General features: G+C 51.7%; 1 protein-coding gene across 1 annotated transcript; it reads right to left on the minus strand.

Moving 5' to 3' along the window:
* Positions 1 to 10,578: 10,578 nt before the first annotated feature.
* CAVIN1 (caveolae associated protein 1) lies at positions 10,579 to 46,073 on the minus strand. Its single transcript, XM_075580217.1, has 2 exons — positions 45,332 to 46,073; positions 10,579 to 13,757 (listed from the first exon to the last, which is right to left on the minus strand). Exons 1-2 carry the CDS (start codon positions 45,989 to 45,991, stop codon positions 13,095 to 13,097), a joined length of 1,323 nt encoding a protein of 440 aa, XP_075436332.1. The 5' UTR covers positions 45,992 to 46,073; the 3' UTR covers positions 10,579 to 13,094.
* Positions 46,074 to 72,089: the final 26,016 nt, after the last annotated feature.

A 72,089-nucleotide genomic window follows, 5' to 3' on the forward strand; every position in this document is an offset into this window, starting at 1 on the left:
GAGCTCACAATGGGTGCTTGCTTGCTCTCTTACGGATCGGATCGTGACCCTTCGTAGGCTCCTCCTACGCGTTTCGCTGGCTTCATCAGGGGTACCATTTTTATTCATTGCTCTCTTGCGCCTTTTCTTACATTTTCTCTCGGAGGTTTCGTCGCACTAAGGACGGGTTATCCTTATTCAGAGAGGCTGCGCCTTTTCCTGCACCGAACGGGACATCTGTCCACCCATACAAAGACTGAACTTTATTGCTATTGTTTCCATCGATCTCTATAAGATTGAACAAGACCTATTACTTGAGCTCCTCCTTGTCACAATCGGCCACATTGTAGGTTAATTATATATAATTGGATTATATACCTTTTATAGTTTTTTTAAGCCTTTTCATGGCTAGCTGTTACTCACTGCAACTGTGGTAACAGCAAGAGCCTCACCCCCATTCCAGGTTTCTCCCCACGCATTTCGCCCATCTACCCTTGATTTAAGACACCCAGCATTTCGCAGACACCAGTTTGTATGTATTTTGGCGTTTATGAGAAAGTGGTCTGTCACCTGAGTTGCAGCACCTGACTATCCAATTATCCGCACAATACATGCTTTGTGATTAATACATTTGTGTGCCCCTTGTCCACTCAGATCTTTGGATTCATCTGATCCAACGCAGGTCTTCTCTGGGATTAAGGCGCACCTGTAAGGGTTCCAGGCCAGGCTTTGGCTGGAGCCCGCCCTTACCTGGCTGCTGTGGACATTTTGGTTGCTGGCAGCCTGCTATATTGGCTGTACCTGTTCCAGGGCTTAAATAGCAGCCAGTAACTTCCAGCTCCTGCCTGGGCATTGTATACTTTGCGTTGTCTTCCTGGCTGGCTAACCTGGGCTCTAGTTCCTGAGCCTTCCCCGTTCCTGAGATTTCCCCGTCCCCGAGCCTTCCCCGTTCCTGAGATTTCCCCGTTCCTGAGCCGTCCCCGTTCCTGAGATTTCCCCGTCCCCGAGCCTTCCCTGTTCCTGAGACTTCCCCGTTCCTGAGACTTCCCCGTTCCTGAGACTTCCCCGTTCCTGAGACTTCCCCGTTCCTGAGACTTCCCCGTTCCTGAGCCTTCCCCGTTCCTGAGCCTTCCCCGTTCCTGAGCCTTCCCTGTTCCTGAGCCTTCCCTGTTCCTGAGCCTTCCCCGTTCCTGAGCCTTCCCCGTTCCTGAGCCTTCCCTGTTCCTGAGATTTCCCCGTTCCTGAGCCTTCCCCGTTCCTGAGCCTTTCCCGTTCCTGAGCCTTCCCTGTTCCTGAGCCTTCCCCGTTCCTGAGCCTTCCCTGTTCCTGAGCCTTCCCCGTTCCTGAGATTTCCCCGTTCCTGAGACTTCCCCGTTCCTGAGCCTTCCCTGTCCCTGAGCCTTCCCCGTTCCTGAGACTTCCCCGTTCCTGAGACTTCCCCGTTCCTGAGACTTCCCCGTTCCTGAGACTTCCCCGTTCCTGAGACTTCCCCGTTCCTGAGATGTCCCCGTTCCTGAACCTTCCCCGTTCCTGAGCCTTCCCCCTTCCTGAGCCTTCCCCCTTCCTGAGCCTTCCCTGTTCCTGAGCCTTCCCCGTTCCTGAGCCTTCCCCGTTCCTGAGCCTTCCCCGTTCCTGAGCCTTTCCCGTTCCTGAGCCTTCCCTGTTCCTGAACCTTCCTTGTTCCTGAGCCTTCCCCGTTCCTGAGCCTTCCCTGTTCCTGAGCCTTCCCTGTTCCTGAGCCTTCCCCGTTCCTGAGCCTTCCCTGTTCCTGAGCCTTCCCCATTCCTGAGCCTTCCATGTTCCTGAGCCTTCCCCGTTCCTGAGCCTTCCCTGTTCCTGAGCCTTCCCCGTTCCTGAGACTTCCCTGTTCTTGAACCTTCCCTGTTCCTGAGCCTTCCCCGTTCCTGAGACTTCCCTGTTCTTGAGCCTTCCCTGTTCCTGAGACTTCCCTGTTCCTGAGACTTCCCTGTTCCTGAGCCTTCCCTGTGGCGACCCTTTCTAGAAGATATCTGTGTTATTACAGGACAGGAGGCAGGGGGTCCCCTCTGTGTTATTACAGGACAGGAAGCAGGGGGTCCCCCTCTGTGTTATTACAGGACAGGAGGCAGAGGGTCCCCCTCTGTGTTATTACAGGACAGGAGGCAGGGGGTCCCCTCTGTGTTATTACAGGACAGGAAGCAGGGGGTCCCCCTCTTTGTTATTACAGGACAGGAAGCAGGGGGTCCCCCTCTGTGTTATTACAGGACAGGAGGCAGGGGGTCCCCCTCTGTGTTATTACAGGACAGGAACAGGGGGTCCCCCTCTGTGTTATTACAGGACAGGATGCAGGGGGACCCCTCTGTGTTATTACAGGACAGGAGGCAGGGGGTCCCCCTCTGTGTTATTACAGGACAGGAAGCAGGGGCTCCCCCTCTGTGTTATTACAGGACAGGAGGCAGGGGGTCCCCCTCTGTGTTATTACAGGACAGGAAGCAGGGGCTCCCCCTCTGTGTTATTACAGGACAGGATGCAGGGGGACCCCTCTGTGTTATTACAGGACAGGATGCAAGGGGAACCCCTCTGTATTATTACAGGACAGGAGGCAGGGGGACCCCCTCTGTGTTATTACAGGACAGGATGCAAGGGGAACCCCTCTGTATTATTACAGGACAGGAGGCAGGGGGACCCCCTCTGTTATTACAGGACAGGAAGCAGGGGGTCCCCCTCTTTGTTATTACAGGATGCAGGGGGTCCCCCTCTGTGTTATTACAGGACAGGATGCAGGGGGAACCCCTCTGTATTATTACAGGACAGGAGGCAGGGAGTCCCCCTCTGTGTAATTACAGGACAGGAGGCAGGGAGTCCCCCTCTGTGTAATTACAGGACAGGAGGCAGGGGGACACCTCTGTGTTATTACAGGACAGGAGGCAGGGGGTCCCCCTCTGTGTTATTACAGGACATGAAGCAGGGGGTCCCCCTCTGTGTTATTACAGGACAGGAAGCAGGGGGTCCCCTCTGTGTTATTACAGGACAGGAGGCAGGGGGCCCCCCTCTGTGTTATTACAGGACATGAAGCAGGGGGTCCCCCTCTGTGTTATTACAGGACAGAAAGCAGGGGGTCCCCTCTGTGTTATTACAGGACAGGAGGCAGGGGGCCCCCCTCTGTGTTATTACAGGACAGGAGGCAGGGGGACCCCTCTGTGTTATTACAGGACAGGAGGCAGGGGGTCCCCCTCTGTGTTATTACAGGACAGGAGGCAGGGGGACCCCTCTGTGTTATTACAGGACAGGAGGCAGGGGGACCCCTCTGTGTTATTACAGGACAGGAAGCAGGGGGACCCCTCTGTGTTATTACAGGACAGGAGGCAGGGGGACCCCTCTGTGTTATTACAGGACAGGAGGCAGGGGGACCCCTCTGTGTTATTACAGGACAGGAGGCAGGGGGTCCCCCTCTGTGTTATTACAGGACAGGAGGCAGGGGGACCCCTCTGTATTATTACAGGACAGGAAGCAGGGGGTCCCCCTCTGTGTTATTACAGGACAGGAGGCAGGGGGACCCCTCTGTGTTATTACAGGACAGGAAGCAGGGGGTCCCCCTCTGTGTTATTACAGGACAGGAGGCAGGGGGACTCCCTCTGTGTTATTACAGGACAGGAGGCAGGGGAACCCCTCTGTGTTATTACAGGACAGGAAGAAGGGGGTCCCCTCTGTGTTATTACAGGACAGGAAGCAGGGGGACCCCTCTGTGTTATTACAGGACAGGAGGCAGGGGGTCCCCCTCTGTGTTATTACAGGACAGGAAGCAGGGGGACCCCTCTGTGTTATTACAGGACAGGAGGCAGGGGGTCCCCCTCTGTGTTATTACAGGACAGGAGGCAGGGGGACCCCTCTGTGTTATTACAGGACAGGAGGCAGGGGGTACCCCTCTGTGTTATTACAGGACAGGAAGCAGGGGGACCCCTCTGTGTTATTACAGGACAGGAAGCAGGGGGTCCCCCTCTGTGTTATTACAGGACAGGAGGCAGGGGGACCCCTCTGTGTTATTACAGGACAGGAAGCAGGGGGTCCCCCTCTGTGTTATTACAGGACAGGAAGCAGGGGGTCCCCCTCTGTGTTATTACAGGACAGGAAGCAGGGGGTCCACCTCTGTGTTATTACAGGACAGGAAGCAGGGGGTCCCCCTCTGTGTTATTACAGGACAGGAGGCAGGGGGACCCCTCTGTGTTATTACAGGACATGAAGCAGGGGGTCCCCCTCTGTGTTATTACAGGACATGAAGCAGGGGGTCCCCCTCTGTGTTATTACAGGACAGGAGGCAGGGGACCCCCTCTGTGTTATTACAGGACAGGAAGCAGGGGGTCCCCTCTGTGTTATTACAGGAGGCAGGGGGACCCCTCTGTGTTATTACAGGACAGGAAGCAGGGGGCCCCCCTCTGTGTTATTACAGGACAGGAAGCAGGGGGACCCCTCTGTGTTATTACAGGACAGGAGGCAGGGGAACCCCTCTGTTATTACAGGACAGGAAGCAGGGGGTCCCCCTCTGTGTTATTACAGGACAGGAGGCAGGGGGCCCCCCTCTGTGTTATTACAGGACAGGAAGCAGGGGGACCCCTCTGTGTTATTACAGGACAGGAGGCAGGGGAACCCCTCTGTGTTATTACAGGACAGGAAGCAGGGGGCCCCCCTCTGTGTTATTACAGGACAGGAAGCAGGGGGACCCCTCTGTGTTATTACAGGACAGGAGGCAGGGGAACCCCTCTGTTATTACAGGACAGGAAGCAGGGGGTCCCCCTCTGTGTTATTACAGGACAGGAGGCAGGGGGACCCCTCTGTGTTATTACAGGACAGGAGGCAGGGGTCCCCTCTGTGTTATTACAGGACAGGAAGCAGGGGGTCCCCCTCTGTGTTATTACAGGACAGGAGGCAGGGGGACCCCCTCTGTGTTATTACAGGACAGGAAGCAGGGGGACCCCTCTGTGTTATTACAGGACAGGAAGCAGGGGGAACCCCTCTGTGTTATTACAGGACAGGAGGCAGGGGGACCCCTCTGTGTTATTACAGGACAGGAGGCAGGGGGACCCCTCTGTGTTATTACAGGACAGGAGGCAGGGGGACCCCTCTGTGTTATTACAGGACAGGAGGCAGGGGGTCCCCCTCTGTGTTATTACAGGACAGGAGGCAGGGGGACCCCTCTGTGTTATTACAGGACAGGAAGCAGGGGGTCCCCCTCTGTGTTATTACAGGACAGGAGGCAGGGGGACCCCCTCTGTGTTATTACAGGACAGGAAGCAGGGGGCCCCCATCTGTGTTATTACAGGACAGGAGGCAGGGGGTCCCCCTCTGTGTTATTACAGGACATGAAGCAGGGGGACCCCTCTGTGTTATTACAGGACAGGAGGCAGGGGGTCCCCCTCTGTGTTATTACAGGACAGGAGGCAGGGGGCCCCCCTCTGTGTTATTACAGGAGGCAGGGGGACTCCCTCTGTGTTATTACAGGAGGCAGGGGGACCCCTCTGTGTTATTACAGGACAGGAAGCAGGGGCCCCCCCTCTGTGTTATTACAGGACAGGAAGCAGGGGGTCCCCCTCTGTGTTATTACAGGACATGAAGCAGGGGGACCCCTCTGTGTTATTACAGGACAGGAAGCAGGGGCCCCCCCTCTGTGTTATTACAGGACAGGAGGCAGGGGGTCCCCCTCTGTATTACAGGACAGGAGGCAGGGGGTCCCCCTCTGTGTTATTACAGGACAGGAAGCAGGGGGACCCCTCTGTGTTATTACAGGAAGCAGGGGGTCCCCCTCTGTGTTATTACAGGACAGGAGGCAGGGGAACCCCTCTGTGTTATTACAGGACAGGAAGCAGGGGGTCCCCCTCTGTGTTATTACAGGACAGGAGGCAGGGGGTCCCCTCTGTGTTATTACAGGACAGGAGGCAGGGGGTCCCCCTCTGTGTTATTACAGGACAGGAAGCAGGGGGACCCCTCTGTGTTATTACAGGACAGGAGGCAGGGGGTCCCCTCTGTGTTATTACAGGACAGGAGGCAGGGGGCCCCCCTCTGTGTTATTACAGGACAGGAAGCAGGGGGTCCCCCTCTGTGTTATTACAGGACAGGAGGCAGGGGGTCCCCTCTGTGTTATTACAGGACAGGAGGCAGGGGGTCCCCCTCTGTGTTATTACAGGACAGGAGGCAGGGGGTCCCCCTCTGTGTTATTACAGGACAGGAAGCAGGGGGTCCCCCTCTGTGTTATTACAGGACAGGAGGCAGGGGGACCCCTCTGTGTTATTACAGGACAGGAAGCAGGGAGTCCCCCTCTGTGTAATTACAGGACAGGATGCAAGGGGAACCCCTCTGTATTATTACAGGACAGGAGGCAGGGGGTCCCCCTCTGTGTTATTACAGGACAGGAGGCAGGGGGTCCCCTCTGTGTTATTACAGGACAGGAGGCAGGGGGTCCCCCTCTGTGTTATTACAGGACAGGAAGCAGGGGGACTCCCTCTGTGTTATTACAGGACAGGAAGCAGGGGGTCCCCCTCTGTGTTATTACAGGACAGGAGGCAGGGGGTCCCCCTCTGTGTAATTACAGGACAGGAGGCAGGGGGTCCCCCTCTGTGTTATTACAGGACAGGAAGCAGGGGGACTCCCTCTGTGTTATTACAGGACAGGAAGCAGGGGGTCCCCCTCTGTGTAATTACAGGACAGGAGGCAGGGGGACCCCTCTGTGTTATTACAGGACAGGAGGCAGGGGGACCCCTCTGTGTTATTACAGGACAGGAGGCAGGGGGTCCCCCTCTGTGTTATTACAGGACAGGAAGCAGGGGGTCCCCCTCTGTATTATTACAGGACAGGAGGCAGGGGGACCCCCTCTGTTATTACAGGACAGGAGGCAGGGGGACCCCTCTGTGTTATTACAGGACAGGAAGCAGGGGGTCCCCCTCTGTGTTATTACAGGACAGGAAGCAGGGGGTCCCCCTCTGTGTTATTACAGGACAGGAGGCAGGGGGTCCCCCTCTGTGTTATTACAGGACAGGAAGCAGGGGGTCCCCCTCTGTGTTATTACAGGACAGGAAGCAGGGGCTCCCCCTCTGTGTTATTACAGGACAGGATGCAGGGGGACCCCTCTGTGTTATTACAGGACAGGAGGCAGGGGGTCCCCCTCTGTGTTATTACAGGACAGGAGGCAGGGGGTTCCCCTCTGTGTTATTACAGGACAGGAAGCAGGGGGTCCCCTCTGTGTTATTACAGGACAGGAAGCAGGGGGTCCCCCTCTGTGTAATTACAGGACAGGAGGCAGGGAGTCCCCCTCTGTGTAATTACAGGACAGGAGGCAGGGGGTCCCCCTCTGTGTTATTACAGGACAGGAGGCAGGGGGACCCCTCTGTGTTATTACAGGACAGGAAGCAGGGGGTCCCCCTCTGTGTTATTACAGGACAAGAATCAGGGGGTCCCCTCTGTGTTATTACAGGACAGGAGGCAGGGGGTCCCCCTCTGTGTTATTACAGGACATGAAGCAGGGGGACCCCTCTGTGTTATTACAGGACAGGAGGCAGGGGGCCCCCCTCTGTGTTATTACAGGAGGCAGGGGGACTCCCTCTGTGTTATTACAGGACAGGAAGCAGGGGTCCCCCTCTGTGTTATTACAGGACAGGAGGCAGGGGGACCCCTCTGTGTTATTACAGGACAGGAGGCAGGGGGACCCCTCTGTGTTATTACAGGACAGGAGGCAGGGGAACCCCTCTGTGTTATTACAGGACAGGAGGCAGGGGGACCCCTCTGTGTTATTACAGGACAGGAGGCAGGGGGAACCCCTCTGTGTTATTACAGGACAGGAAGCAGGGGGTCCCCCTCTGTGTTATTACAGGACAGGAAGCAGGGGGTCCCCCTCTGTGTTATTACAGGACAGGAGGCAGGGGGTCCCCTCTGTGTTATTACAGGACAGGAAGCAGGGGGTCCCCCTCTGTGTTATTACAGGACAGGAAGCAGGGGGTCCCCCTCTTTTTGTTATTACAGGACAGGAAGCAGGGGGTCCCCCTCTGTGTTATTACAGGACAGGAAGCAGGGGGTCCCCCTCTGTGTTATTACAGGACAGGAAGCAGGGGGCCCCCCTCTGTGTTATTACAGGACAGGAAGCAGGGGGTCCCCCTCTTTTTGTTATTACAGGACAGGAAGCAGGGGGTCCCCTCTGTGTTATTACAGGACAGGAAGCAGGGGGTCCCCCTCTGTGCTATTACAGGACAGGAGGCAGGGGTTCCCCCTCTGTGTTATTACAGGACAGGAAGCAGGAGGTCCCCCTCTGTTATTACAGGACAGGAAGCAGGGGGCCCCCCTCTGTGTTATTACAGGACAGGAAGCAGGGGGTCCCCCTCTTTTTGTTATTACAGGACAGGAAGCAGGGGGTCCCCCTCTGTGTTATTACAGGACAGGAAGCAGGGGGTCCCCCTCTGTGTTATTACAGGACAGGAAGCAGGGGGCCCCCCTCTGTGTTATTACAGGACAGGAAGCAGGGGGTCCCCCTCTTTTTGTTATTACAGGACAGGAAGCAGGGGGTCCCCCTCTGTGTTATTACAGGACAGGAGGCAGGGGGTCCCCTCTGTGTTATTACAGGACAGGAGGCAGGGGGTCCCCCTCTGTGTTATTACAGGACAGGAAGCAGAGGGTCCCCCTCTGTGTTATTACAGGACAGGAGGCAGGGGGACCCCTCTGTGTTATTACAGGACAGGAAGCAGAGGGTCCCCCTCTGTGTTATTACAGGACAGGAGGCAGGGGGTCCCCCTCTGTGTTATTACAGGACAGGAGGCAGGGGGTCCCCCTCTGTGTTATTACAGGACAGGAAGCAGGGGTCCCCCTCTGTGTTATTACAGGACAGGAGGCAGGGGGTCCCCTCTGTGTTATTACAGGACAGGAAGCAGGGGGACCCCCTCTGTGTTATTACAGGACAGGAAGCAGGGGGACCCCTCTGTGTTATTACAGGACAGGAAGCAGGGGGTCCACCTCTGTGTTATTACAGGACAGGAGGCAGGGGGACCCCTCTGTGTTATTACAGGACAGGAAGCAGGGGGTCCCCCTCTGTGTTATTACAGGACAGGAGGCAGGGGAACCCCTCTGTGTTATTACAGGACAGGAGGCAGGGGAACCCCTCTGTGTTATTACAGGACAGGAGGCAGGGGAACCCCTCTGTGTTATTACAGGACAGGAAGCAGGGGGTCCCCCTCTGTGTTATTACAGGACAGGAAGCAGGGGGTCCCCCTCTGTGTTATTACAGGACAGGAGGCAGGGGGTCCCCTCTGTGTTATTACAGGACAGGAAGCAGGGGGTCCCCCTCTGTGTTATTACAGGACAGGAGGCAGGGGAACCCCTCTGTTATTACAGGACAGGAAGCAGGGGGTCCCCCTCTTTTTGTTATTACAGGACAGGAAGCAGGGGGTCCCCCTCTGTGTTATTACAGGACAGGAAGCAGGGGGTCCCCCTCTGTGTTATTACAGGACAGGAAGCAGGGGGCCCCCCTCTGTGTTATTACAGGACAGGAAGCAGGGGGTCCCCCTCTTTTTGTTATTACAGGACAGGAAGCAGGGGGTCCCCTCTGTGTTATTACAGGACAGGAAGCAGGGGGTCCCCCTCTGTGCTATTACAGGACAGGAGGCAGGGGAACCCCTCTGTGTTATTACAGGACAGGAGGCAGGGGGTCCCCCTCTGTGTTATTACAGGACAGGAAGCAGGAGGTCCCCCTCTGTTATTACAGGACAGGAAGCAGGGGGCCCCCCTCTGTGTTATTACAGGACAGGAAGCAGGGGGTCCCCCTCTTTTTGTTATTACAGGACAGGAAGCAGGGGGTCCCCCTCTGTGTTATTACAGGACAGGAAGCAGGGGGTCCCCCTCTGTGTTATTACAGGACAGGAAGCAGGGGGCCCCCCTCTGTGTTATTACAGGACAGGAAGCAGGGGGTCCCCCTCTTTTTGTTATTACAGGACAGGAAGCAGGGGGTCCCCCTCTGTGTTATTACAGGACAGGAGGCAGGGGGTCCCCTCTGTGTTATTACAGGACAGGAGGCAGGGGGTCCCCCTCTGTGTTATTACAGGACAGGAAGCAGGGGGTCCCCCTCTGTGTTATTACAGGACAGGAAGCAGGGGGCCCCCCTCTGTGTTATTACAGGACAGGAAGCAGGGGGTCCCCCTCTTTTTGTTATTACAGGACAGGAAGCAGGGGGTCCCCCTCTGTGTTATTACAGGACAGGAGGCAGGGGGACCCCTCTGTGTTATTACAGGACAGGAAGCAGGGGGTCCCCCTCTGTGTTATTACAGGACAGGAAGCAGGGGGTCCCCCTCTGTGTTATTACAGGACAGGAGGCAGGGGGTCCCCCTCTGTGTTATTACAGGACAGGAGGCAATTAACCCTGTCTCTTCCACAAGGGCCTTCCACCTCCAGCGCCGTAATGACAGGACTCCGGACGTGTCCTCTCCGTGGTCTTAACCCCCCCTCCCGGCCCCCCCCCCCGAAAAACGTACTTGCAAACTTACATTGACTTAGTTACCCCAGCCCCCCCCCCTCTCGGAGACCATAAGTTACCCCAGCACCCCCCCCCCCCCCCCGCTCCCCCGGAGACAATAATAAACCATTATGGGCCCATTAGCCTGTAAAAAAAAGGTTTTATTGTGACCGTTAGTGCTGGTTTTGTTGGGTTTTTAGTAATTCCATGTTTCGGGTCTCAAGGTTTGGCTACAATGTACAGCGGCGTCGAAGCACAGCACCATTATATTTTTAATGCCACATTGCACGGTTGTAGTTCTTTTTGCTCTTTATTGCGTGATCTTTGAAAACCCTCCCTCGAAAAAAAACGCTCGTCCCCGCGATGACATCGCCCCGCCGCCGGGACAGCGTCCCGCGTCACCCTGTAATGCCGGATTTCCCTAACCAAAAACCTGCGTACGCTTTCCAAACGCTAGAAGAAAAATTTAAAAAAAATGAAAAACCTTCCCCGACGCATTTCACATACAGTCGTCGAACAACATCCATTGACGCCTGCGCGCATCTGTAACCTGCGTTGAACCCTTTCGTTTCTCGACCGATGGCCACTTCATACCATAGGTTGCTTCTTGGCGCCCTAGAAGATCGGTTCATTCCAGTCCCCGGTTATTGATTTTCGGTTGGCAGAGTTAAAAGCCCGGACCGGTTGAAGAAGCCAGGGGAGTCTCCCGGCCGATTAACCAAACGTGGAAGACCCTCTGGCTGTAGAATGGTTAAACGGGATGGCTTTCACTTTTTTTGGGGGGGGGGGTTGGAAGGGGGGAGGAGTGGCGGGGGGGGGGGGGGTGAGGAGTGGCGTTTAAATCAACCATCCCAAATCCGTGCCAACCGGCTCACTAACTTCACTGCGATGGAAGGTCCAGTGCCGGGTTTTTCCTCTTGTATCATAGCAAGAGTTGCATGCAGAACTTTATATATTGGGGGGGGGGGGTGGGGGGGTTGAGGGGGAGGAGAGACACACACAAAACCAGGACTGGAGCCGTATTCCACGACCGAATTGGAGTCACACAGCAGGCGAGATTGCACTGTGATGTCACAACTGTCTACTAACTCCTGGATCGGCTGATCCACTCCTGCTCTTTAATTACTATTTGCTGATCTGTTAGCAACTTGCGGTATATATATATATTATATACCAGGCCAGGAAGTGTGTGGGTGCGTTTATATATACTGTATATATATCTCCTCATTCTTAGACATTTGTCGATACACTGCTGGCTTCCCCGGTGATATATTTATTTACCCCTATTGACTGGCCCTGCAGTGTCCCCGTTCTGGTAACCTCCCCCCGTGCCCCCCATCTCCCGCCTGACCTATGACCTCCAGAGCTTGACCTTCTGGAGAAAAGGAGGCACAAACGTTAAGAATATGTGGGGGTGCCCTAAATGGTAAATGGGTTGGCGCCCAGAGACATTTGGGCGTCACTTATCAAAGTCTCCCCCCCGAGGCGCATTAAATCAGCGCGGAAATATTGCGCCGGGGTTATCAGCTAAGAACGTCCCCCCCCGGTTTCCACCCAAGTGGTTCCTCCGTGATAAATTTGGGGTTACATTTCTTCTTTTCATACCCGGGGATAAAATGACCTCTTGGTCCCTAGTCGAGATGCTTGTGAAGCTCCTTCCCCCACGCTGGAGAAGATATCAGCCTCACTTATCGGAGTGGAGCTGAAGTCTTCCTTGGCGTCGGGGAAGACGTCTCAGCACAGCATAGGGAATAAGGCCCTCCCCCCCCTCTTCCACTACAAAAAAAAGGTCAAGAACCTTGTTGGTCTCGGGGTTTTTTTCTTAATGTAAGTAGCAACCTACCACCGGATGAAGGTCCATCCACCGTTGGCCAGATGGGACACTGGAGGTGTTTACGGAAACAATTCGGCCTCATTCCATTACAACCAGAACACTCTTGCCGGCATTCCCTCTCCACGCTGAGGGACAATAAAAATGTAAAAAAAAACCTACACAGGGCTATTTTTGCTAAACAGTGCTAAGCCACAAGCCACCTCATGGCCCATTCTCTTGAAGAAACCAGAAGAGGTTACGAGAAGCGACGTACTCTTCACCGCCCCACCATAGCTAGTCTACGAGGTAGAGCGAGACGTATCGTTGGCGTTCAGTGGACCCAACTTCGGGAGACGACATACGACCCGTGGTCCCTTCACCGGAATAACACCGTAGGGTGCCTTGTGTCTTAACCCTACTTAGGTAACCTGGCCCACGACACCTTCAGGGAAAAACCCGCGGCTGCGCTTATACGGCGGCGGGTTATTTTTTTTTACCGGCAGCCGAACGGTTATGGAGGACATAGCTTGGAGATAGCTGCGCTTTGGTTAACTGCGTATAGAAGTGAAAGGATTTCTTTTGAACTCCTTCTCCGCCAGTGCGGCCTGCGGTACATTGCCAGGCAGAAAGACGGTTAATTATATAGGTAGATTTTTTTTTTTAGTTTTTTTGTTTTTTACTTGTGCCGTTGGGGGGGAGGTGCGGGGAGGAAATAGAGAAAGATACGTGTGTGTGTGTGTGTGTATACGGAAAGAGAGGAAATTAATACGGTTCGAAATGTGAAAAAGAAAATAGGTTATAAACTGAGCTGTCCACTGGGAAGGGATTTGATTTCCCAACTTCCTAGTCGCTGTCGCTTTTTTCGGCCAGGACAGCGTCGTTGTCCTCTGTGATCTGCAGAAGATCCCGGACATCGGGGCTCTCCCCTCTCAACAGCTCGTCGCCCTCCCCTTCCTCCTCGTCCTCCCCTCCGACCTCTACCATCTCAGTGGCCTGCACTTCCACCTCCCCCTCCCGGATCTTCTTGACGTAGAAGGTGAAGGGGGGCACCTTGTAGACGGCTGTCTTGGAGCGGGCGTAGACAGGGTGGTCGGGCGTGAAGGACTTCCTCAACTTGTCCTTGGAGGTCTTCATCTTCTCCCGCCTCTCGGTGGTCACGATCTTGGTTCCCAGCTTGTTCATCCTCTTCTCGATGTTGTGCTTGGTCTTCTCCAGGTTCTGCTTGGTCTTCTCCAGGTTCTCTTTGGTCTTCACCTTGGTCTTTTCCATCTTCTCCTTGGAGAAGGCCTTCTTGATGTCGTCTACGCGCCGCATCCCGCTCTTCTTGATGCGCTCGGCTCTGGACTCCTCGATGATCTCCTCCAGCTCCACCTCTTCGTCGGAGGACAGCTGGATGTGCTCCTCCTCTTCCTCCTTGTTGTCCTTCCCTTCCTCCTCCACCTCTTGCTTCTCCGTGTCCTTCAGGGACTTGCTGATGCTCAACTTGGAGGACAACTTCACCTCATCCTGGAGGGAGACAAAAATCAAGACATTGTTATGAATCATCTATATTCCAAGTTAAATGAATGGGCTATAATGGGCTTTCTGCTTATTGGTCTAAAACATTTAGGGTAATATTTCTGCTGGGCCTACTTTTTCCCCTCAACTTCTGAGTTGTGATGGGGCTTCCTACTTCTGTGTCACTGATTAATGACACGTTTATAGTTCTATTGTACTCTCTGTTTATTTTAAAAACGACAGACGTTACGAATGTTTAAAACATGTAGAACAGGAAGTCTCTGTGTTGACATTTCGATGATGTCATTGATGGCACAGGAAGTTACAGGTGTCCTAGAGAACATCGTCATTTTCAAATAACATTCAACTCTCTCCAGATCACAGGGAGGTACAATTGTCACGACATAACCCAGCAGCAGAGGGACTTCTAACACGGATAATACTGTTTTCTCCTGGAAACAGCATTGCATTAACTGTAACGGCCATTAGTGATAATTGTATGCAAAAGAGGCGTTCCGTCCAAGGCTGCGATTATACTGGCGGCACGCATGCGCGCCGCCTGGAACAAACTCCTGGAGACATAGTGTACGCGACCAAGCTCTACGGAGCGATAAGACTGCGGAAGAGACCAATGGGATTGTTTTTGAGGCGCGACGGGCTGCGTTACGTGATCAATTCAGCCAATGAGGGCGAGCCGCTCACGTGACGTCACGGCCACGCCTCCCTGCCGCCTCCCGATGCCTGCGGGGCATGTTTCGCGTGCGCGCGGGACATCGCCGCCAGTATAATCGCGGCCTAACAGAGTCAAACCGTGTTTTCGCCCGTGAAGAGAATCGCAATCACCGACGATGATATGCAGATGATATGCAGATGAGGCGTTATCATCACGTGGCACACCCAGTAACGCCCGGTAAGGATAACGCGGGGACGTGACGCTACGTTAGTTAGGTCAGAGTGTGGGTGTAACCCCACAGTGAGGCGTTATCATCACGTGGCACACCCACTAACGCCCGGTAAGGATACCGCGGGGACGTGACGCTACGTTAGTTAGGTCAGAGTGTGGGTGTAACCCCACAGTGAGGCGTTATCATCACATGGCACACCCACTAACGCCCGGTAAGGATAACGCGGGGACGTGACGCTACGTTAGTTAGGTCAGAGTGTGGGTGTAACCCCACAGTGAGGAGTTATCATCACGTGGCACACCCACTAACGCCCGGTAAGGATAACGCGGGGACGTGACGCTACGTTAGTTAGGGCAGGGTGTGGGTGTAACACCACAGTGAGGCGTTATCATCACGTGGCACACCCACTAACGCCCGGTAAGGATAACGCGGGGACGTGACGCTACGTTAGTTAGGGCAGGGTGTGGGTGTAACACCACAGTGAGGCGTTATCATCACGTGGCACACCCACTAACGCCCGGTAAGGATACCGCGGGGACGTGACGCTACGTTAGTTAGGTCAGAGTGTGGGTGTAACCCCACAGTGAGGAGTTATCATCACGTGGCACACCCACTAACGCCCGGTAAGGATAACGCGGGGACGTGACGCTACGTTAGTTAGGTCAGACCTAGCCGTGGCGTCACTCACACCCAGACCCTGATATAGCGCTGTTACAGGGTGTGGGTGTGACCCCGCAGCGAGGTGATATAACTAACGTAGCGTTATCTCCCCCTCTCCTCTCTTCCCCAGCGTGAGTAGAAACCCCTCTTTCCCGGGGTGGCTTGGAGGGAGTAACACTAAGACACACTTACCCTCCCGTTACCGGGAGATAACACAACATTGTGCTACAATAACGTGACGGTAACCCTCTGCTGATGAGATGTAGGACGCCCGCTGTGCGCGCATATAATGAGCTGTGAGGATGCGCGTTACCCTCCGGGAACATCGCGCCCGCTCCTGTGTGAGGTAACGTCCCGGATTTAACGGAGTTTAGTGAATAACGGAACTAAGAGAGGACGCGTATTCAGAAACATAAAGAAAATTCACACGAAGAGTAAAGGCGCCACCTAGTGTTCACAGACGGGATAAATTATATGGGGTAATAGGAGGAGTTATAGGGAGGGGTTATATGGGGTAATAGGAGGAGTTATATGGAGGGGTTATATGGGGTAATAGGAGGAGTTATAGGGAGGGGTTATATGGCGTAATGGGAGGAGTTATGGGAGGGGTTATATGGGGTAATAGAAGGAGTTATAGGGAGCGGTTATATGGGTTAATAGGAGGAGTTATAGGGAGGTGTTATATGGGGTAATAGGAGGAGTTATAGGGAGGGGGTATATGGGGTAATAGGAGGAGTTATAGGGAGGGTTTATATGGCGTAATGGGAGGAGTTATAGGGAGGGGTTATATGCGGCAATAGGAGGAGTTATGTTGAGCAATAGGGGGTATAAGGCGCGGTTATAGGATGCAACATGAAACCGGCCCTGTTAGTGTACGCGTAACCCCATCAGCACCAGATGCGGCTGCAACGCATTTACTCTGGCACTGAAGTAGTTAACCCTCCCTCCCCCCCCTATATTATGAGGGAGGTGTCCCAGCTCCTTCTGTCTGATCTGCACAATGGGGCATTGTTTTCCCAGCGGCACAAGTCCCCTCCCCCCCCCCCCCCCCGTTCCCTTCTTCAAACGCCCGGCGTGTTTACCCAGCGTCCTGCAGCGTCCGCCCGCCCGGAGACCTCCCACCCCCGCGCCCGGAGACCTCCCACCCCCCCGCCCGGAGATGCCCGGAGACCTCCCACCCCCGCGCCCGGAGACCTCCCACCCCCCCGCCCGGAGATGCCCGGAGACCTCCCACCCCCCCCCGCCCGGAGAACGACCACCCCACCCCCCCCCCCGACCCGGAGACCTCCCACCCCCCCCGCCCGGAGACAACCCCCCCCCGCCCGGAGACCTCCCACCCCCCGCGCCCAGAGACCTCCCACCGCCCGGAGACCTCCAACCCCCCCCCCCCCGCCCGGAGACCAACCCGGAGACCTCCCACCCCCCCCCCCCCGGAGACCAGGAGACCAATGAGACCTCCCACCCCCCCCCGCCCGGAGACCTATGGAGACCTCCCACCCGCCCGCCCGCCTGCCCGGAGACCTCCCACCCCCCCCGCTCGGAGACCTCCCACCCCCCCACCCGGAGACCTTGGGAGACCTCCTGGCCGGAGACCTCCCACCCCCCCCGCCCGGAGAACTCCCACCCCCACGGAGACCTCCCACCCCCCCCGCCCGGAGACCTCCCACCCCGCTGAGGGTTCCGCTCCGCCTCCTCCCGCCAAACTCCTCCATAAACACCGCATGGGGAAACCAGCGCTTCCGGCATCAAAGCAACAAAGAAAGCGAGTCCCCGTCCCCCAAGAGCTTACACTCTAAGGCACAAGTTCACTCAAGGGGGCTCTGCTTTAGCCCGCCTTAACTCCGGTCGAACCCCCTCCCCCCCCGAGGTTCGATATCAGCTCTAGGGCGGCCAGGTGTCCAGTATTGAGCCGGACTGTCCTGTGTTTGGACACTCTGTCCAGTAAAGAATTAGAGGCAATACTGGACATGCATGTGTCCGGTATGACCTCTCTGGACATAGTAACCGGACAGGTGTCAGGAGCCTGTGGGTGGCGAGCCAAGGAGAGGAGGAAACAGCACGGAGCAGAGAGGTGTGCGCGTGTGTGTGTCTCTCGAGCACTTGGCACCTTTCAGTCCAGTATTGTCGTAGAAGCCGCCTGCCGACCCCAAGCCTGCGGCGCGTGGAGACAAAGTGACTTGCCCACGGACCCACGGGGAGAGATAGGACACCGGGGGGGTTTATGAACCACAGATTCACCCACTTCCGTGGCGCGAGCGGTGCGTGCGCGCGGGTCTCGAGTGCGTCACACCTTCCACCATTGTGTCCAGCCTTCTCGGAGAAGGCACCAGGCAACCCTGGCTGTTTCGGGGCGGTTCTTCTACCGGCGACCCAAAGCCGCAGAGGGTGAGGTGCGGTGTTGCAGACGCACACTCCTGGGCGGCCATGGGGCTGACGGGCCACGGAACCGCTGCAACTCTTCAGAACCAGCTGCTGCGTTCACGCTGGACGCCCACCTGAGAAGGTTTCTCCCACTGGCACGGTGTGGCAGGGTGGAGGAGAAAATCCCGATGGTAACAGGGGGGGGAGGAATTCGCTGACAGTAACCCAACTCCTGGGGCTGCTCCGGTGTTAGTCAACAAAGGGAGTGAAGAACGTGGCTTGATGTGAATGAACGCAGGAACCTCGCTGGAGAGGACTGTGGGCGACGCCACTGGGGGTGTTTCTACAAGCTGGCGGGGTGGCTGTGTGCAGTATTTAGTGTCTGACTGTATACTGCAGGGGTTTCCAAATCTTTTTTTGGTTAAGGAGCGCTATGTGAAATTTTGAGGAATGCCCACCCTCTCTAATAGCGCGTCTGAGATCAGATGCATTGTAAGGTACCCCAACCCTCTCTAATAGCGCGTCTGAGATCAGATGCATTGTAAGGAACCCCGACCCTCTCTAATAGCGCGTCTGAGATCAGATGCATTGTAAGGAGCCCCGACCCTCTCTAATAGCGCGTCTGAGATCAGATGTATTGTAAGGAACCCCAACCCTCTCTAATAGCGCGTCTGAGATCAGATGCATTGTAAGGAACCCCGACCCTCTCTAATAGCGCGTCTGAGATCAGATGTATTGTGAGGAACCCCGACCCTCTCTAATAGCGCGTCTGAGATCAGATGCATTGTAAGGAACCCCGACCCTCTCTAATAGCGCGTCTGAGATCAGATGCATTGTAAGGAACCCCAACCCTCTCTAATAGCGCGTCTGAGATCAGATGCATTGTAAGGAACCCCGACCCTCTCTAATAGCGCGTCTGATATCAGATGCATTGTAAGGAACCCCGACCCTCTCTAATAGCGCGTCTGAGATCAGATGCATTGTAAGGAACCCCGACCCTCTCTAATAGCGCGTCTGAGATCAGATGCATTGTAAGGAACCCCGACCCTCTCTAATAGCGCGTCTGAGATCAGATGCATTGTAAGGAACCCCGACCCCCTCTAATAGCGCGTCTGAGATCAGGTGCATTGTGAGGAACCCCGACCCTCTCTAATAGCGCGTCTGAGATCAGATGCATTGTAAGGAACCCCAACCCTCTCTAATAGCGCGTCTGAGATCAGATGCATTGTGAGGAACCCCAACCCTCTCTAATAGCGCGTCTGAGATCAGATGTATTGTAAGGAGCCCCGACCCTCTCTATAGGGAGAGGTATTAGCAGCAGGATGTTAGGGTGTATAGGGAGAGGTATTACTGTATCAGCGGGGTGTTAGGGTGTATAGGGAGAGGTATTATCAGCGGGTGTTAGGGTGTATAGGGAGAGGTATTAGCAGCAGGGTGTTAGGGTATATAGGGAGAGGTATTAGCAGCGGGATGTTAGTGTGTATAGGGAGAGGTATTATCAGCGGGATATTAGTGTGTATAGGGAGGGGTATTATCAGCGGGATGTTAGGGTGTATAGGGAGAGGTATTAGCAGCGGGATGTTAGGGTGCATAGGGAGAGGTATTAGCAGCGGGTGTTAGGGTGTATAGGGAGAGGTATTAGCAGCGGGATGTTGGGGTGTATAGGGAGAGGTATTAGCAGCGGGGTGTTAGGGTGTATAGGGAGAGGTATTAGCAGCAGGGTGTTAGGGTGTATAGGGAGAGGTATTAGCAGCGGGGTGTTAGGGTGTATAGGGAGAGGTATTATCAGCGGGTGTTAGGGTGTATAGGGAGAGGTATTATCAGCGGGTGTTAGGGTGTATAGGGAGAGGTATTAGCAGCAGGATGTTATGGTGTATAGGGAGAGGTATTAGCAGTGGGGTGTTAGGGTGTATAGGGAGAGGTATTAGCAGCAGGATGTTAGGGTGTATAGGGAGAGGTATTAGCAGCAGGGTGTTAGGGTGTATAGGGAGAGGTATTATCAGCAGGATGTTAGGGTGTATAGGGAGAGGTATTAGCAGCAGGATGTTAGGGTGTATAGGGAGAGGTATTAGCAGCAGGATGTTAGGGTGTATAGGGAGAGGTATTAGCAGCGGGATGTTAGGGTGTATAGGGAGAGGTATTAGCAGCGGGGTGTTAGGGTGTATAGGGAGAGGTATTATCAGCGGGGTGTTAGGGTGTATAGGGAGAGGTATAAGCAGCGGGGTGTTAGGGTGTATAGGGAGAGGTATTAGCAGCAGGGTGTTAGGGTGTATAGGGAGAGGTATTAGCAGCAGGATGTTATGGTGTATAGGGAGAGGTATTAGCAGTGGGGTGTTAGGGTGTATAGGGAGAGGTATTAGCAGCGGGATGTTAGGGTGCATAGGGAGAGGTATTAGCAGCGGGTGTTAGGGTGTATAGGGAGAGGTATTAGCAGCAGGGTGTTAGGGTGTATAGGGAGAGGTATTAGCAGCAGGACGTTAGGGTGTATAGGGAGAGGTATTAGCAGCGGGGTGTTAGGGTGTATAGGGAGAGATATTAGCAGCGGGGTGTTAGCATGTATAGGGAGAGGTATTAGCAGCGGGATGTTAGTGTGTATAGGGAGAGGTATTATCAGCGGGATATTAGTGTGTATAGGGAGGGGTATTATCAGCGGGATGTTAGGGTGTATAGGGAGAGGTATTAGCAGCGGGATGTTAGGGTGTATAGGGAGAGGTATTAGCAGCGGGTGTTAGGGTGTATAGTGAGAGGTATTAGCAGTGGGGTGTTAGGGTGCATAGGGAGAGGTATTAGCAGCGGGTGTTAGGGTATATAAGGATTATCCTAAAAACCCAAGCTATTGGGGGGGGGGGGGGGGTCTTGAGGCCTGGCGCTGCCCCCCCCCCCCCCCCTGGCTCAGAGGATACACGCTACCCTCAGGGACCACCCCGTCCTCTCCCGTCTTCGGCAAACGTCCCCGTTATGAACCCGGATTTAACACAGCTTAGTGGACCTGGGCCTCCGTGTATATACCGCCCATATAACGCATACACTTGCCGTGCGCGGGCAGCGCCGTGCGTGGCATAGCTCGCATTTCCCGCTCCGGCTGCCATAGCAACCTGCAAACTGTTTGGTGACGATGGATTTATAGGCCGCGGGTGAGCCTCCCGGAGCCAGCTGTTTGTGGATGTAACTGTTACACGGCCCAGAGACTCCGGCCGAGCTCAGCCGCACCCAACAAGGCAGCATTCACGTCTCGCCATCTGTATACATATATATATTATAATGCCATGTCGACTAAACGGTGCTGTCGACGTTGTCGCACGTGATGTCGTAGGCTCCCCACCGTATTATGGAGTGGGGTTTATGGGTGTAAGATCCGGGGCGGGGGGGGGGTATGCTGTCCCTATTAAGCGTCACCCTCGCTTTAAGACGCACGCGGAGTGGGCTGGCGTTTAAAGATGGCGCCGACGCAGAAGGCGAGGCTGGGAGCAGTGTCAGGCGGTGAGTGCTTCTCCCCACGCTGCCTCCCTGCGCGGGTATCGGGTTGGCAGGAGGGGGCCCGGCGCTGTTTGTGGAGCTGCCGGGCCTGTGTTGGTTCCCAGGCTCTGTCCTGGCTCTGGTCCAAGGCCCGGTTTAGCTCACAAGGCCCGGTATTTCTGTACATTCCCTGGCTCGCACAGCAGAAATAGCGCTCATTCCCGCAGGAGTTATATGGGGCGCTGTGTGTGTGTATTAGTGTGTGTGTCTCAATGTGTTTGTGTATCAGTGTGAGTGTATCATTGTATTTACTGTATGTGTCAGTTTGTGTGTCTCAATGTATTTGTGTATCAGTGTGAGTGTATCATTGTATTTACTCTATGTGTCAGTTTGTGTGTCTCAATGTATTTGTGTATCAGTGTGAGTGTATCATTGTATTTACTGTATGTGTCAGTTTGTGTGTCTCAATTTATTTGTGTATCAGTGTGAGTGTATCATTGTATTTACTCTGTGTGTCAGTTTGTGTGTCTCAATGTATTTGTGTATCAGTGTGAGTGTATCATTGTTTTTACTGTGTGTGTCAGTTTGTGTGTCTCAATGTATTTGTGTATCAGTGTGAGTGTATCATTGTATTTACTGTATGTGTCAGTTTGTGTGTTTCAATGTATTTGTGTATCAGTGTGAGTGTATCATTGTATTTACTGTGTGTGTCAGTTTGTGTGTCTCAATGTATTTGTGTATCAGTGTGAGTGTATCATTGTATTTACTGTGTGTGTCAGTTTGTGTGTCTCAATGTATTTGTGTATCAGTGTGAGTGTATCATTGTATTTACTGTATGTGTCAGTTTGTGTGTCTCAATGTATTTGTGTATCAGTGTGAGTGTATCAATGTATTTACTCTATGTGTCAGTTTGTGTGTTTCAATGTATTTGTGTATCAGTGTGAGTGTATCATTGTATTTACTGTATGTGTCAGTTTGTGTGTTTCAATGTATTTGTGTATCAGTGTGAGTGTATCATTGTATTTACTGTATGTGTCAGTTTGTGTGTTTCAATGTATTTGTGTATCAGTGTGAGTGTATCATTGTATTTACTGTGTGTGTCAGTTTGTGTGTTTATGTGTATGTGTATCAGTGTCAGTGACTATTAGTGGATGTGTGTGTGTGTGTGTGTGTGTGTGTCAGTGACTGTTAGTTGATGTGTGTGTGTTTCAGTGACTGTTTGTGGATTTGTGTGTGTGTGTGTGTCAGTGACTGTTAGTATGTGTGTGTGTCAGTGACTGTTAAAGGATGTGTGCACTGTGTGTGTGTGTTTTGTGTGTTAGTGTGAGTATCAGTGTGTAACTGTGTGTGCACTGTGTGTGTGTGTGTCAGTGACTGTTAGTGTGTGTGTGTAGTGGTTAAAGCGCTCCAGGCACTGTCATTAGTTCACCTTCTATGATAGTGACGAGGGACAGCACACACACTGGCTGACACGCACACTGGATGACACACACACTGGCTGACACGCACACTGGGTGACACGCACACTGGGTGACACGCACACTGGGTGACACGCACACACACTGGGTGACACACACACACACACTGGGTGACATACACACTGGGTGACACACACACACTGGGTGACACACACACACACACTGGGTGACATACACAATGGGTGACGCGCACACTGGGTGACACACACACACTGGGTGACACACACACACTGGGTGACATACACACTGGGTGACACGCACACACTGGGTGACACACACACACACACTGGGTGACATACACACTGGGTGACGCGCACACTGGGTGACACACACACACTGGGTGACACACACACACTGGGTGACATACACACTGGGTGACACGCACACACTGGGTGACACACACACACACACTGGGTGACATACACACTGGGTGACGCGCACACTGGGTGACACACACACACACACACACACACTGGGTGACATACACAATGGGTGACGCGCACACTGGGTGACACACACACACTGGGTGACACACACACACTGGGTGACATACACACTGGGTGACACGCACACACTGGGTGACACACACACACACACTGGGTGACATACACAATGGGTGACGCGCACACTGGGTGACACACACACACTGGGTGACACACACACACTGGGTGACATACACACTGGGTGACACGCACACACTGGGTGACACACACACACACACTGGGTGACATACACACAGGGTGACGCGCACACTGGGTGACACACACACACACTGGGTGACATACACACTGGGTGACACGCACACACTGGGTGACACACACACACACACTGGGTGACATACACACTGGGTGACGCGCACACTGGGTGACACACACACACTGGGTGACACACACACACACACACACACACTGGGTGACATACACACTGGGTGACGCGCACACTGGGTGATACACACACACACACTGGGTGACACACACACACACACTGGGTGACACGCACACTGGGTGACACGCACACACACTGGGTGACACACACTGGGTGACATACACACTGGGTGACCCACACACACACTGGGTGACACACACACACACTGGGTGACATACACACTGGGTGACATACACACTGGGTGACATACACACTGGGTGACCCACACACACACTGGGTGACATACACACTGGGTGACGCGCACACTGGGTGATACACACACACACACTGGGTGACACACACACACACACTGGGTGACACGCACACACACTGGGTGACACGCACACACACACACTGGGTGACGCGCACACACACTGGGTGACACACACTGGGTGACATACACACTGGGTGACACGCACACACACTGGGTGACACGCACACACACACACTGGGTGACGCGCACACACACTGGGTGACACACACTGGGTGACATACACACTGGGTGACCCACACACACACTGGGTGACGCACACACACACACTGGGTGACATTCACACTGGGTGACATACACACTGGGTGACCCACACACACACTGGGTGACACGCACACACTGGGTGACATACACACTGGGTGACGCGCACACTGGGTGATACACACACACACACTGGGTGACATACACACTGGGTGACCCACACAGGTGCGACAAGCGGAGTTTACCCGTTAACAGTTTCTTTCTCCGTACACAAAGATATCCGGGGGAAGAAATGTGGATTTGCAATTAGCGACCGCAGGGAAAACGCTGGGACAATAGGGAGCGGTCCAGGCGTCGCGTCCAAACAATAGGACCAAGAACCCGCAGGAAGCCCCCTTCCTCCCGGCTAATTACTGACCTAATCTGCATTCCTGGGGTGTAAGGACATTCACATCAAGTCTTTCCTGAGAGCACAGCGACAGCGGCTGAATCTATACACCCCTCAAAGTGACCTAATGACAGGGACGTGGCTAATGGGTTAAAGGGTCAGTCCCACGTAGGGGCAAAGTGACCTAATGACAGGGACGTGTTTAATGGGTTAAAGGGACAGTCACACGTGGGAGCAAAGTGACATAATGACCGGGACGTGTTTAATGGGTTAAAGGGTCAGTCCCTCGTAGTGGCAAAGTGACCTAATGACAGGGACGTGTTTAATGGGTTAAAGGGTCAGTCCCACGTAGGGGCAAAGTGACCTAATGACAGGGACGTCTTTAATGGGTTAAAGGGACAGTCCCACGTAGGGGCAAAGTGACCTAATGACAGGGACGTGTTTAATGGGTTAAAGGGTCAGTCCCTCGTAGGGGCAAAGTGACCTAATGACAGGGACGTGTTTAATGGGTTAAAGGGTCAGTCCCACGTAGGGGCAAAGTGACCTAATGACAGGGACATGTTTAATGGGTTAAAGGGTCAGTGCCACGTAGGGGCAAAGTGACCTAATGACAGGGACGTGTTTAATGGGTTAAAGGGTCAGTCCCACGTAGGGGCAAAGTGACCTAATGACAGGGACATGTTTAATGGGTTAAAGGGTCAGTGCCACGTAGGGGCAAAGTGACCTAATGACAGGGACATGTTTAATGGGTTAAAGGGTCAGTCCCACGTAGGGGCAAAGTGACCTAAAAAAACAGTGATGTGGTTAATGGGTTAAAGGGTCAGTCCCACGTAGGGGCAAAGTGACCTAATGACAGGGACGTGTTTAGTGGGTTAAAGGGTCAGTCCCTTGTAGGAGCAAAGTGACCTAATGACAGGGACATGGTTAATGGGTTAAAGGGTCAGTCCCACGTAGGGGCAAAGTGACCTAATGACAGGGACATGGTTAATGGGTTAAAGGGTCAGTCCCACGTAGGGGCAAAGTGACCTAATGACAGGGACATGGTTAATGGGTTAAAGGGTCAGTCCCACGTAGTGGCAAAGTGACCTAATGACAGGGACATGTTTAATGGGTTAAAGGGTCAGTCCCACGTAGTGGCAAAGTGACCTAATGACAGGGACGTGTGTAATGGGTTAAAGGGTCAGTCCCACGTAGGGGCAAAGTGACCTAATGACAGATGTTGCCTTGGTCCTGCCCCTCCGGCTGTGATGACTGGATCCGGGACGGGGTATTTCCCGGGTACCCCCCCGTGTCAGTGAGGCTGGGGGGAGCGGGGTGACCCGGATCAGTGTGACAGGGCGGCTGGTCAGGTGACACGTTGCTGCTGTCATCGCTGAGCCTCGGTCTGCTCCAGTCCAACCGTGTGACGGCGGCCGGACACGCCCAGCACACAGGCATTCAGGAGCCCATCTAATACACAGGTAGCAGGGACACGTACCTCTCACCCGCGCCTAATACACAGGCATCAGGGACACGTACCTCTCACCCGCGCCTAATACACAGGCATCAGGGACACGTAACTCTCACCCACTCCTAATACACAGACATCAGGGACACGTACCTCTCACCCGCGCCTAATACACAGGCATCAGGGACACGTAACTCTCACCCACTCCTAATACACAGGCATCAGGGACACGTACCTCTCACCCACTCCTAATACACAGGCATCAGGGACACGTAACTCTCACCCACTCCTAATACACAGACATCAGGGACACGTACCTCTCACCCCCTCCTAATACACAGGCATCAGGGACACGTACCTCTCACCCCCTCCTAATACACAGACATCAGGGACACGTAACTCTCACCCACTCCTAATACACAGGCATCAGGGACACGTACCTCTCACCCCCTCCTAATACACAGGCATCAGGGACACGTACCTCTCACCCCCTCCTAATACACAGGCATCAGGGACACGTACCTCTCACCCACTCCTAATACACAGACATCAGGGACACGTAACTCTCACCCACTCCTAATACACAGACATCAGGGACACGTACCTCTCACCCCCTCCTAATACACAGGCATCAGGGACACGTACCTCTCACCCCCTCCTAATACACAGGCATCAGGGACACGTACCTCTCACCCCCTCCTAATACACAGGCATCAGGGACACGTACCTCTCACCCCCTCCTAATACACAGGCATCAGGGACACGTACCTCTCACCCCCTCCTAATACAGAGACATCAGGGACACGTACCTCTCACCCCCTCCTAATACACAGGCATCAGGGACACGTAACTCTCACCCTCTCCTAATACACAGGCATCAGGGACACGTACCTCTCACCCCCTCCTAATACACAGGCATCAGGGACACGTACCTCTCACCCCCTCCTAATACACAGGCATCAGGGACACGTACCTCTCACCCCCTCCTAATACACAGGCATCAGGGACACGTACCTCTCACCCCCTCCTAATACACAGGCATCAGGGACACGTACCTCTCACCCCCTCCTAATACACAGGCATCAGGGACACGTAACTCTCACCCGCGCCTAATACACAGGCATCAGGGACACGTACCTCTCACCCGCGCCTAATACACAGACATCAGGGACACGTAACTCTCACCCGCCCCTAATACACAGGCATCAGGGACACGTACCTCTCACCCGCGCCTAATACACAGACATCAGGGACACGTAACTCTCACCCGCGCCTAATACACAGGCATCAGGGACACGTACCTCTCACCCGCGCCTAATACACAGACATTAGGGACACGTACCTCTCACCCCCTCCTAATACACAGGCACCAGGGACACGTACCTCTCACCCGCGCCTAATACACAGGCATCAGGGACACGTACATCTCACCCACTCCTAATACACAGGCACCAGGGACACGTACCTCTCACCCCCGCCTAATACACAGGCATCAGGGACACGTACCTCTCACCCCCTACTAATACACAGACATCAGGGTCACGCACCTCTCACCCCCTCCTAATACACAGGCATCAGGGACACGTATCTGTCACACGCTCCTAATACACAGGCATCAGGGGCACGTATCTTTCACACGCTCCTAATACACAGGCATCAGGGACACGTACCTCTCACCCGCGCCTAATACACAGACATCAGGGACACGTAACTCTCACCCACTCCCAATACACAGGCACCAGGGACACGTACCTCTCACCCCCGCATAATACACAGACATCAGGGACACGTACCTCTCACCCCCTCCTAATACACAGACATCAGGGTCACGCACCTCTCACCCCCTCCTAATACACAGGCATCAGGGACACGTATCTGTCACACGCTCCTAATACACAGGCATCAGGGGCACGTATCTTTCACACGCTCCTAATACACAGGCATCAGGGACACGTACCTCACACCTCCTAATACACAGGCATCAGGGACACGTACCTCTCACCCCCTCCTAATACACAGACATCAGGGACACGTAACTCTCACCCCCTCCTAATACACAGGCATCAGGGACACGTACCTCTCACCCCCTCCTAATACACAGGCATCAGGGACACGTACCTCTCACCCACTCCTAATACACAGGCATCAGGGACACGTACCTCTCACCCACTCCTAATACACAGGCATCAGGGACACGTACCTCTCACCCCCTCGTAATACACAGGCATCAGGGACACGTACCTCTCACCCACTCCTAATACACAGGCATCAGGGACACGTACCTCCCACCCCCTCCTAATACACAGGCATCAGGGACACGTACCTCTCACCCCCTCCTAATACACAGGCATCAGGGACATGTACCTCTCACCCCCTCCTAATACACAGATATCAGGCACACGTACCTCTCACCCCCTCCTAATACACAGGCATCAGGGACACGTACCTCTCACCCCCTCCTAATACACAGATATCAGGCACACGTACCTCTCACCCCCTCCTAATACACAGGCATCAGGGACACATACCTCTCACCCACTCCTAATACACAGGCATCAGGGACACGTACCTCTCACCCCCTCCTAATACACAGATATCAGGCATTCGTACTTCTCACCCCCTCCTAATACACAGGCATCAGGGACACGTACATCTCACCCCCTCCTAATACACAGACATCAGGGACACGTACCTCTCACCTCCTCCTAATACACAGACATCAGGGACACGTACCTCTCACCTCCTCCTAATACACAGACATCAGGGACACGTACCTCTCACCCTCTCCTAATACACAGGCATCAGGGACACGTACCTCTCACCCCCTCCTAATACACAGGCATCAGGGACATGTACCTCTCACCCCCTCCTAATACACAGATATCAGGCACACGTACCTCTCACCCCCTCCTAATACACAGGCATCAGGGACACGTACCTCTCACCCCCTCCTAATACACAGATATCAGGCACACGTACCTCTCACCCCCTCCTAATACACAGGCATCAGGGACACGTACATCTCACCCCCTCCTAATACACAGGCATCAGGGACACGTACCTCTCACCTCCTCCTAATACACAGACATCAGGGACACACCTCTCACCTAATACACAGGTATCAGGGACACGCACCTCTCTCCCCCCTTCTAATACACAGACATCAGGGACACGTACCTCTCACCCCCACCTAATACATAGGTATCAGGAACACGTACCTCTCAACCCCGCCTAATACACAGGCATCAGGGACACATACCTCTCACCCCCTACTAATACACAGGCATCAGGGACACGTACCTCTCACCCCCTCCTAATACACAGGCATCAGGGACACGTACCTCTCACCCCCTCCTAATACACAGGCATTAGGGACACATACCTCTCACCTATTCCTCACACACACAGATGTTAGGGACACACCTCTCACACACTCCCCCCTCCCCCCCACCCAGCGACCGTACAAACAGGGGGTGTAATATCACGGCTGGGACGCGGGCAGGCTTCTGAGGGGCTGCCCTCTTCCTGCGCTGTGTCTGGGTCTCAGGAAGCCTTTGAAATCGCTGTCAACATTGTAATATGGCCCCAGCGACGAGACAGCGGCGACACGATCTGTCAGACGCCAAGAAGCACAGCGCGGACATCCAGTGTATAAGGGATCCCGCTGGAGGACACTATAGGGGGTGAATGTTTAACCCATGTTGTGCTGGAGAGAGCTGCCACGCATATTATGCTGCCTGTCCCCTGATATTATCCAGCATGTGTGGTTGGCTTGTGTACTGTATACAGTGAGGTGGTAATGAGGAGCTGCCCTGAACTCTGGTACAGAATATCTGTATGTCAGGGCTAGATAGATAGACAGACAGACAGACAGACAGACAGACAGACAGACAGACAGACAGACAGACAGACAGACAGACAGACAGACAGACAGACAGACAGATAGATAGATAGATAGATAGATAGATAGATAGATAGATGGATGGATGGATACTGATAGATAGACAGATAGATAGATAGATAGATAGATAGATAGACAGACAGACAGACAGACAGACAGACAGACAGACAGACAGACAGACAGACAGACAGACAGACAGACAGACAGACAGACAGACAGATAGATAGATAGATAGATAGATGGGCTGGAGAGGATGGGATGAGGGAATGTGTGGGAGCGACGTGGAGAAGAGAGGCTGTAACCGCAGGACCTGGGGGATCACTGGGGAGACTTCATCCAGCAGTGGGGAGACACGGGCTGGGGAGGACGGGATGAGGGAATGTGTGGGAGCGACGTGGAGAAGAGAGGCTGTAACCGCAGGACCTGGGAGATCACTGGGGGGGCGTCATCCAGCAGTGGGGAGACACGGGCTGGAGAGGATGGGATGAGGGAGTGTGTGGGAGCGACGTGGAGAAGAGAGGCTGTAACCGCAGGACCTGGGAGATCACTGGGGAGGCTTCATCCAGCAGTGGGGAGACACGGGCTGGAGAGGATGGGATGAGGGAGTGTGTGGGAGCGACGTGGAGAAGAGAGGCTGTAACCGCAGGACCTGGGAGATCACTGGGGAGGCTTCATCCAGCAATGGGGAGACACGGGCTGGGGAGGATGGGATGAGGGAATGTGTGGGAGCGACGTGGAGAAGAGAGGCTGTAACCGCAGGACCTGGGAGGTCACTGGGGAGGCTTCATCCAGCAGTGGGGAGACACGGGCTGGAGAGGATGGGATGAGGGAATGTGTGGGAGCGACGTGGAGAAGAGAGGCTGTAACCGCAGGACCTAGGAGATCACTGGGGGCTTCATCCAGCAGTGGGGAGACACGGGCTGGAGAGGATGGGATGAGGGAATGTGTGGGGGCGGCGTGGAGAAGAGAGGCTGTAACCGCAGGACCTGGGAGGTCACTGGGGAGACTTCATCCAGCAGTGGGGAGACACGGGCTGGAGAGGATGGGATGAGGGAATGTGTGGGAGCGACATGGAGAGGAGAGGCTGTAACCGCAGGACCTGGGGGATCACTGGGGCGGCTTCATCCAGCAGTGGGGAGACACGGGCTGGAGAGGATGGGATGAGGGAATGTGTGGGAGCGACGTGGAGAAGAGAGGCTGCAACCGCAGGACCTGGGGGATCACTGGGGAGGCTTCATCCAGCAGTGGGGAGACACGGGCTGGAGAGGATGGGATGAGGGAATGTGTGGGAGCGACATGGAGAGGAGAGGCTGTAACCGCAGGACCTGGGGGATCACTGGGGCGGCTTCATCCAGCAGTGGGGAGACACGGGCTGGAGAGGATGGGATGAGGGAATGTGTGGGAGCGACATGGAGAGGAGAGGCTGTAACCGCAGGACCTGGGAGATCACTGGGGCGGCTTCATCCAGCAGTGGGGAGACACGGGCTGGAGAGGATGGGATGAGGAAATGTGTGGGGGCGGCGTGGAGAAGAGAGGCTGTAACCGCAGGACCTGGGAGGTCACTGGGGAGGCTTCATCCAGCAGTGGGGAGACCAGGGCTGGAGAGGATGGGATGAGGGAATGTGAGGGAGAGACGTGGAGAAGAGAGGCTGTAACCGCAGGACCTGGGAGATCAGGGGGAGGCTTCATCCAGCAGTGGGGAGACATGAGCTGGAGAGGATGGGATGAGGGAACGTGTGGGAGCGATGTGGAGAAGAGAGGCTGTAACCGCAGGACCTGGGGGATCACTGGGGAGGCTTCATCCAGCAGTGGGGAGACACGGGCTGGGGAGGATGGGATGAGGGAATGTGTGGGAGCGACGTGGAGAAGAGAGGCTGTAACCGCAGGACCTGGGAGATCACTGGGAAGGCTTCATCCAGCAGTGGGGAGACACGGGCTGGAGAGGATGGGATGAGGGAATGTGTGGGAGCGACGTGGAGAAGAGAGGCTGTAACCGCAGGACCTGGGAGATCACTGGGGGGGCTTCATCCAGCAGTGGGGAGACACGAGCTGGAGAGGATGGGATGAGGGAGTCTGTGGGAGCGACGTGGAGAAGAGAGGCTGTAACCGCAGCACCTGGGAGATCACTGGGGAGGCTTCATCCAGCAGTGGGGAGACACGGGCTGGAGAGGATGGGATGAGGGAATGTGTGGGAGCGACGTGGAGAAGAGAGGCTGTAATCGCAGGACCTGGGAGATCACTGGGGAGACTTCATCCAGCAGTGGGGAGACGCGGGCTGGAGAGGACGGGATGAGGGAATATGTGGGAGCGACGTGGAGAAGAGAGGCTGTAACCGCAGGACCTGGGAGATCACTGGGGGCTTCATCCAGCAGTGGGGGGACACGGGCTGGAGAGGATGATGATAGGTAGAGAAACATATAGATAGATACTGTACAGTAATGTTCCTATACTGTATAATATGTGTATGTCTTAAACAGTCCTGTTTTCCCAGCCACTATATTCCCTAGCGCACATTTTTACTTGGTCTACAAAAAGGTGAGAACGGAAAGCCAGGAGTGTAGAAGGAGAGGGGTCAGGGTCTCCTCAGGACAGCTGGACAATCAACCCCTCCAAGCCGTGGAGGCCAGCACAGAAAGTATGAACGGGCAGAGCAGCAGTGAGGGCGGGCGGGCGGGAGGGGGCCTGGTGGCGGGGTGAAGCCCGTATTCCCGCACTGCCAGCTGGAGGAACTCGGGGACGGTGCGTGCCGGGGGTATGAGTCACGCGGCTAAAATTGGGTCCTGGCTTGTTACAAGTGGACACGGCATTAGTTTCTCCTTACACCCCGCAGGGCGATGGGGAGGAGAGGGAGCCGGGCGGGGGGGATACTTACATGCAGGGGGAAATGGTCCTTCTAAAGAGATCCATACCCCCCTCCTAATACACAGGCATCAGGGACACGTACCTCTCACCCCCGCCTAATACACAGGCATCAGGGACACGTACCTCTCACCCCCGCCTAATACACAGGCATCAGGGACACGTACCTCTCACCCCCGCCTAATACACAGGCATCAGGGACATGTACCTCTCACCCCCTCCTAATACACAGGCATCAGGGACACGTACCTCTCACCCCCGCCTAATACACAGGCATCAGGGACACGTACCTCTCACCCCCTCCTAATACACAGGCATCAGGGACACGTACCTCTCACCCCCTCCTAATACACAGGCATCAGGGACACGTACCCCTCACCCCCGCCTAATACACAGACATCAGGGACACGTACCTCTCACCCCCGCCTAATACACAGGCATCAGGGACACGTACCTCTCACCCCCGCCTAATACACAGGCATCAGGGACACGTACCTCTCACCCCCTCATAATACACAGACACCAGGGACACATACCTCTCACCCCCTCCTAATACACAGACATCAGGGACATGTACCTCTCACCTCCTCCTAATACAGAGATCAGGGACACGTACCTCTCACCCCCTCCTAATACACAGACATCAGGGACACGTACCTCTCACCCCCTCCTAATACATAGGCATCAGGGACACGTACCTCTCTCCCCCTCATAATACACAGACACCAGGGACACATACCTCTCACCCCCTCCTAATACACAGACATCAGGCACACGTACCTCTCACCCCCTTCTCCTACACACGTATATAAAGGACACATACCTCTCCTCACCCCCGCCCCCACACACACAGATGTTAGGGACACATACCTCTCACCCCCCCCCCCATACACACACAGATGTTAGGGACACATACCTCTCACCCCCTCCACTGCCCCCCCCCACATATAGATGTTAGGGACACATACCTCTCACCCCCCCCCCACACACACACACAGATGTTAGGGACACATACCTCTCACCCCCTCCACTCCCCCCACCCCACATACAGATGTTAGGGACACATACCTCTCACCCCCCCCCCCCCCCTACTCCCCGCCCCCACATACAGATGTTAGGGACACATACCTAACCCCCTCACACATACACATAGGAACACATACTTAACACACACACACACACACACACAGATGTTAGGGACACATACCTAACACCCCCCGCACACACATAGGAACACATACCTAACACACACACACAGATGTTAGGGACACATACCTAACACCCCCCGCACACACAAAGGAACACATACTTAACACACACACACACACACACACACACACACACACACACACACACACACAGACACACACACACACACACACACACACACACACACACACACACACACACACACACACACACACACACACACACGTTAGGGACACATACCTAACACAAACACACACAAACACACACACACACACACACACACACAGATGTTAGGAACACATACTTAACACACGCTCAGATGTTAAGAATTGTGTCCTTGTGGGGAGACACAGGGGTTATGGTGCTACAGAGATGTCACTCGGCTCCAGTATAACACACATAGAAACAGAGAACATACCGGCAGGTAAGAATCACTTGCGCCATTTTTATATCCGCTGTGAAACCTCACACCCGATCTGACCTTGTGCCTATCCCAAGCCTGTGTGACTTCCCGTACTGTACAAACCCCGACCACCTCCGCTGGGAGCCGATTCCATGCATCCACCACCCTTTTGAGAAGCGCTTCCTCACACCTTCCAGCGTCGGAGAATTACTCCTTGTTCTGGCGCTTCTCTCTCTAAGCGGCACATATTAACCCTTTATATATGTGACAGTGTCTCTCATATCCCCCTCTCCCTTCTCCCCTCTAAGCTGCACATATTAACCCTTTATATATGTGGCAGTGTCTCTCATACCCCCCTCTCCCTTCTCCCCTCTAAGCTGCACATATTAACCCTTTATATATGTGACAGTGTCTCTCATATCCCCCTCTCCCTTCTCCCCTCTAAGCTGCACATATTAACCCTTTATATATGTGACAGTTTCTCTCATATCCCCCTCTCCCTTCTCCCTTCTAAGCGGCACATATTAACCCTTTATATATGTGACAGTGTCTCTCATATCCCCCTCTCCCTTCTCCCCTCTAAGCTGCACATATTAACCCTTTATATATGTGGCAGTGTCTCTCATACCCCCCTCTCCCTTCTCCCCTCTAAGCTGCACATATTAACCCTTTATATATGTGACAGTGTCTCTCATATCCCCCTCTCCCTTCTCCCTTCTAAGCGGCACATATTAACCCTTTATATATGTGACAGTCTCTCATATCCCCCTCTCCCTTCTAAGCTGCACATATTAACCCTTTATATATGTGACAGTGTCTCTCATACCCCCCTCTCCCTTCTCTCTCTAAACTGCACATATTAACCCTTTATATATGTGACAGTGTTTCTCATATCCCCCTCTCCCTTCTCCCTTCTAAGCGGCACATATTAACCCTTTATATATGTGACAGTGTCTCTCATATCCCCCTCTCCCTTCTAAGCTGCACATATTAACCCTTTATATATGTGACAGTGTCTCTCATATCCCCCTCTCCCTTCTCTCCTCTAAGCTGCACGTATTAACCCTTTATATATGTGACAGTGTCTCTCATATCCCCCTCTCCCTTCTCTCTCTAAGCTGCACATATTAACCCTTTATATATGTGACAGTGTCTCTCATATCCCCCTCTCCCTTCTCTCTCTAAGCGGCACATATTAACCCTTTATATATGTGACAGTGTCTCCCATACCCCCCTCTCCCTTCTCTCTCTAAGCTGCACATATTAACCCTTTATATATGTGACAGTGTCATATCCCCCTCTCCCTTCTCTCCTCTAAGCTGCACATATTAACCCTTTATATATGTGACAGTGTCTCCGATACCCCCCTCTCCCTTCTCTCTCTAAGCTGCACATATTAACCCTTTATATATGTGACAGTGTCATATCCCCCTCTCCCTTCTCTCTCTAAGCGGCACATATTAACCCTTTATATATGTGACAGTGTCTCTCATATCCCCCTCTCCCATATCTCCTCTAAGCTGCACATATTAACCCTTTATATATGTGACAGTGTCTCTCATATCCCCCTCTCCCTTCTAAGCTGCACATATTAACCCTTTATATATGTGGCAGTGTCTCCCATATCCCCTCTCCCTTCTCCCCCCTAAGCTGCACATATTAACCCTTTGTATATGTGACAGTGTTTCCCATATCCCCCTCTCCCTTCTCCCCTCTAAGCTGCACATATTAACCCTTTATATATGTGACAGTGTTTCCCATATCCCCCTCTCCCTTCTCCCCCCTAAGCTGCACATATTAACCCTTTATATATGTGACAGTGTCTCTCATATCCCCCTCTCCCTTCTCCCCTCTAAGCTGCACATATTAACCCTTTATATATATGTGACAGTGTCTCTCATATCCCTCTCCATTCTCCCCTCTAAGCTGCACATATTAACCCTTTATATATGTGATAGTGTCTCCCATATCCCCCTCTCCCTTCTCCCCCTAAGCTGCACATATTAACCCTTTATATATGTGACAGTGTCTCCCATATCCCCCTCTCCCTTCTCCCCTCTAAGCTGCACATATTAACCCTTTATATATGTGTGTCTCTCATATCCCTCTCTCCCTTCTCCCCTCTAAGCTGCGCATATTAACCCTTTATATATGTGACAGTGTCTCTCATATCCCCCTCTCCCTTCTCCCCTCTAAGCTGCACATATTAACCCTTTATATATGTGACAGTGTCTCTCATATCCCCCTCTCCCTTCTCCCTTCTAAGCTGCACATATTAACCCTTTATATATGTGACAGTGTCTCTCATATCCCCCTCTCCCTTCTCCCCTCTAAGCTGCACATATTAACCCTTTATATATGTGACAGTGTTTCTCATATCCCCCTCTCCCTTCTAAGCTGCACATATTAACCCTTTATATATGTGGCAGTGTCTCCCATATCCCCCTCTCCCTTCTCCCCCCTAAGCTGCACATATTAACCCTTTATATATGTGACAGTGTTTCCCATATCCCCCTCTCCCTTCTCCCCTCTAAGCTGCACATATTAACCCTTTATATATGTGACAGTGTTTCCCATATCCCCCTCTCCCTTCTCCCCCCTAAGCTGCACATATTAACCCTTTATATATGTGACAGTGTCTCTCATATCCCCCTCTCCCCTCTAAGCTGCACATATTAACCCTTTATATATGTCACAATTCCTCTCATATCCCCCTCTCCCTTCTCCCCTCTAAGCTGCACATATTAACCCTTTATATATATGTGACAGTGTCTCTCATATCCCTCTCCCTTCTCCCCTCTAAGCTGCACATATTAACCCTTTATATATGTGACAGTGTTTCTCATATCCCCCTCTCCCTTCTAAGCTGCACATATTAACCCTTTATATATGTGACAGTTTCTCTCATATCCCCCTCTCCCTTCTCCCCTCTAAGCTGCACATATTAACCCTTTATATATGTGACAGTGTCTCTCATATCCCCCTCTCCCTTCTCCCCTCTAAGCTGCACATATTAACCCTTTATATATGTGACAGTGTCTCCCATATCCCCCTCTCCCTTCTCTCTCTAAGCTGCACATATTAACCCTTTATATATGTGACAGTGTCTCTCATATCCCCCTCTCCCTTCTCCCCTCTAAGCGGCACATATTAACCCTTTATATATGTGACAGTGTCTCCCATATCCCCCTCTCCCTTCTCTCTCTAAGCTGCACATATTAACCCTTTATATATGTGACAGTGTCTCTCATATCCCCCTCTCCCTTCTCCCCTCTAAGCTGCACATATTAACCCTTTATATATGTGACAGTGTCTCTCATATCCCCCTCTCCCTTCTCCCTTCTAAGCTGCACATATTAACCCTTTATATATGTGAGTGTCTCATATCCCCCTCTCCCTTCTCTCCTCTAAGCTGCACATATTAACCCTTTACTGTATATATGTGACAGTGTCTCTCATATCCCCCTCTCCCTTCTCCCCTCTAAGCTGCACATATTAACCCTTTATATATGTGACAGTGTCTCTCATATCCCCCTCTCCCTTCTCCCCTCTAAGCTGCACATATTAACCCTTTATATATGTAACAGTGTCTCTCATATCCCCCTCTCCCTTCTCCCCTCTAAGCTGCACATATTAACCCTTTATATATGTGACAGTGTCTCTCATATCCCCCTCTCCCTTCTCCCCTCCAAGCTGCACATATTAACCCTTTATATATGTGACAGTGTCTCTCATATCCCCCTCTCCCTTCTCTCCTCTAAGCTGCACATATTAACCCTTTATATATGTGACAGTGTCTCTCATATCCCCCTCTCCCTTCCCCCCTCTAAGCTGCACATATTAACCCTTTATATATGTGACAGTGTCTCTCATATCCCCCTCTCCCTTCTAAGCTGCACATATTAACCCTTTATATATGTGACAGTGTCTCTCATATCCCCCTCTCCCTTCTCCCCTCTGAGCTGCACATATTAACCTTTTATATATGTGACAGTGTCTCTCATATCCCCCTCTCCCTTCTCCCCTCTAAGCTGCACATATTAACCCTTTATATACGTGGCAGTTTCTCTCATGTCGGCTGGTGGGACGCGGCGCCATTGCGACGCGGCGTCACATGACCTTGACACGTCATTTGACGCTGGATATGAGGTTGGGGGGGGGCGCGAGCAGTGGGGGAGAGCAGGCTGGGGGCGCAGGACAAGAAGTTAGCGCACCCCCTGTGTTAAAACATAAACAAAAAATATTACAATTGGCAAGAGTCACTGCCACGTGAGTTATTCAGGCGTGGTCGGATCCGTGGTCTCCTGGATTCAGTCCCATGCCCAGTGGTACAATGCTAGCAGTATGTAACAGTATGTGTGTGTGTGTGTGTGTGTGTGTGTGTGTGTGTGTGTGTGTGTGTGTGTGTGTGTGTGTGTGTGAGTGTGCGCGCCTAGCTGTGTATATCACTGTATATATCAGTGTGTGTGTGTGTGAGTGTGCGCGCGTAGCTGTGTATATCACTGTATATATCAGTGTGTGTGTGTGTGAGTGTGCGCGCGTAGCTGTGTATATCACTGTATATATCAGTGTGTGTGAGTGAGTGTGCTCGCGTAGCTGTGTATATCACTGTATACAGTATATCAGTGTGTGTGAGTGAGTGTGCTCGCCTAGCTGTGTATATCACTGTATATATCAGTGTGTGTGTGTGTGAGTGTGTGTGTGTGTGTGTGAGTGTGGGCGCCTAGCTGTGTATATCACTGTATATATCAGTGTGTGTGTGTGTGAGTGTGCTCGCGTAGCTGTGTATATCACTGTATATATCAGTGTGTGTGTGTGTGAGTGTGCGCGCGTAGCTGTGTATATCACTGTATACAGTATATCAGTGTGTGTGAGTGAGTGTGGGTGCCTAGCTGTGTATATCACTGTATATATCAGTGTGTGTGTGTGTGAGTGTGCTCGCGTAGCTGTGTATATCACTGTATACAGTATATCAGTGTGTGTGTGTGTGTGAGTGTGCGCGCGTAGCTGTGTATATCACTGTATACAGTATATCAGTGTGTGTGAGTGAGTGTGGGTGCCTAGCTGTGTATATCACTGTATATATCAGTGTGTGTGTGTGTGAGTGTGCTCGCGTAGCTGTGTATATCACTGTATACAGTATATCAGTGTGTGTGTGTGTGAGTGTGCTCGCGTAGCTGTGTATATCACTGTATACAGTATATCAGTGTGTGTGAGTGAGTGTGCTCGCCTAGCTGTGTATATCACTGTATATATCAGTGTGTGTGTGTGTGAGTGTGCGCGCCTAGCTGTGTATATCACTGTATATATCAGTGTGTGTGTGTGTGAGTGTGCTCGCGTAGCTGTGTATATCACTGTATACAGTATATCAGTGTGTGTGAGTGAGTGTGGGTGCCTAGCTGTGTATATCACTGTATATATCAGTGTGTGTGTGTGTGAGTGTGCTCGCGTAGCTGTGTATATCACTGTATACAGTATATCAGTGTGTGTGTGTGTGAGTGTGCGCGCGTAGCTGTGTATATCACTGTATATATCAGTGTGTCTGTGTTTAGACTGGGAATCCGTGCCTGAATGAATCAGTGCGATAATGTGTGTACTGTGTGTATCAGTGTGTTACTGTGTGTGGGTTTCAGTGTAACGTGTATGTATCAGTGTACCAGTGTGTTCGTATGGGTGCCTCTGTGTGTATCAGTGTGTGTCTGTATCAGTGTGTATCTGTGTGTCTCAGCATGTCTGTATGTGTATCAGTGTTTGTGTGTGTGTATCAGTGTTACTGTGTGTGTATCAGCATGTTTGTATGTGTATCAGTGTGTGTTTCAGTGTGTTACTGTGTGTGTGTGTATGTGTATACGAGTGTATCACTGTGTGTGTGTATGTGTATCAGTGTGTGTATATACTGTATGTATCAGTGTGTGTTTCAGAGTGTTACTGTGTATGTTTGTATGTGTATCAGTGTGTGTGTTTCAGTGTGTTACTGTGTGTGTATGTGTATGTGAGGGTATCCGTGTGTTACTGTGTGTGTGTGGATGTGTATCAGTGTGTGTTTCAGTGTGTTACTGTGTGTGTGTATCAGTGTGTCTGTGTATCAGTGTTAGTGTGTGTGTATCAGTGTGTCTGTGTATCAGTGTTACTGTGTGAGTGTCTATCAGTGTCTGTGTATCAGTGTGTTACTGTGTGTGTATATCAGTGTGTCACTGTGTGTGTGTATATCAGTGTCGGGTGTGTATAAGTGTTACTGTGTGTGTGTATCAGTGTGTCTGTGTATCAGTGTGTTACGGTGTGTGTGTGTGTATATCAGTGTCGATGTGTGTATCAGTGTTACTGTGTGTGTATCAATGTGTCTGTGTATCTGTGTTACTGTGTGTGTGTCTATCGGTGTCTGTGTATCAGTGTGTTACTGTGTGTGTATATCAGTATGTCACTGTGTGTGTGTCTATCAGTGTCTGTGTATCAGTGTGTTACTGTGTGTGTATATCAGTATGTCACTGTGTGTGTATATCAGTGTCGGGGTGTGTATCAGTGTTACTGTGTGTGTGTATCAGTGTATCTGTGTATCAGTGTGTTACTGTGTGTGTATATATCAGTGTCAGTGTGTATCCGCATGTCTGTAGTGTTTGTGTGTGTATCAGTGTGTTACTGTCTGTGTGTATATCAGTGTCAGTGTGTATCCGCATGTCTGTACTGTGTGTGTGTGTATCAGTGTGTTACCGTGTGTGTGTATATCAGTGTCAGTGTGTATCCGCATGTCTGTACTGTGTGTGTGTATCAGTGTTACTGTGTGTGTGTGTATATCAGTGTCAGTGTGTATCCGCATGTCTGTACTGTGTGTGTGTATATCAGTGTCGGGGTGTATATCAGTGTGTTACTGTGTGTGTGTATCAGTGTATCAGTGTGTTACTGTGTGTGTGTATATCAGTGTCGGGGTGTGTATCAGTGTTACTGTGTCTGTGTATCAGTGTATCTGTGTATCAGTGTGTTACTGTGTGTGTATATATCAGTGTCAGTGTGTATCCGCATGTCTGTAGTGTGTGTGTGTGTGTGTATCAGTGTCGGGGTGTGTATCAGTGTTACTGTGTGTATCAGTGTGTCTGTGTATCAGTGTGTTACTGTGTGTGTGTATATCAGTGTCAGTGTGTATCCGCATGTCTGTACTGTGTGTGTGTGTGTGTATATCAGTGTTACTGTGTGTGTGTATCAGTGTGTCTGTGTATCAGTGTGTTACTGTGTGTGTATATCAGTGTCAGTGTGTATCCGCATGTCTGTACTGTGTGTGTGTGTGTATATCAGTGTTGGGGTGTGTATCAGTGTTACTGTGTCTGTGTATCAGTGTATCTGTGTATCAGTGTGTTACTGTGTGTGTATATCAGTGTCAGTGTGTATCCGCATGTCTGTACTGTGTGTGTGTATATCAGTGTCGAGGTGTGTATCAGTGTTACTGTGTGTGTGTATCAGTGTATCTGTGTATCAGTGTGTTACTGTGTGTGTGTATATCAGTGTCAGTGTGTATCCGCATGTCTGTACTGTGTGTGTGTGTGTGTGTATATCAGTGTCGGGGTGTGTATCAGTGTTACTGTGTCTGTGTATCAGTGTATCTGCGTATCAGTGTGTTACTGTGTGTGTATATCAGTGTCAGTGTGTATCCGCATGTCTGTACTGTGTGTGTATCAGTGTGTTACTGTGTGTGTATATCAGTGTCAGTGTGTATCCGCATGTCTGTACTTTGTGTGTGTGTATCAGTGTGTTACTGTGTGTGTGTATATCAGTGTCAGTGTGTATCCGCATGTCTGTACTGTGTGTGTGTATATCAGTGTCGGGGTGTATATCAGTGTTACTGTGTGTGTGTATCAGTGTATCTGTGTATCAGTGTGTTACTGTGTGTGTATATCAGTGTCAGTGTGTATCCGCATGTCTGTACTGTGTGTGTGTATCAGTGTATCTGTGTATCAGTGTGTTACTGTGTGTGTGTATATCAGTGTCAGTGTGTATCCGCATGTCTGTACTGTGTCTGTGTATCAGTGTGTTACTGTGTGTGTATATCAGTGTCAGTGTGTATCCGCATGTCTGTAGTGTGTGTGCGTGTATCAGTGTGTTACTGTGTGTGTGTATATCAGTGTCAGTATGTATCCGCATGTCTGTACTGTGTGTGTGTATCAGTGTATCTGTGTATCAGTGTGTTACTGTGTGTGTATATCAGTGTCAGTGTGTATCCGCATGTCTGTACTGTGTGTGTGTGTATCAGTGTGTTACTGTGTGTGTATATCAGTGTCAGTGTGTATCCGCATGTCTGTACTGTGTCTGTGTATCAGTGTGTTACTGTGTGTGTATATCAGTGTCAGTGTGTATCCGCATGTCTGTAGTGTGTGTGTGTGTATCAGTGTGTTACTGTGTGTGTGTATATCAGTGTCAGTGTGTATCCGCATGTCTGTACTGTGTCTGTGTATGAGTGTGTTACTGTGTGTGTATATCAGTGTCAGTGTGTATCCGCATGTCTGTAGTGTGTGTGCGTGTGCGTGTAAATAAATTGGTGCAGCGGTTAAAGAGCAGGCATTGGTATTCGGGGTCAGCGCTATAACTGGCAGCGGGCGCCATTAACCCCGTCTCTGCCAGAGTGGCATTTGTCTGCATGTTATTACATCGCCCTGTGTTATTATATCGTCTTGTGATAGTACATCACCTGTATGATATATACATACACACATATATATATATACACACTATACAGGGCTCGATAAATGAAGAAAAAAAGGCACTCCCCATGCCACCCCCCCAATTGTTTGTCTTACTGTAACCCTCCCCCTCTCACCCCCCTCACGGTACCCGCCGGTGAGTGTTACCGGCGGCGGGGGGGCTGCGGGTGGTGCCGCGTCTTCCGGCATTCTCCTGCGTCTCTCCCTCCAAGTCCAGCGTCTCCCCCCTCCGACTCGCGCCGAAATGGCTGCGCGGCAGCAAATGACGCCGCGTTGCCGTGACAACGGGACACGACGTGAACCTGAACTTGAACCCCGTAGCCCTCATTTTAACCCCTAACCCTAACTTTCCATTTCTAAACCTAATTCAACGTTAACCCCCGAACCCTAACCTCCGACCCTAGTTTTAACTCCTAATCCATAACCACTAACCCAAATCCGACCTTTAACCCCTAATCCTAATTGTAACCTCTAACCCCTAACCCTAACTTTAACCTCTTACCCTAAAAACCCTAATCGCTGACGGCCATTGTTTGCGCATATAATGATGCTAACCTTATCTGGTCGAAGATGGTCCTAAGAGGGATGCTCTCATTACGGAGCTGTTCACCGTGTGGACACTGAGGTGGGGACGACACCACCAAATAGAAAAGCAAAAATCACTTAGATACTTAGGTGATGTCCTCGAGAACTGACAATGGGAGAAGGTGACGCAGGTTATGGGTTCCCGCGTTGCCTATTTAGTACGGTGGGATTAAGCCCCCCTGGAAACCTGGCGGATCTATTTGACCCAAAGACAGAGGAAAGAACGGCAGCAGTTGTAGGCTCAACCTTTGATCCAACTCACGATAATGTTCTCTGCTCCCCGAACTCCGCCTGCAACCGCTCCCCGGAAACGCCCGCCGGCGCAAGCGAAGCCAACCTTGCCGACAGATTCGGCGTGACCGTCATTTTGCACCCGGTTTGGGGAGGAATGCTCCGAACGGCAACACGTTTGACACGTAAACCCAACAACGTTCTGGAACGCTCAAGCTGGATCCGTTTCAATAGCCAGCACAGTACAATACAGAGCAAACAGCTGTTTCTAACAAGCATTTACACGGACAGCAGTTAGTCTAGCTGTGTTGTTGTGCAGTCCCAGTGCAAACCAAGAGCCATGGCAGATCCACCCAACGTTGGCATTTGGGCAGAACTGATGCCAACCACAGGGAGGTCCTAGGTGGACACATATCTGGCACACGCTACTCTCCCACACCCCTGCTTAACCCACACACTTCTGGAAAAGCATGCAATGCGTTATGGAGAGCTGCTCCGTAAAAATGTATTTCCACTGAAAACAGCTGGGTCGGTGTATCAAGACAATCTCGGTGGAAAACCCCTGGATCTGTGCGTCAAAAGTATTTTGGCTTCCGGCTGCCACGGTTTGCACCTTGGGGTGCGTCACTAGGAGTTGGGGGTGGCGTTACATGGTGCACAAGTTTTGAACAAGATGCGTCGCCTTTTGCGTCTCTGTGCGTCATCCTTTTTCCCCTTGAAGCCCCCAAAATTGGTCCATGTAGCGTACGCCTCTCATACTCTATCAGGCGCGAGAAACCGGTCTTACTAATGACGCAGTTCTGCTCGTGCGTCGACACACACAAACACACACACACACACTAATACGATGTATAACAATACAGTGCGTTCAGTGGAGAAACGGTCAAATTAAGGATAACTTGAGCGCCAAACGACCTGGTTAGTTGAATGATTACCGACGGTTAAAGTGGCTTATTGATAGAAAAGTTAGATAAGACGGGGTCTTACTCATTACGACGAATTATCAATTGATAAGGACGGTGGCTAACAGCAAGTTATACGTAGATAAGGTGAGTAGTTATATGATAAGGTGGTCTCTCAATACATAAGGCTGATTGTATTGATAAAACATCATCTGTGTTACTAAATTGGCTTCCTGATTCACAACGCATACACTGATTGATAAGGGAAATCATATATTGATAAGACCAGGGATGATCTGATAAGGTGTATTCCTAATTGCTAGAGGGGTTATGCGCTGATTGATAAAGGTTGAGCTTTATTGATAATGTGGATTATCAACTGATAATAATTGGATGTCTACTGATACGTTAGATATTCAACCTCAATGAATGATAAAGATTACCGATTCACAAGACCAGCACTTATTGATAAGGCAAATTATAAATCGGCGGTGGGAAAAAATCAATGGATAATTGATTAGACTGATACTAGATTGGGTTCTCACATGACAACATGGGAGCGCCACTGGACCACCTACCCACAATGCGGCTCCTCCACAGGTCACCTCCCCATGAATAGAAGACCATGGAAGACCCACCAAAGAGTTAGGGTTCGAGGCAGAGAAGACAGATGAGGTCCCCCCCCCCCCACCCCTTTCCCTCCATCTCTTCTCACCTGGTAGATCATGACTTTGAAGTTCCTGCGCCTCAGTAGCTCCGACTCGTTGACCTCCAGCCTCTTGATCTGGGTTGCCTGCCTCTCCAGGTTCTGCCTCACCGTCTTGACGTTGACGCTCACCTTCCTCACCTTGTCCAGCAGCTTGCTGGCCGTGTTGCAGGTGGTGGTGTGCGACTTGGCCAGCTTGGTCAGCTCCCCTTGGATGCTGCCCACCGCCGTCTCCATCTCCTGCTGCCGCTCCTCCAGCTGGTTCTGGGTCAGCTGGATCTGGTCCACCGCCCCGATGATCTTGTCCAGCAGGCTCAGCACCAGCACCCCGTTGATCTGATCGGCTTTGATGGGCTCGCAGTCCGCCGGTTCCTCCGGAGGTGTCTCCGGGGTGGCGGCGGGCTGCTCGATGATCTGTAGGGTGGTGTCCGCCATGTTGCCGACTGCCTTTGCCCGGGAGAAGGGGGGTGGATAACGTCTGCGTTGGGCAAGCTTGGAAAGGGAGCAGAGAGAGAGACGGGGTGGGGGGGGGGGGGAAAAACAAACGGTGTGGGAGCCAGAGACTAAAGCTAATGCTGGTTCCCGGGATGCTGGCCAGAAATAGCGAGCTTGGGGCGTGTGTGTGAGTGTGTATGTAAGCTTGTATGCAGAAGAGCAAGGGCTCTGCATAACTGTATTGGTAGGCTTGGCGTGTGGGAGGATGGAAAGAAGTTGACTCTTTGCTGTCCATTGGCTGACTCCACCCCGGCCTATATTGGACAAGCCTGCTGCTGACCCCACCTCTCCCTCTCTCTCTCTCTCTCTCTCTCCCTCTCTCTCTGTGTGTGTCTGTGAAATGATTAAAATAGTTATAAGGGAGGTAACGTGACTTATTCCAGGCAAGAACACGCAGAAAGTGCAGTGGAATGCGGTGGGAGGGGAGTTTAAAGAACACGCTTAACTTCCCAGACAGAGACAGACTTATACTTGTGGGGAACAACTTGTTTGGGGGTGGGGGGGGGGTGCCTTAAACTGTTAACCCCTGTCCTGCCAGAAGAGTTTGCAAACCCTACGGGGTGAATAGGCTAAGTGATTCTTTCCGCCTTCCGCAATTTCCCCCTCCTGGCGACAAAATGGTTAATAATGTGGGATCTGAGAGCGGCGTAGGGGGTGGGGGGGGGGTGGGGTTAACGAGGGCCTTGTTGCTACGGCGTTAAACGCTTGCCGCTGCATTACACCACAAGGCCAAACCCTCCCACGGGAGGCGGGGGAGGGGGCGGGGGGGGAAGCGCCACCCAAGTCCAAAATACGCGGCAGGCGCCTTCAGCAGTGGAAAGGGGTTTGCAGGACGCGCCGGTGTAAGCAGGGGTTAATGAGCGCCGCGTTCTGGGGGGGGGGGGGTCTCTCGTCTGCCGCCTCACTCCTCAGCTCTCAAAGTGTCCACCCTTCCGCCAGCCACGCAGAGCCCTAGCGCAACCCAATGTGATCTATGACCGTTCATAGCAGGGTATCCCAAGTCGTCCAATAGGGAGCCGGGATGTCATCTCCCCCCCCCCCCCCCCGCCCCCCGTCACACCCCTCAAGATGATGTTGCGGCATCTTGTTGGCCGGCGAGATTTGGCGGCCATTTTTATTTCCCTAACCTACAAGCCGAAACTCTGGGGGCTCAACCGTTACACCTGACAGCGAATGATTTCAAGCAAGTTTTTTTTCCGTTGGCTGAGATTTTGTTTCCTTGGCTTGAGGCAGAATTTCCATTCTCCCGCTCCCCCCCAACCCCCTTCTGCCGTGTCCGCCCTCCCCCCCCCACCCCACCCTGTGACACACCATATTATCTCTGGTTTAGCCTCCCACAGGGGCGCGCTGCCTCTTCCAGCCATGAACAACATGGCGGAGGAATATTGTATGGGCTGGAATGTTGGTCATTACCCAGAACCCTTTGCTGCCGTGCATGGCCAGTACACCATCCCTTTCGGCAACGCCCCCTCCCCCCCCCAAAAAAAACAATGAACAAAAAAAGGTGTTTCGTGGGGTTCTAGTCAAACAGATGATAAAAGCAGAAGACGGGGTGTATATACAAGGAACAACAGAAATACGGGTACTCCGCCAGCCATGAAGGGGTTAAGATAGGCAGATTATTCGCAGTGTGTTACGTAACGTTGGCGTTCCCGTTGCCTCGCTTTGCTGCGCGTATTGTCATAATTCCCTGTACTGTCTCTGTAAAAGTGCCGAGCACACCGCCAGTGCTATTCAGATAAAGATATACAGTACATACGCACATACAGATATAGCGGATACCGCTCCATTCACGGACAGGCTCATGAACACTGCCTCCTGTGTCTGCCCGTAGATAATGTCATTTTTGTGTCATTTAATGTGTGGTGAAACCGTTGTTAGATATGGAGATATACATATACTTGATGTTGTAGCTGCTTATAGGAGAGCGGTGCATGATGTCATATTTTTGTTATGACAAATAAAGGACAAGTACAGTAGTACACACACAAAAAAATTTCATTAAAAAAAAGCATCCTTCCTCACACAGTCGTCTCTGAGTTGGTTGGATGGCCTTGCACTTCATTAACCTAGGGTGTGCTGGAAAAGCTGGGAGCGGCTCTGTGAGTGAAAGACTGTGAGCAAAGACACTGAGTCTATTGCAGGGAGAGCCGGGTTCAGGGGAGAGAGAGGTGGAGGGGGGGAGGGAGAGGTGGGGGAGGGGGGGAAAGGTGGGGGAGCGACAGAAGTGAGAGTCGGAGAATGGAAATTCTGCCTCAAGCCAAGGAAAAAAAAAAAAAAAACTCCCATCTAACGGAAAATTGCTTGAAATCATTAGCTGTCAGATGTTTACCTTCCAAAATCAGTCCGCCCGCGGCTCTGTATTACTTCTGCTTCTAATTTTCACACCGGGGGTGGTTGCCACCAGGAGACACCGGGCGTGATATGAACCCCTTTGGGGGGCAAGAGACTGGTCTGGCCCACCGTTTTATTTATTAAAAATGCGTTACCAGGAAGTAATGCATTGAGGGATACCTCTCGTTCCCGTGTACGTCCTGGGCCACAGAGTCATGATAACAATACACGGTTACACTAAAAGAACAAGAGGTTATACGGTCACTTCACAGACATCTCACGGACAGATAGAGTTTGGGAAATTGGGTGCAGGGGATTAGAGGGCTGGTGAGTTTCAGGTTGCAATAGAGAAGCTTTAACATCATCAAACGGCTCACACCCTTTGGCAGCCCTTTGGCAGCGCCAAAGGCTGTCCGCCTTTGGGGCGACGCAGATGTACACTGAAGGGGTTCAGATTGAATGCAGCTGCGAACGCAAAGTCCTTTGTGCCCTCTTGGCTCATTAACATTCCAGTGGGCGGGGTTTGACGTTCCACAAAGTACAAGCAAACGTTAACCCTTAGCACGCTGGTCCTGTGCACAGGGGAGCAGCTCTTGGGGAGGCCCCATCAGGCCTTTGGGGCGACGCAGATGTACACCGAAGGGCGCCGCGGTGTGATAGCATCAACAATACCGCGCTGACCCAGCTGCTCCCGCCCATGAGCGATACGTTGTTTTTACGAACGTGTTTTTTTTTTCCCCGCCCTCCTAGCGACCGTCCGCTATCAGGAAACATGTTATTTTCGGCAGGTTTTGAACCCTTCATTCTCGTCCTGCCTCCGGCACTTTGTAACCGCGCTGATCTTCGGCGCCCAAACGCGGTTCTGTAACTACGCACTTCACGAGGTCACCAATACCCAAAAGAATATTTATTAGGTGATCAAATAATTCTTACATGTAATAAACGTACAATCCCAGCAAATTCTAACACTCTGAACCCACCACATCATATATATATATATATATATTTGTCTCATGAGGCAGGTGTGCGCAAACTTACCTTCATGTACCCCCTTTTCTCCTCTCCCGTCCTGCTCGCGCCAACCCCCCCTCCCCCCCACCCCTCCGCTCGGCTCCGGCGTCAAATGACGTAGCGGGGTCGTGTTACGCCGGTTGCCATGGAGATGCGTCATTGGAACCACGGTAAATTTAGAAGTTACAGAGGCCTCCCGCGATCCCCGGCATTTATTTTAAACAGCTGCGCCCCCACAGAAAGCCGCGCCCTCCACTTGGCGCACCCCTGTCACAAGGAGTGCTGCTGACAAAAGACAAACATACCCACATTTTCAACTGGTACAGCTCAACCCCCTTATAACGCTGTGCTTGGGGTCCAAAGAATCACATGGCGCTATAAGCGGATCGCGTTAGAAATAATGTACCATTGTATGCGTTGTACAATAAAGTATTTAAGACGCCAATAACGGTGTTGTAAAGTATTCATACATACGATAAATTGGGAGCCCACGCGTACATCGCGGTATAAGCGGATCCGCGTTGTAACGGATCGCGCTATAACGGGGGTTGAGCTGTATCAGTTTATTGGAGGTTGGTGGACCCTCCTCCCACGGTTTAAGCTCGCCCCTCCACACCTTTTTAAGTAGCAGGTGTTTCCATGTACCTGTGCAGGACAGGTACACTGAGACCGCTCTCCCTATATACTGGTCGTGCCCTGACGTGGCTGCATACTGGTCGTGCCCTGACGTGGCTGCATACTGGTCGTGCCCTGACGTGGCTGCGTACTGGTCGTGCCCCGACGTGGCTGCGTACTGGTCGTGCCCTGACGTGGCTGCATACTGGTCGTGCCCTGACGTGGCTACATACTGGTCGTGCCCTGACGTGGCTGCATACTGGTCGTGCCCTGACGTGGCTGCATACTGGCCGTGCCCTGACGTGGCTGCATACTGGTCGTGCCCTGACGTGGCTGCATACTGGTCGTCCCCTGACGTGGCTGCATACTGGTCGTGCCCTGACGTGGCTGCATACTGGTCGTGCCCTGACGTGGCTGCATACTGCTCGTGCCCTGACTTGGCTGCATACTGGTCGTGCCCTGACGTGGCTGCATACTGGTCGTGCCCTGTCGTGGCTGCATACTGGTCGTGCCCTGACGTGGCTGCATACTGGTCGTGCCCTGACGTGGCTGCATACTGGTCGTGCCCTGACGTGCCTTGCAGGCTTATAACGCTTCGGCCGAAGGGTTTAACTAAATGACCCTTACTCACGAGACTAATAACATTGAAGTATTTAACGGTGTATTTTGTCACATTGGATGTAGCGCTGGGTAGCTTTTGTCCTTCGTCGTCGGCCTGTGACAGACCTGGAACGTTTTCCCGTTTTCAGGACCGTGCGGCGTTGCCCCATTGGATCGGAACACGGTGCCCATCGCTGTGGAATGTGTAGGTGAGCTGCTGAAGGAATTCCCCCTGTCAGTACCAGTCTCTCTCTCCCGCTCCCGCTCCTCCTCCTGACCTCGCCCTGCCTGCCTGTACATATACGCATTGTTCCTTTAACCCACATGTCACATTCTTAGGGATGCCAAGCCTTCCCAATCCAAGAGCAGTCCGGGGGGGGGGGGGGATGCAGGAGACTGGGGCAGAGATACCCAGCATGGGGGGGGGGGGGGGCGGGTAGCGGGTTTCCTAAGCCTGGGGGGTACAGCCGCCGACGGACAGTTGGTGCTGTTTTGGCCCTGAGGGAGGCGTTAGGGGGTAGGGTAAGCGAGTTGTGGTTAGGGGTTTGGGGCTAACGAGTTAAAAGGGAGGGGATATATGAGAGCAATAAGCGTTATGGGGAGGGGTTATATGGGGCAATAGGAGGAGATATAGGGAAGGGGTTATATGGAGTAATAGGAGTAATGGGGAGGGGTTATATGGGGTAATAGGAGGAGTTATAGGGGGTGGTTATGAGGCAATAGGTGTTATAGGGAGGAGTTATATGGAGTAATAGGAGGAGTTATAAGGAGTAGTTATATGGGGTAATAGGAGGAGTTATATGGGGTAATAGGAGGAGTTATAGGGAGGAGTTATATGGAGCAATAGGAGGAGTTATAGGGAGTAGTTATATGTGGTAATAGGAGTTATAGGGAGTAGTTATATGGGGTAATAGGAGGAGTTATAGGGAGGAGTTATATGGAGCAATAGGAGGAGGGTTTATAGGACGGGATTGCATGGGGCCACAGAAGAAGTTATAAGGAGCGGTTATATGGAGCAATAGGAGGGGTTATAAGCAGTAGTTATATGGGGTAATAGGAGGAGTTATAGCGAGTGATTATATGGGGCAAGAGGAGGAATTATAGGGAGCTATGTGGAGATGTCTTTGCTCCAAAAAGATTACACTTGCACCTAAGTCCTATTTGGACAGCCGTACCTCTGACCCACACATGGGCCCAGCTGTGTTGCTTAATAACAAACCCCGCTGCTGGTATTTGACTCTCCCTTATCTAGCCCCCTCTGTGCCTCCCAACAAGCTGACAGTGTGAGAGTCTGGAGGAGTCTCTGGTGCTGAGACCGCTGGGCAGCCTCTCCCAGGCCTGTTCTGCTGAAGCTTTCCACAGTGACTGAGCCGGTTAGGAATGCTGCAAGGGGCAAGGAATGCCACCCCCCCCACCCCCCCCACACCGCCCCCTCCATGCGCGGGACACTCTCCAGGTGCTTTGGGGTAGAGAAGGTGCCAGCTATGTCAGGGGCGATGGGGTGAGGGGCGGAGAGGCGAAGCAGCATTCCGGGGCGTTCCAATCCCGAACATCGCTGGTGCAGAGTTCATCTCTTCAACCCCAGGGGGGCGACAGAGAGGAGTTATAGGGAGGGGTATATGGGGTAATAGGAGGAGTTGTTGGGTGGGGGTTATTTGGGGTAGTAGGAGGAGTTATAGGGAGCGGTTATATAGGGTAATAGGAGGAGTTGTCGGGAGCGGTTATATGGGGTAATAGGAGTTATAGGGAGGGGTTATTTGGGGTAGTAGGAGGAGTTATAGGGAGCGGTTATATAGGGTAATAGGAGTTGTCGGGAACGGTTATATGGGGTAATAGGAGGAGTTATAGGGAGGGGTTATATGGGGTTATATGGGGCAATAGGAGGACTTATAGGGAGGGGTTATATGGAGCAATAGGAGGAGTTATAGGGAGGGGTTATATGGGGTAATAGGAGGAGTTATAGGGAGTTGTTATATGGGGTAATAGAAGGAGTTATAGGGAGCGGTTATATGGGGTAATAGGAGGAGTTATAGGGAGCAGTTATATGGGGTAATAGGAGGAGTTATAGGGAGCGGTTATATGGGGTTATAGGTGGAGTTACAGGGAGGGGTTATATGGGGTAATAGGAGGTTATAGGGAGCGGTTATATGGGGTAATAGGAGGAGTTATAGGGAGCGGGTATATGGGGTAATAGGAGGAGTTATAGGGAGCGGTTATATGGGGTAATAGGAGGAGTTATAGGGAGCGGTTATATGGGGTAATAGGAGGAGTTATAGGGAGGGGTTATATGGGGTAATAGGAGGTTATAGGAGGAGTTATAGGGAGGGTTTATATGGAGCAATAGGAGGAGTTACAGGGAGGGGTTATATGGGGCAGTAGGAGGAGTTACAGGGAGGGGGTATATGGGGCAGTAGGAGGAGTTACAGGGAGGGGGTATATGGGGCAGTAGGAGGAGTTACAGGGAGGGGTTATATGGGGCAGTAAGAAGACGTTTTAAGAGGGTTAAAAACCTTCCTAATAAACCTATTGCGCTTTTTTTTACAGCCCCAGGCAAAGAATTGTTACAGCAAATGAAACCAAAACGCTGTATTTCTGTGTTGATCCATAAGCACCGCTGTGTCAACCGAATAATACAACTGCATGTGTTTTCCCCACTGCCGCTCACACCCAGGAATGTCAGAACGCGCGGGTGCAGCTTCCCGGCGACAGCGATGGGCTCCTTCTGCGTCTGGAAGAATGCAGAATTCCAGGGGTTAATTCCTTAATAACACACATTTTTCTTGGCTACGTTCCCGGGGAGGGGGGGGGGGGCGGGAGGTGGGGGGGGGGGGGGGAAACCCAAAAGGTTTCCAATAAAAACAGAAGGAAAATGGAAACAGTGAAACGATGAGAAAGGTGTTGTCTCCGGATTTCTACCTCGTGAATCAGAGGACGGGCTCGGTCCCCGTTGCCTCCTGTGTGTATTACCCCGGGGGGGGGTGGGGGTGGGGGGGGGTCGGGGGAGACACAGTGTTTATTCACTCTGGGAGGTGGAATTTCGGAGCCTCAAACTGGGGCGATCCCATTGAAGTGAACGGGAACCGCCGATGTGTGTAGGTGAATGGCGGAAAAGACGGTAGGAGGTTAATGTAGACAGGTCAGGGCAGAGGTTTCCAGCTCTGGTCCACAAGGTTCTACTAGCAGTCCAGGTTGGAAGCCGGGACGCCGACAGCGGAGAGCCGGGACAAAGTGTCCTGGGCCTGGTGGCTTCGGGAGGCCCAGCTGGCGCTGAAAGTCGGGCCCATCTGGCTGCTGGGCCCCTGGCTCTCCCGCGCTGCTCCCTCTCTCCCTCAGTGTCCCACGCCGGGCCTCTCCCCGACGCCAATGGGCGGCGGAAGCTGGGTGAGCCAGCTTCCGGTGTGCAACCGGCATGAGAGAGAGAGACCCAGCGAGGGAGAGAGGCAGCCCGCGGCAGCATCTGGGGGGAGAACCTGGGGCCCGGCGGCAACCAGAGGTCCGGCAGCCGGACGCACAAGATGGGCCCGACCTCTGGCCCGGGCCAAACTTCAAGTGCCGGCCGGCCGGGTCCCCCCCGCAGCCACCGGCATGAGTGTCCCGGCGCGGGAGGGTGAGAGAGGTCCGCAGAAGCTGGTGAGAGAGACCATCCTCAAGGTAAGTGAAAGAAGGGGGCAGATGGTGTAAGAATGTATTTGGGGGGTAATGTAAGTATGTATTTGGGGGGTAATGTAAGTATGTATTTGGGGGGTGGTAGTGTGTGTATTGGGGGAGGGGTAATTATTATTGGGGGGGGGGAGGGAATTATGTATGTGGCCAGGAAGGGACGAGGGAATGAGTGTGAGGAGGGAGTCGGATTGAGTGATAGGAGGGGAAGTGAGAGGGGTGAGGGGTCAGTGAGTGAGGAAGAGAGGGGGGTAAGAATGAGATGGGAGGAGGGAATAGAGGAGGGGAGGTTGCAAGAACGCCGACACGTGGGGGGGGGGGGGGTAAAGGGGCATAATAATGTTTACTTCCTTTCCATCCATTCCCCGTTTAATGCAAGATAAGATCTTGTTTGCCTTTGCAGCTACTGCATGACATTGGGCACTATTGTTAAGCCTGCTGTCTACACGCACTCCTAAATCCTTCTCCATCAAGGATTCCCCCAATTAATCCTCATTTAATTTGTAAATTGCCTGTTTAATTCTTGCATCCCAAATGCATAACCGTACATGTATCTGTATTAAACCTCATCTGCCATTTACCTGCCCAGGTTTCCAGTCTCCCCAAGTCCTTCTGCAGAGAAATTACATCCTGCTCTGATTCTATTACCTTACACAATTTAGTATCATCAGCAAAGATGGAGACTTTGCTCTCGACGCCAACCTCAAGGTCATTAATAAACAAGTTAAAAAGCAGGGGTCCCAGTACCAATCCCTGGGGTACTCCGCTCACGACCTTAACCCAACCTGAAAAAGTTCCATTTATGACAACCCTCTGTTGTCTGTCCTTCAACCAGTTTTAAATCCAGGTGCAAATATTGTTACCGAGTCCAATTTGCTTTATTTTCTACACCAACCTCGTGTGGAACTGTATCACATAATGGCTCTCCCTAAAATTCAAAACTTCACGTGGACAACTCAATGGGACCCGTCTGGATACCTCCAAGGCAAGAGAACTATTTAACCACGGTGTATTAACAGGTGTCGTTCCAGGTGACTGGAGAAAACCACATGGAGTCCGACGTCGCAAAGTTGGGAGTAGGGAAGAGGCAGGTTACTACAGGCCAGTGAGCCTGACATCTGTAGCTGAGACAGTAATGGAAACATTGCTGAAAGATGCAATTGTTGGATATCTAAGGCCCAACAACCTACAAGATCTCGAGCAGCAAGGGATTACCGAGGTGAGGCCTAATCTTTTTGACTGGGTAGATCAAGGTGGAGCAGTAGATGGAGCTGACCTAGATTTTAGTAAGGTCTTCGACCGTAGAAGACGGATAAACACGTTGCCATGCTTGGGATTGGAGTCTACGGTGGTAGACTGGATAAGACATTGGTGGAAGGGTAGTCGACAGAGCGTGGTGGTAAAGGGACTGCAACCAGTGGAGTGCCTCAGGGGATCCGTACCGGGAACGGTGCTCTTTAACATAATTATTAGTGACATTACAAACGATCAGCCAGGTTCCCCCGAGACAATTATCCGCTTAGTTATCAGCCGTGCCCTCCTCTTTCGGGAATTCAATATGGCCGACACGTCTCGCCGGCCAATAGGAAGCCGCCATGTAAATCGTTTGCAGCGTCCGATTGGACGGCCATAGAAATCCTCCCAGGAAACATCGCTGACTGCTAAGCTAGTGAAGTCATCGCGGGTAAAACAGCGCGGTTGAGGGGTTTTAGCTTCTGAACTAAGACATATAAAAGGGTGAATGAGCGTGGATTGCAGCGTGTACGCACATATATAGATGACCCTCCCTGGTGGGGAGCCAGTCTTAACGCTGGCCTGGTCCTATACATCATAATCGTGGCATCAACACAGTGTACCGGCTCTCACGGTTTCCATTTTCCTTACATTGTCTCAGCAAAGCTGGGAGCCGAGCCAGAACCCGCCGAACGTAATCGCACATGGATGTTCGAAATCCCCGCACCCTCCCATCTTCCCACAACTGCCCTCTTCCTTGCGCGCGAACCCCACGGAGGCTCGCTAAAACCCTATGTCTGCCACGTATGGGAGCGGCTCCACCACGCAGTTTCCTCGTCGCTGCAAAAAACTACAAATGGGACGGGCGAATCATTCCCCCTTTATATGACATTCGGCGTGTGGTGAAGCAGCAGGGGGGGGGGGGGTTCTTTAAACTTAAACTCTGGGTTCTTGAGATATTTTTTGTTTTGTTTTTCAGGGTTAGTGTTTGAGGGGGAGAGAGGGGCTTAACCCTGTCACTGCCATTAGTACACTTTGCCCCTAGGAGAGACTAACCCCTTAACCATGTCACTGCCATTATCACACTTTGCCCCTAGGAGGGACTGACCCCTTAACCATGTCACTGCCATTAGTACACTTTGCCCCTAGGAGGGACTGACCCCTTAACCATGTCACTGCCATTAGTACACTTTGCCCCTAGGAGAGACTGACCCCTTAACCATGTCACTGCCATTAGTACACTTTGCCCCTAGGAGAGACTGACCCCTTAACCATGTCACTGCCATTAGCACACTTTGCCCCTAGGAGCGACTGACCCCTTAACCATGTCACTGCCATTAGCACACTTTGCCCCTAGGAGAGACTGACCCCTTAACCATGTCACTGCCATTAGTACACTTGGCCCCTAGGATTGACTGACCCTTTAACCATGTCACTGCCATTAGCACACTTTGCCCCTAGGAGGGACTGCTCCCTTAACCATGTCACTGCCATTAGTACACTTTGCCCCTAGGAGAGACTGACCCCTTAACCATATAACTGCCATTAGTACACTTTGCCCCTAGGAGAGACTGATCCCTTAACCATGTCACTGCCATTAGTACACTTTGCCCCTAGGAGGGACTGCTCCCTTAACCATGTCACTGCCATTAGTACACTTTGCCCCTAGGAGAGACTGACCCCTTAACCATGTCACTGCCATTAGTACACATTACCCCTAGGAGAGACTGACCCCTTAACCATGTCACTGCCATTAGTACACTTTGCCCCTAGGAGAGACTGACCTCTTAACCATATAACTGCCATTAGTACACTTTGCCCCTAGGAGAGACTGACCCCTTAACCATGTCACTGCCATTAGTACACTTTGCCCCTAGGAGGGACTGACCCCTTAACCATGTCACTGCCATTAGTACACTTTGCCCCTAGGAGGGACTGACCCCTTAACCATGTCACTGCCATTAGTACACTTTGCCCCTAGGAGGGACTGACCCCTTAACCATGTCACTGCCATTAGTACACTTTGCCCCTAGGAAAGACTGGCCCCTTAACCATGTCACTGCCATTAGCACACTTTGCCCCTAGGAGCGACTGACCCCTTAACCATGTCACTGCCATTAGCACACTTTGCCCCTAGGAGAGACTGACCCCTTAACCATGTCACTGCCATTAGTACACTTGGCCCCTAGGAGGGACTGACCCTTTAACCATGTCACTGCCATTAGTACACTTTGCCCCTAGGAGGGACTGACCCCTTAACCACGTCACTGCCATTAGCACACTTTGCCCCTAGGAGGGACTGACCCCTTAACCACGTCACTGCCATTAGCACACTTTGCCCCTAGGAGAGACTGATCCCTTAACCCTGTCACTGCCATTAGTACACTTTGCCCCTAGGAGGGACTGACCCCTTAACCATGTCACTGCCATTAGTACACTTTGCCCCTAGGAGGGACTGACCCCTTAACCCTGTCACTGCCATTAGCACACTTTGCCCCTAGGAGGGACTGACCCCTTAAACATGTCACTGCCATTAGTACACTTTGCTCCTAGGAGGGACTGACCCCTTAAACATGTCACTGCCATTAGTACACTTTGCCCCTAGGAGGGACTGACCCCTTAAACATGTCATTGTCCAATTAGGTCCTAATAACAGGTTTGCAAATTAATACTTTGTATTTGTTCAGAGTAAATCTCCCCGCGTAACACGGACCTACAGAATGAGGTTTTGTTTCCCTCTGTCTAAACAGACGGGTACAGACGTTCCCGTTTCCTCCGGGTCACGGCGTTCTCACTGAAACTCTCCTGAGCGTATCACGGGATCCGCCACGTACAGAACACAATGGGATGTACAGGTGGGGTGAGCCCGCTCCCCGCTGACACGAGCCTTACATCCTGCACGTCCCTAATACAGACAATGCCGCTGGGGGATTGTTACGTGGGGGATACGGTTATTGTATATTTTCTGCGGATGTCTTCCCCATACTGTACAATATGTTTGATCTTTAAAAACTGTGTTGTTTTTTTTTAAATCCTAATAAATGAGCCCTAAGCCTAATACTAATATGGCTTCCTCTCTCACTTAGTTAGACCTCCGAGATCCTTATTAGAAAATCCTTTTTTTTTTGGCGTTCTGATAAGAATCTTTGCAGTAAGCATCAGACGTCTCTGGGTGGATAATCTACTGCAGGCTGCGGGCCTGTATATAGGGTTGTCAGGGGCCTTCTCCAATAATACTGGGCTTAATGGTGAAAGTGTGACGCGCTGTAGACACACTCTGCTCCATGCTGTTTCCTCCTCTCCATGGCCCCGCCCCTAGGCTTCTGACACCTCCTGCTGATTGGCTGCATTACCCAGCAGCAGCCAATCAGGATGGAGGAAGCTGCCCAGCCCCCTAGCAGCAGCAGCCCTGCTCGGGGAAATCCCACGGGCCCCCCCCAAGCCGGTCAGGTCACTATGTCCAGAGCGGTAATACCGGTATACACATACACGCCCAGAGAGGTAATACCGGTATACACATACACGCCCAGAGAGGTAATACCGGTATACACATACACGCCCAGAGAGGTAATACCGGTATACACATACACGCCCAGAGAGGTAATACCGGTATACACATACACGCCCAGAGAGGTAATACCGGTATACACATACACGCCCAGAGAGGTAATACCGGTATACACACACACGCCCAGAGAGGTAATACCGGTATACACATACACGCCCAGAGAGGTAATACCGGTATACACATACACGCCCAGAGAGGTAATACCGGTATACACATACACGCCCAGAGAGGTCATACCGGTATACACATACACGCCCAGAGAGGTAATACCGGTATACACATACACGCCCAGAGAGGTAATACCGGTATACACATACACGCCCAGAGAGGTAATACCGGTATACACATACACGCCCAGAGAGGTAATACCGGTATACACATACACGCCCAGAGAGGTAATACCGGTATACACATACACGCCCAGAGAGGTAATACCGGTATACACATACACACCCAGAGAGGTAATACCGGTATACACATACACACCCAGAGAGGTAATACCGGTATACACATACAGGCCCAGAGAGGTAATACCGATATACACATACACACACAGAGAGGTAATACCTGTATACACATACACGCCCAGAGAGGTAATACCGGTATACACATACACGCCCAGAGAGGTAATACCGGTATACACGTACACGCCCAGAGAGGTAATACCGGTATACACATACACGCCCAGAGAGGTAACACCGGTATACACATACACGCCCAGAGAGGTAATACCGGTATACACATACACGCCCAGAGAGGTAATACCGGTATACACACACATGTCCAGAGAGGTATTACCGGTATACACATACACGCCCAGAGAGGTAATACCGGTATACACATACACGCCCAGAGAGGTAATACCGGTATACACACACATGTCCAGAGAGGTATTACCGGTATACACATACACGCCCAGAGAGGTAATACCGGTATACACATACACGCCCAGAGAGGTAATACCGGTATACACATACACGCCCAGAGAGGTAATACCGGTATACACATACACGTCCATTACCTCGGGCCCCTTACCCATAAAACCCCATCCCTGAAAAAACCCTCATTCTGGTCCCCTCACCCATAAAACTAATTACCCTGCTCCGCTTACCCATAAAACCCAATACCCCCGTCCCTTTACCCATAAAACCCATTACCCCGGTCCCTTTACCCATAAAAACCCGATGAAAAAAACCTCACCCAGGTCTCCTTACCTATAAAACCCTTTACCCGGTCCCCTTAGCCATAAAACTCATTACCCTGCTCCGCTTACCCATAAAACCCAATACCCCTGTCCCTTTACCCATAAAACCCATTACCCCGGTCCCTTTACCCATAAAACCCATTACCCCGGTCCCTTTACCCATAAAAACCCGATGAAAAAAACCTCACCCAGGTCTCCTTACCTATAAAACCCTTTAGCCGGTCCCCTTACCCATAAAACCCAATACCCCTGTCCCTTTACCCATAAAACCCATTACCCATGTCCCTTTACCCATAAAACCCCTAACCTAAAAAGCGGACCCAGGTCTGCGGCAGCACGTCCCATGCCGATATAACATGTCTCCCCGCAGAACGCTGCTTAGCGAACATTTCCCTAAATCCTTTTCCCCGCGGTATGTAGAGTGCAGGCGTCACATTTTTACACCGTGGCTTCAAAATTCAAATAGCCGTGTTAAGACTCTGGCAATCATATATATATAAGCCTTGTAAGGTGCTATATAGTGACGGGGCACTCAACTCCCCCCAACAGCCAAGCAATCATTCCGCTTGAAATAGATATATATATCAGGATTGCCCACAAAATAATAGAAATATATGTATTTTCTCCCCAGAAATAAAATTAACCCTGCGCTGTCGGAGGTCGTGATGCCCCCTCCCTTCAGCATGCGTTGCACAGGATTTGCGCTGTACTTCCAGGGCAACTGCAAAACAGCAGCGGTTAACGCGGAGCTGTGAGGTGGTGGCCATTTTAAAGACCCACAAAAATAGTTTTATATTATATATATATATTATTTTTATGCATTAATTTCTGCAGGGTAAATACAAGTATATATACTCTCAGTGTCTAATACCAGACTCCCCTCCCCCCCAAAAACCCAGCCAGAAGACACTGACAGCCAGTGACGTCACTGACAAGGTGTGAATCATGTGACCCTTCCCCCCCCCCTTCCAATGCGGCATTCCCTTCCCCCTCGTCCCTAGGGACCATAACGCGTCACGTGACCTGTGCTGCGAGGCCGCCATGATTAGTGTGGGCAAAAAAAAAAAAAACCCGCTTCGGGCATATACAAGTAAAAAACGGGGAACATGACAGGAAAATACTGCGGAGGGGGTTTCAAAACGCAGCGCAAAAGTAGACTCGCCGGGCGTGTTACACGGCGCCGGATTCGCTGGGCTGCCAGCGTCAAAGATGGCGGATGGGGAGGGAGAGGCTGGCCTGCTGCGGGCCACCGGGTGGCGTTGCGTGCCAGTGACGTCAGCGCGTCGGGAGGGAGGGGGGACGAGACGGGAGAGAAGCCAGAAAGACAGGGGGAAGAGAAGCAGCTGATGCTGTTCAGTGATCAGACAGGTAAGGGGTTAATTCATAAATGGGGGGATTGGATTAATGAGCAGGGTTCATTATTAATTAGCAGGGGTGGCAGGGATCAGTAGTTTGGTCTTGGGGTTCATTTAGTGTTCTGTATGGGGCTGTCACCTATATGGGATCTAGGCCACCCTATAAGGATACATCATCCTATATAGGTGACAGCTCCCTCCCCCCAGCTGCCTACATGTTGTAGAGGGAAGGGGGCTAATAGTGCATGGGTCTCAACCCCACTGGTTCACTCATGGGAGGTATAATGGGGTGATCCCTATTAAAGTCTATAGGGGAAATTGAGGTGTGATCCTATATAGGGGACAGCCCCCCTCCCCCCCAGCTGCCTACATGTTGTAGGGGGAAGGGGACTTATGCATGGGTCACAACCCCACTGATTCACTCAAATGGGCGATATAATGGGGTGATCCTATTAAAGTCTATAGGGGGGAAATGGAGGTGTCAGCCTATTGAAAGGTTATGTTGGGGGGGTATGTGTGGTTGGGGGCGCTCTTGGGTTTTGTTTTGAGGATAACGCCATGGAAAGGCATGCAAAGAAACGATGAGGATGGACCCCGCTAAAATGCCCTATGGGATGGGGGAGCTTTCCATGTAGAAGGTCCATCCTATTGTAATCTATGGGGACATCATATGATGGGGGCGAACTTGTGTTTTTGTTTTTTTAATTGGGATAATATGTAAAGGAATACAACGAAATGACAGGGGCGGCCCTATTAATAACCCTATAGGTGTATCATGGCTGATCTTGCGTTATTATAACTCCATCCTATTGTAATTTATGGGGGGGGGGGGCATCACATGTTTTATGGGGTCGATGCTACGTTTTTGTGATGGGGATGTGGGCATAGGGGAAATTGATGCGTGGAAGAAGGTAATCCAGTTAAATTATAGGGGATCTGAAGTTGGTAAGAGGGCGAGCCTGTGTCTTGTGATTATGATGTGACGATAATGCGATCTACAGAGGGAACTGATGACAAAGAAAGGCTTGTAGCCCTAGTGTAAGGATATGTTCCTATAACAATCTGCGGGGGGAACTGCATTATAAAAGGGGAGGTGTGTGTGTGTGTATATATATATATCTTTATTTATATAGCGCCATTAATGTACATAGCGCGTCACCGCCGTAACACACGAGACAATCATATAAATAACAAATAATACAAATAACACATTCAGGGGAGAAGTGCTTCCGACATAAAAGTAACATTTAGGCAAAGGAGCCCCTGCCCCGAAGAGCTTACACTCTAATTGACGTGTTCTCCCTATAAACTGATCTGTAAGAGGGGGATTATCCTTGAGGCAACTGATAGGGGGAAAAGGGTGATCCCAGGGTGATCCCCCCCCCTCCCCCCCTGCTAATTACCAGCAAGATCCCATTCAAATGTATATGGATGTGTCGGAGGGTGACCCTACAGAACCCTCTGGCATTACAGATGTGTCGGAGGGTGACCCTACAGAACCCTCTGGCATTACAGATGTGTCGGAGGGTGACCCTACAGAACCCTCTGGCATTACAGATGTGTCGGAGGGCGACCCTACAGAACCCTCTGGCATTACAGATGTGTAAGATATGTCACCCTTTCTGAAGGTGACCTCTGCTGAGATCTATTGGGGTCACTGATGCATGTAGGAGGGGGGGATCCTGCCTTTTACTGGGGTTTCCCTATTTGAAATCTACGGGGGCGCCTGTCCTGTAGTTGGTGAGTGCCTGGCCCGGTTACGGGGGCGCCTGTCCTGTAGTTGGTGAGTGCCTGGCCCGGTTATGGGGGCGCCTGTCCTGTAGTTGGTGAGTGCCTGGCCCGGTTGTGGGGGTGCCTGCCCTGTAGTTGGTGAGTGCCTGGCCCGGTTGTGGGGGCGCCTGTCCTGTAGTTGGTGAGTGCCTGGCCCGGTTATGGGGGCGCCTGTCCTGTAGTTGGTGAGTGCCTGGCCCGGTTATGGGGCGCCTGTCCTGTAGTTGGTGAGTGCCTGGCCCGGTATGGGGGCGCCTGTCCTGTAGTTGGTGAGTGCCTGGCCCGGTTATGGGGCGAATGTCCTGTAGTTGGTGAGTGCCTGGCCGGTTGTGGGGGCGCCTGTCCTGTAGTTGGTGAGTGCCTGGCCCGGTTGTGGGGGCGCCTGTCCTGTAGTTGGTGAGTGCCTGGCCCGGTTATGGGGGGCGCCTGTCCTGTAGTTGGTGAGTGCCTGGCCCGGTTTATGGGGGCGCCTGTCCTGTAGTTGGTGAGTGCCTGGCCCGGTTTGTGGGGGGGCAGGATCGGCGACGCCGGCTTTATTTGCCTGTACGTTCTCTGTTCCTTTTATTCAGCGAGCGGTGAGGCCGCTTCCCTGCGCTGGAGGGGAGTTCGGCAGCATGCAAGCGACGGGTTAAAGGATTATCTCTCTCCCACCCCCCTCCTCTCCCACCCCCCTCCTCTCTCCCCCCCCTCCTCTCTCCCCCCCCTCCTCTCTCCCCCCCTCCTCTCTCCCCCCCCTCCTCTCTCCCCCCCCCTCCTCTCTCTCCCCCCCTCCTCTCTCTCCCCCCTCCTCTCTCTCCCCCCTCCTCTCTCTCCCCCCCCTCCCTCTCTCTCCCCCCCCTCCTCTCTCTCCCCCCCTCTCTCTCCTCCCCCCCCCCCTCCTCTCTCTCCCCCCCCCTCCTCTCTCTCCCCCCCCCTCCTCCTCTCTCTCTCCCCCCCTCCTCCTCTCTCCATATCTCTCCCCCCTCCTCTCTCCATATCTCTCCCCCCCCCATCCTCTCTCCATATCTCTCCCCCCCCCCATCCTCTCTCCATATCTCTCTCCCCCCCATCCTCTCTCCATATCTCTCTCCCCCCCCATCCTCTCTCCATATCTCTCTCCCCCCCCATCCTCTCTCCATATCTCTCTCCCCCACTCTCTCCCCCCCATCCTCTCTCCATATCTCTCTCCCCCCCATCCTCTCTCCATATCTCTCCTCCCCCCCCATCCTCTCTCCATATCTCTCCCCCCCCCATCCTCTCCCCCCTCCTTTCTATCCCCCCTCCTTTCTCTCCATATCTCTCCCCCACTTTCTCCATATATCTCCCCATATTTCTCCCCTCTCCATCCCTGTGTGTGTGTGTGTGTGTGTGTGTGTGTGTGTGTGTGTGTGTGTGTGTGTGTGTGTGTGTGTGTGTGTGTGTGTGTGTGTGTGTGTGTGTGTGTGTGTGTGTATATTCGTATTCATTCTGCCCTTACACATAGCTACCCCACATATCCCTTTGTACCATCCCGTTCATCTCTTCCCCACCTCCCCTTCTCTCTGATCCGCACAGGGGCGAAGACTTCACGATTTAAAAAAAAAAAAAAAAGCCACCAAAGATCTTTGCTTTTAGCACCGTTAGATATGATTAAGTAACCACGTCGGAAAATCGGTTTTAAAAAGCCGCTTGCAGGTCGACGACGCACTTCTGCTAGCGAGAAGGGGTCATAATAATGGGGTATTATTTTAGGGGAAGTGGTCCGCACATCGATCTTTCTTATTGTTTCCTGTGTGACGCAATATCCCTGCTTCTGCTTTCTTGTGTCAGTAAAAGTGTCTCAAGACCGCGCTCTTTCTGCCCTTCCCCCCCCCCCTCCCCCGGACGCGGGCAGAGCGTCGATATCGCCGTGTCTTGCATGGCGCGCGATAACGTCCCGGGTTTCATTGTAGGGGTTTTCATTTGATTTCCCCCCCCCTCCTCCCCCGTGCGGACGCACTTACCAACACCCCCTCCTACTGTCCTCTGTACGTTCTGCTTGCTTACCAATTAGAGTGTCAGCTCTTGGGAGCAGGGACTCCTCTTCCTAACGTTACTTTTATGCCCGAAGCGCTTCTTCCCGGGATGTGTTGTGTTACTATCTCCCGGGTGTTGCAGCGGTGTACATGGATGGCGCTTTATAAAGATATACGCGCAGCTTGAATGTACCATAGGGTAGGAAGTACAGAGTTCTGTAGATCGGCAGACGTACGTTATGGAGAAAGGATGGGGTCGATCTATTGCAAAATCTGTGTACATAGTAATATACTAATTGTTATAAGAGTGTGTATTTGTGTATCTATCCTATTATCCCATCCCATCATCTATCCCATCCCATCATCTATCCATCCCATCATCTATCCCATCCCATTTCCCGTCCCATCCCATCATCTATCCCATCATGGATCCCATTCTGTCCCATCACCTGTCCCATCACCTGTCCCATCACCTGTCCCATCATCTGTCCCATCATCTGTCCCATCATCTGTCCCATCATCTGTCCCCATCATCTGTCCCCATCATCTGTCCCATCATCCATCCCATCATGTATCCCATCCCATCTCATCATGTATCCCATCCATCCCATCATGTATCCCATCCCATCCCATCTCATCATGTATCCCATCCCATCCCAACATCTATCCCATCCTATGCCAACATCTATCCCATCCCATCATCTATCCCATCCTATCCCAAGATCTATCCCATCCTATCCCAACATCTATCCCATCCCAACATCTATCCCATCCCATCATGTATCCCATCCCATCATGTATCCCATCATCTATCCCATCCCTCATCTATCCCATCCCATCCCATCATCTATCCCATCCATCCCATCATCTATCCCATCCCATCATCTATCCCATCCCATCATCTATCCCATCCCATCATCCATCTTATCCCATCATCTATCCCATCCCATCCCATCATCTATCCCATCCATCCCATCATCTATCCCATCCCATCCCATCATGTATCCCATCCCATCATGTATCCCATCATCTATCCCATCCCATCATCTATCCCATCCCATCCCATCATCTATCCATCCCATCCCATCATCTATCCCATCCCATCATGTATCCCATCATCTATCCCATCCCATCCCAACATCTATCCCATCCCAACATCTATCCCATCCCAACATCTATCCCATCCCAACATCTATCCCATCCCAACATCTATCCCCATCCAACATCTATCCCATCCCAACATCTATCCCATCCCATCATCTATCCCATCCCATCATCTATCCCATCCATCATCTATCCCATCCCATCATCTATCCCATCCCATCATCTATCCATCCCAACATCTATCCCATCCCATCATCTATCCCATCCATCATCTATCCCATCCCATCATCTATCCCATCCCATCATCTATCCCATCCCATCATCTATCCCATCCCATCATCTATCCCATCCCATCATCTATCCCATCCCATCATCTATCCCATCCATCATCTATCCCAGCCCATCATCTATCCATCCCATCATCTATCCATCCCATCATCTATCCCATCCCATCATCTATCCCATCCATCATCTATCCCATCCCAACATCTATCCCATCCCAACATCTATCCCATCCCAACATCTATCCCATCCCAACATCTATCTATCCCAACATCTATCCCCATCCCCAACATCTATCCCATCCCAACATCTATCTTATCCCAACATCTATCCCATCCCAACATCTATCCCATCCCATCATCTATCCCTCATCATCTATCCCATCCCATCATCTATCTTATCCAACATCTATCCCATCCCAACATCTATCCCATCCCAACATCTATCCCAATCCCAACATCTATCCCATCCCAACATCTATCTTATCCCAACATCTATCTTATCCAACATCTATCCCATCCCAACATCTATCCCATCCAACATCTATCCCATCCCAACATCTATCCATCCCTCATCTATCCCATCCCATCATCTATCCATCCCCATCCCATCATCTATCCCACCCCATCCCATCCCATCATCTATCCCATCCCATCCCATCATCTATCTCATCCCATCCATCATCTATCTTATCCCATCCCATCATCTATCTTATCCCATCCCATCATCTATCCTATCCCATCCCATCATCTATTTAATCCCATCCCATCATCTATTTATCCATCCATCATCTATCCCATCCCATCCCATCATCTATCCCATCCCATCATCTATCCCATCCCATCCCATCATCTATCTCATCCCATCCCATCATCTATCCCATCCCCATCATCTATCTTATCCCATCCCATCATCTATCCTATCCCATCCCATCATCTATCCTATCCATCCCATCATCTATTTATCCCATCCCATCATCTATCTTATCCCATCCCATCATCTATCTTATCCCCATCCCATCATCTATCCCATCCCATCATCTATCTTATCCCATCCCATCATCTATCCTATCCCATCCCATCATCTATCCCATCCCATCATATATCTTATCCATCATCTATCTTATCCCATCATCTATCTTATCCCATCATCTATCTTATCCCATCCCATCATCTATCTTATCCCCATCCCATCATCTATCTTATCCCATCATCTATTTATCCCATCCCATCATCTATCCCATCCCATCCCATCATCTATCCATCCCATCCCATCATCCATCTTATCCCCATCATCTATCCCATCCCATCATCCATCTTATCCCATCGTCCATCTTATCCCATCCCATCATCTATCCCATCCCATCCCATCATCTATCCCATCCCATCATCTATCTAATCCATCCATCATCTATCCCATCCATCATCTATCTTATCCCCATCATCTATCCCATCCCATCATCTATCCCATCCCATCATCTATCTTAACCCCATCCCATCATCTATCTTATCCCATCATCTATTTATCCCATCCATCATCTAACCCATCCCATCCCATCATCTATCCATCCCATCCCATCATTTCCAACTTATCCCATCATCTATCCCATCCCATCATCCATCTTATCCCATCGTCCATCTTATCCCATCCCATCATCTATCCCATCCCATCCCATCATCTATCCCCATCCCATCATCTATCTTATCCCATCCATCATCTATCCCATCCCATCATCTATCTACCCATCATCTATCATATCCCTCCCATCATCTATCATATCCCATCCATCATCTATCTTATCCCATCATCTATCCCATCCCATCATCTATCTTATCCCCATCCCATCATCTATCCCATCCCATCATCTATCTTATCCCCATCCCATCATCTATCTTATCCCATCCCCATCTATCCTATCCCATCCCATCATCTATCTTATCCCATCATCTATCTTATCCCATCATCTATCTTATCCCATCATCTATCTTATCCATCATCTATCTATCCCATCATCTATCTTATCCCATCATCTATCTTATCCCATCATCTATCTTATCCCATCATCTATCTTATCCCATCATCTATCTTATCCCATCATCTATCTTATCCCATCATCTATCTTATCCCATCCCATCATCTATCTTATCCCATCCATCATCTATCTTATCCCATCATCTATCTTATCCCATCATCTATCTTATCCCATCATCTATCTTATCCCATCCCATCATCTATCTTATCCCATCCCATCATCTATCTTATCCCATCCCATCATCTATCCCATCCCATCCCATCATCTATCCCATCCCATCATCCATCTTATCCCATCATCTATCCCATCCCATCATCCATCTTATCCCATCATCCATCTTATCCCATCATCTATCCATCCCATCCCATCATCTATCTTATCCCATCCATCATCTATCCATCCCATCATCTATCTTATCCATCATCTATCCATCCCATCATCTATCCCATCCCATCCCCATCATCTATCTTATCCCATCCATCATCTATCCCATCCCATCATCCATCTTATCCCATCATCTATCCCATATCCCATCATCCATCTTATCCCATCATCCATCTTATCCCATCCCATCATCTATCCATCCCATCCCATCATCTATCTTATCCCATCCATCATCTATCCCATCCCATCATCTATCTTATCCCATCCCATCATCTATCCCATCCCATCATCTATCTTATCCCATCATCTATCCCATCCCATCATCTATCCCATCCCATCCCATCATCTATTTTATCCCATCCATCATCTATCCCATCCCATCATCCATCTTATCCCATCATCTATCCCATCCCATCATCCACTTATCCCATCATCCATCTTATCCCATCCCATCATCTATCCCATCCCATCCCCATCATCTATCTTATCCCATCCATCATCTATCCATCCCATCATCTATCTTATCCCATCCCATCATCTATCCCATCCCATCATCTATCTTATCCCATCCATCATCTATCCCATCCCATCATCCATCTTATCCCATCATCCATCTTATCCCATCATCTATCCCATCATCTATCCCATCCCATCATCTATCCCATCCCATCCCAACATCTATCCCATCCCACCAAATCTTTGCTTTTAGCTTGGTTACGTTTGTTTAAGGAAGCTGACCAGTTGTTCACTTGGTAACAGTAGTTGTCTTTCGCAGCGCTCACGGTGTCTACAATGCGTAAAAACCTTTTGGACGACGACTCCTTCTCTTTTTATTTCGAAGGTTAGACATTCGAGAGCCGGCCCTACCCGGGAGAAACAAAGATGGGGAGCTTTTCCGCAGCGAGGAGATGACGCTGGCGCAGCTCTTCCTCCAATCAGAAGCCGCGTACTGCTGCGTCAGCGAGCTGGGAGAGCTGGGGAAGGTGCAGTTCCGGGATGTAAGTGGCAGCCACCTATATCAGGGCCGAGTACAGCGGGAGGGGAAGAAGCAGGGACCCAGGAATAATGGGGGTGTTAGGGGCTCTTGTTTGTGAATATGGGGTATTAATAAGGTTATTTAAGGGGTCAGTCCCTCCTAGGGGCAAAGTGTACTAATGGCAGTGACATGGTTAAGGGTCAGTCCCTCCTAGGGGCAAAGTGTACTAATGGCAGTGACAGGGTTAAGGGGTCAGTCTCTCCTAGGGGCAAAGTGTACTAATGGCAGTGACATGGTTAAGGGGTCAGTCTCTCCTAGGGGCAAAGTTACTAATGGCAGTGACATGGTTAATGGGTCAGTCTCTCCTAGGGGCAAAGTGTACTAATGGCAATGACATGGTTAAGGGTCAGTCCCTCCTAGGGGCAAAGTGCACTAATGGCAGTGACATGGTTAAGGGGTCAGTCTCTCCTAGGGGCAAAGTGTACTAATGCAATGACAGGGTTAAGGGGTCAGTCCCTCCTAGGGGCAAAGTGTACTAATGGCAATGACAGTGTTAAGGGTCACATCTGGGTGATTGAAGCCTGTCCGTTATGAGAACACGGTGAGCTGAGACATGGGAGGTGGGAGGGGGTGTGTGATTTCCTCTGGCTTGTCCCTTTTTTCTGATGTCACTGTGTTTTCAACCTGAGTTTGCTCAGGCAAAGCCCCCTCTCCCTCCCCCTCTTTATCGGATCTCTGATAAGGGGAAAGAGAACACTTAAAAAAAAACCTTCCCCCCTTTACGAGGCCCCTTTAGAAATTCAACTTGTAACACATTCCCCGCCCAAATGAAGTCTTCGCTCTCCGCACGGTTACATTTGCGTCGGGAAGCCAAATAAACGGTTCCGTACTCGAGCGCGAGGTTATTCCCCCCCCCCACACAGCCCGCGGCGCGAGCTCACACCTCGCGACTTCCATCTTTGTTTTTTTTTTTTCTGCGCCTGAACCGCGGGAAATTTTTCTCTTCGCAGTTAACCCGGACGTGAATGTCTTCCAGCGCAAATTCGTGAACGAGGTCGGCGGTGCGAAGAGATGGATCGCAACTGAGTACGAGTCCCCCCTCTCCTCCCCCCCTTCCAACCCCCCTCTCCTCCCCTTACCCCCCTCCCCCCCCCCCCCTGTCATTTTCTAGCAATACGTACCGTGTCGAAGTTATTTTGCCCATATGGTTTTTAGGCGGGCGAGATTAAAATGGCCGCCGCCTCCTCTCGTAGGCCGTCCTGCTATTCCAGCGTGCGTTGGTCTAAGGCGGCTTTCTCGTTGCAGGGTTTGTGGAGAAGGAAGTGAAGAAGGCCGGAATCCCCATTCTGGACACGGGTGAGAACCCGGAGGTGCCTTTCCCCCGGGACATGATCGACCTTGAGGTAGGATTCAGGAGGTCATAGCGCTCTCCTCTGTGTGTCACCATTTAGAGAGGGGGACAGACTTAAGGGGTCAGTCTCTCCTAGGGGGCAAAGTGTACTAATGGCAGTGACATGGTTAAGGGTCAGTCCCTCCTAGGGGCAAAGTGTACTAATGGCAGTGACATGGTTAAGGAGTCAGTCCCTCCTAGGGGCAAAGTGTACTAATGGCAGTGACATGGTTAAGGGGTCAGTCCCTCCTAGGGGCAAAGTGTACTAATGGCAGTGACATGGTTAAGGAGTCAGTCCCTCCTAGGGGCAAAGTGTACTAATGGCAGTGACATGGTTAAGGGGTCAGTCCCTCCTAGGGGCAAAGTGTACTAATGGCAGTGACATGGTTAAGCGGTCAGTCCCTCCTAGGGGAAAAGTGTACTAATGGCAGTGACATGGTTAAGGGCTCAGTCCCTCCTAGGGGCAAAGTGTACTAATGGCAGAGTGGACATGGTTAAGCGGTCAGTCCCTCCTAGGGAAAAGTGTACTAATGGCAGTGACATGGTTGAGGGGTCAGTCTCTCCTAGGGGCAAAGTGTACTAATGGCAGTGACATGGTTAAGGGGTCAGTCTCTCCTAGGGGCAAAGTGTGCTAATGGCAGTGACATGGTTAAGGGGTCAGTCTCTCCTAGGGGCAAAGTGTACTAATGGCAGTAACATGGTTAAGGGGTCAGTCTCTCCTAGGGGCAAGTGTGCTAATGGCAGTGACATGGTTAAGGGGTCAGTCTCTCCTAGGGGCAAA

This window comes from Ascaphus truei, chromosome 23, assembly GCF_040206685.1.
Source record: "Ascaphus truei isolate aAscTru1 chromosome 23, aAscTru1.hap1, whole genome shotgun sequence".
Lineage (NCBI taxonomy): Eukaryota > Metazoa > Chordata > Amphibia > Anura > Ascaphidae > Ascaphus > Ascaphus truei.

Excerpts from the sequence above, each read along its gene's own strand:
- CAVIN1 (XM_075580217.1), bottom strand. The coding sequence starts at position 45,991 with ATGCAGAGCCCTTGCTCTTCTGCATACAAGCTTACATACACACTCACA. Across the intron at positions 13,758-45,331 it reads TCAAAGTCATGATCTACCAG|GATGAGGTGAAGTTGTCCTC; the intron begins GTGAGAAGAGAT and ends GTCTCCCTCCAG.